The following is a 72089-nucleotide window of genomic DNA, read 5'->3' as shown; positions in this document are numbered from 1 at the left end:
TCACCATTTATACAAAGGGGACCTTGTCTCTGACTGGATCATGTAGCTGATTCACTGTGTCTAAGCCACTAGACTTGGTACCAGATGCTGTCCTTGACTTACTAGTCTGGACACTGTCTGAAGGTTATTCCCTTTGGCTTAACTAAAGCCTGTTCAGACATAGCAACACTGTGAGTATAGTATCTCTGGCTAAAGAGGCAAAGTATAAATAGACCAGACAAAGCATGGTATTACAGGCATTCTGTAAGCATCAAGAAGTCTGATCACAATTGAGTGATATGATACCAAGCAAACGGGGCAAGATGCATCATGTCCAGACCATGAGCTGAGTGCATGTCCGTGTGCATACAGTGTCCTTGCAGCAGCATTATAAAGATAATTGCCAGTACTGCAGTGATGCACAGAACCATTTTGTAAGTGGACGTGCCATACCTGTTCATAATAGCTGACACATGGGATGCTAATGGAGATATGGGAAGCATGTGATTGGCGTCCATGGAGCTTGCCTGGGATCTTCGTGCCTGCTGTCCAACATGGAGTTCTTTTGGAGCCAGCAGAATCCACTCTGGTTTACATGTTAAGATTTCAAAATGAGTAGATTGTATGGAGGGTTTGGTAAGATTACAACCTTTGGTGAGTTGGGCAGTTAACAAGGCATTTAACAAGCAGTGGTTGCCTCTAATGCTAAATTGTAGCTGCCAATTGAGAACTTCACCAAATCGCTTGGGAAAAGCATACAAGTTGTGGTCAGATGATCTCAGCATCAAGTTTGGGCATCCATCTCATTCAGAACCTGATAAGATCCATCCCATATTTCATTTTTACACTTGATCACTATGTTATTGAGTTCCTGTAATATATTCCCATGAAATTTTGGAGTTGCATTCCAAACAGAACGGAATTTTATTTCTACTTTTATCACAGGAGGAAAACAAAGATTAAAAATAAGTTAGAAACAAATTAACACATTAAAAAATGAAATGATAATCTATTTCACAACTCTACCCTTTTACAGATTCTCAATTCCAGAGAAATTTAACTCCTCTTTCAACTTGTTAAGTTTTTGCTTAACTGAGTTCAGTTTCCTTTTTCTCTTGATTCATGGAGGCAATTTTCTAATTTCTTTTGGAGTTCAGTGGCAAGGACCTTTCACAGTTCTGATGACTGAAAAGTTTTCAGTTCTAATAACATGAAATCTTTACAAATTCAGACATATTGGTTATAATGGCTGGTTCCCCTGAACTAAAAGCCTGATCCTCCTGCTCAGAGGAACGCTTTTCCCTTTGAACTCAGTTCCTGACTCATCTGGACAGAGAACTTGCACCTTCCATTCTGAACTAAACTAATGGCCTGGATGTGCTTTCTCCAGCTGTCTTAAACTCAGCTACGTTAAAGATTTCTCTATTAATACTTCCAGGGGTCCTGCAAGGTACTTGACTACAATTGCTGAAAATGTGTTGCTGGAAATGCGCAGCAGGTCAGGCAGCAACCAAGGAACAGGAGATTCGACGTTTCGGGCATAAGCCCTTCTCCAGCATCTGCGGACTTCACTTTCTCCACTTGACTACAATTGCATGCTTTCTTGGAATTGATGCACTTGGATTATTATTATAATTTTCATTCTGAATTGTTTGAAAACATTACTTCCATAGAACTAACCTACATCCACCTACCTCTATTTTGCATTGTTCATGTTTGGACACTTCAACTAGTTTACATATTAAAAACACTTTACCCAAGTGTTCTTGTCTGTGAGACAGACTAAGGAACACCGAACTTGGTTTGCGGTTCAATTTGACTTTGCTAACAAAATATTGCTTATTAAAAACCATCATGAAGGCATTTCTCAAATTCCCACAATATTTACTCTCTATTTAGCTTTATCTGTCTGAGAAAGGATATTACCCACCACGATCCTCATATTTGAGATGGGTCATTGGAATCTCATAGAGCTAGCTCTCCTCGATGAAATTGGATCTTGCAGGGTTCAGAGCAGATCTTCTCTCTCTCTCCATGTGGTGAAAGCTCTGCTGTTGGACTAGCTCAAGTCTTTATTGAGTCTTCATTGAGGGGCTGACTTCCAGGTGTATGTTTTAATTTCACCCTCCCCCCCCCCACACTGGACCTTTTGTAATATTCAATGGAGTCATGAGTTCGGTTCAAGTCATCCAGTGGGGTCACGCCAACATTCTTCACTGTTGCCATGCTGGGAGGTGTAAAGTGCACATACTCAGGCAGTTAAGATGCCAGAATGTATGATTGACATTTCTTCAAAATATATCACTTGGGCTGGTTGTAAGTGGTTCCCTTTAAACCTTTGTAACCTCTTTGATCTTCATTTCCACTGTTCTGTGCAACTAATAGCTGTGGTCTGCTGTTTATTTTAGCTTGGACAATTTTCTGATTACTCCTGCTGTGGTCAATTTAAAATGTCCACTTGACCACATTTGAAATCCAAATATCAAACTATGTCTTGAAGTATATTTAAAACACAAACTATATATAACATTAAATATTGACATACATAGCCTGTGCTTACCAATGTTACTGTAGATTACATAATTGCTAACTGATTGAAAACATTGCATTGACTCCATGACAAACAGTGACTGAGGGAGATGGATACCTTTTTAACAGAATGTAAGGATTATCTAGAATGTAACATTTCATAGTATCATTCAATGATCTCAAAGGTAATGACTGATATGGGATGGAATAAATCTCATAATACAACAGGATAGGGAGTGGTAACAAGGGAAGGGTGGTGATTCTGAGGTCCACACCACATCTTGACATTCACATTGATCAGGTTATGACAAGCTGGTCACATGGTTTAACTGCCATGCACATTGCAGCTGGGTGGTTCCCAATAATGGCAAAATAGCTGGTCATTAGTTGACAACATAATGGCATTAATTAGCAGAATTGTGGGGCAGAATGGTTGATCATGGTCGGTTCCATACAGACCTTAATCATGTTGGGAGTGTGAAAGCAGTTGTGTTCAAGTACACCACCATCACACCCAAGAAATTTCCCTCACTGCCTCGAAGTTTACATTTAGCAATAGCACCAGATTCCAGCTGAGGGACTGAATACTGCATGCCTCCACTCAGATAGGCTTTGTTGGGGATATGCAAAATAGGGTATGTGCTCAACCTACCATCCCATCCTCTCCTGAGATCAGCCTAATGATACAGTGTGACTGAGCATTGGAACTTAAGCCCGTCATCATGCTTAATAAATAATTAAGTCAATTGAGCTACAAATTGACGAGGAGGGCTCAGTGTTCTTAATGTTTGAATCCTTGCTGATTCTTCATTATTTATATTTTCATTCTTTTATCAATTTTGATTTAGAGTGATAAATTAGGAAGATTTACCATTCTCTGGGTGAAGAAAATTTATTCTCATCATAATATATAAATTTTGAGAGTCAGCAGAAATGACATGTATCCCAGTATGAAAATAACTAAATTGGATTTGCCAATGCTGCACTCCAGAAACAAAAATTACCAAGGATTTTTGAGGACTGAAAATTATCCCACTAATAAAAGCTTTCCAAACTGCATGGTAGCGAAACAAATGCAATTCACTTTTTAAGAAAACCTTCTCATTTATCTAAGTACTATTATTTACTTTGAAATCAATGGGACGGAGTTACTAATTCTGCAAGGTTATAAACTGTTGAAAGTTCACTTTTTCCCGTCTTTAAAAAGCATAATTTAGTTTCTGCATTGTAATTTTGTAAAAACACCCCACCTTCTCTGCTAATAAACCTATATTCTTCATTGAACAACATTGGAAGGAAGCCATGGGGTTGACAAAGAAGCATTCTGACTGGTAAGTTCAATGCTGAAAATGTGTTGCTGGTTAAAGCACAGCAGGTTAGGCAGCATCCAACGAATAGGAAATTCGACGTTTCGGGCATAAGCCCTTCATCAGGAATGAGGAGAGTGTGTCCTTCCTTGTGTGTCCTTCTGGGGTGTCTGACTCTCCCTTGTGTGTCCTCACACTCTTCTCATTCCTGATGAAGGGCTTATGCCCGAAACGTCGAATTTCCTATTCCTTGGATGCTGCCTAACCTGCTGTGCTTTAACCAGCAACACATTTTCAGCTGTGATCTCCAGCATCTGCAGACCTCATTTTTTACCCATGGGTAAGTTCAATGCCTACCAGCGATAGTGGCTCAGTAGCATTGCTACTAACCAAGCTGGCCAAATCATTAAGAATAAAGGAGATGGACTGAATCTGCAGCAGGCAAAAGGGGAAAAACATTCTTGACTTCACCCTCACAAAACTACATGCTGCAGATGCATTTGCCCACAATTGTATTGATAAGTGACCTCCACATTGTTTTTGTCAAGTTGAAGTCCTGTCTTCACATTGATTATTGTGTTGTGCGACACTATCAACATGATAAATGCAACAGACTTTGAACAGATGTTGCAAATCAAAGCTGGACATCAATGAGGCACAGTGTGGTATTAGCAAAATTGCATTCAATCCAACTCGATAACCTTATTGCCCGGCATATCCCTTACTCTGCCATTACCATCAAGCTGGGAGATTAACCCTAGTTCAAAAAGTGGTAGGCATATGAGGAACAGCATCAAGCATGCCAAGAATGAAGCTATAACACAGGACTACTTGCATGCCATCAGTGCAATGAACATGCAATATACAGGGATCCCACAAGCAGAAGAACAGATCTAAGCTCTGCAACTATGCACTGCGTCCTACTGAGAATGGTGGTGGACAATTTAATAACAAACAAGGAAACTGCACAAGTATCACCATCCTTGTTGATGGGGAAGCCTAGCATGTCAGTGCAAAAGGGCAAGATTTATGCATTGACATTGATCTGTAGCCAGTGCAAAGAGGATGATCTATTCTGATTTCCTAAAGTCCCATTGTCACAGATGCCTGTCTTCACCTGATTCACTCCACTTGGTAATAATAAATGGCTGAAGACGCAAACTTTCTCTTGGTCCATCAACCCTGTTAACATTCTGGCATAGGTGCTAAGGATTTGTATTTCAGAACTTAGCCTTTAGTCAAGCTTTTCCAGCAGAGCTATAAAGCTAGTATTCACTTGACAATGTGGAAAATTTCTCAGTTATAACAAAGAGAAGGACAAATCCAATTACTAGACAATTACTGTACTCTCAATTATCAGCAAATGATGCAAGACATGCTATCACGCAGCACTGGCAAAGGGATAACATACTAACTCACGCTCAGTTTCATTTCTGATGAAGGGCTCCTGCCTGAAACATCGATTTTCCTGTGCCTTGGATGCTGCATGACCTGCTATGTTTTTCCAGCACCACTCTAATCTTGACTCAGTTTCATTTCTGCCTAGTCCACACAGTTCCTGACCTCATTACAGCTTTGGGCCTTGAGAAGCAAGGTGGTCATGATTATCCTTGCTTCAAGGCAGCATATTACCAAATATGGCATCAACCCTAGAAACTAAAGAGTCAAGGAGAAAATTTTCCACTGGTTGAAGTCATACCTGGCATAAATGAAGGTAGCTGTAGTTGTTGAGAGATCAAAATCCTCAGCTACAGGATATCTCTTCAGGAGTTCCTCGGGGTCGTGCCCTAGTTTCAAACATTTTGAGCTGCTTCATCAAATGATGATCCCTCTATCATACAATCAGAAGTGGGGATGTTTTATGAGGAAGGCAAAAGGTTCAGCATCACGTGCAACACCTGACATACTAAGGCAGCTCAAGTCAAGTTGCAGCAAAACCTGGACAGTACACATATTTGGGCTGTTATGTGGCGAGTAATATTATACCTCACAGCTGCCAGGTATTGAACACCTTTAACAAAAGGTTCAATGTATAACTAGCTCTGAATTCCACAAAATCATAATTCTGGGAATTACTATTGACCAAAAACTAAACAAGACCCGTCATATAAATATTGTGACTACAAGAACTTGCCAGAAGCTAGGAATTCTACAATGAACAATTCAGCTCCTTTCCACAATATCTGCTCACAATCTGGAAGAAATGTATTTGCAATGTGATGGAATACACCCCACTTGCCTGGATGAGTGCAGCTCTAACAACATCAGTAAGCTTGCTACCTTCCAGGACAAAGCAGTCTGCTTGATTGATTCCCCATTCACCACTTTCAACATTCACCCCCTTCACAAACAATACAGAGCAGCAGCAGTATGTAGCATTTACAATAGCCACTTCAATAATTCACCAGTGCTGCACTAAAAGCACCTTCCAAACCCTTAGCATCTACCACTTAGAAGAATACGTGTAACTGACTTGCAAGTATATTGCCATTCCTTCACAGTCACTAAGTGAGATTCTGGATCTCCCTTCCCAAAAGCATTGTGGGTTTACTTGCACCACATGGAGACAACTCAATACCATCTTCTCTTGAACAGAGATGGGGGATAACTAACGGCCCAGCCAAAACATTGGTATCTCATGAGCATAAAGAATATTGGAGAGGCATAAGATGGTCAAAAACAATCTTATTTTCAATTGGTTTGAAAAGATTGGAAACTCAATGAATGATAATCAAGAGAAAGGTAACAAACATTGGAATGTTTGGTGTAAGTTGCAATGCAATTCACATTCTGCATATATCACCAATATAAATTTTAATAAAATAATTGATTCCAGAAATATTTTAATTCAGCAAACTTTATTTGTTGCAGTTTTTTCAGACCTGGTATAAGCTGCACACATCTGAGACCACTAATATGGCATTTTGCTTGCTGCACAGCGTTCACACTAGTTTGCCAGTTGTTCATGCGCAACAGAAAGATTGATGTGTGAAACCACACAGGTTTCAGTATAAAAGCAGAACATGCTATATTAGGATAATTTGCCTAATTGCCATTCAGAAGATGTTCACTCGATTGATTCTAGAGATGAAGGGTTTGTCTTATAAGGAGAGTTTGAGAAGTTTAGCCCTATACTGTCTGGTGGTTAGAAGAATGAGGAGAAATCTAATTGAGGTACAAAGATACAAAAGGAGATTGACAAATGTAGAAGTAAAAATGTTTCCTCATGGGGCAGTCTAAGATGAGAGGTCATTGTTTCGAATATGTGGTAACAGATTTAAAATGGAGATGAGAAGAAATTATTTATCTCAAAGGGACGTGAATCTGTAAAATTCACTAACCAGAGCGTGGTGGATGCTGGGGCATTCAGCAAATGTAAGGAAGAGATAGATTTTTATTTAGCGATAGATTGAAGGGTTATGGAGAACAGCCAGGAAATTGGAGTTAAGGCTAAGATGAGATCAACTGCAATCATATCAGGTGGTGGAAAAGGCTCAAGGGGTTGAATTGCTCACTTTTGCTCCTTCCTGGTTCTTATGTTTTCATGTTCTTACATAAGATTCTGTAACATTATTAAAAAAGAGTATGTCTTCATCAACATTTATCCATCAAGACGGGACCAACAAATAGATTAACTGGCCAGCATCTCATAACCAGAAAATGAGGTTTTCAATTTTTTTTGTCTTGATTTCTGCATTTACATCTAACAATTTCAGCAGTTCAAGTAATTCATTGGCATGAAGCGCATTGGCAATGCTTTTCAGAAAATAACATTGACATTTGAGTTCAATGATAAAGATAAAACTGACTCAAGATACATTTCAACACAGTGTCAAAACATTTGAGTTATTGTAATGATAATTACATTATCGCATTGCTGTTTGAGAGACCCTATTTATGTACATTTTTATTAACTACTATCATCACACAGCAGATCTGTTAGCAAAATTGAAACCCAGCAGGATTAAAGAGGTGGCATAATATAAACATAACATTGGTTTTGGGTCAAAAAACAAGGAACAGTGATGAACAGTTGTTTTTCCAGACTGGTATGAAGTACAGCACTGTTCCCAGAGATGCAAATTAGGACCAGTGCTCTTTTTGATATGTATTAATGAGTTACATCCTGGTACACAGCATATCATTTCAAAGCTTGAAGAAAATGAGATGAAATAGACAAGCGAGACAGTAATAGAATTCAGGTGGTCTTACAAAGACTAACAAAATGATCAGACGTAAGACATGAAAACACATGCAAAGAATGTGAAATGCTGTATTTTGTCAGAACCAATGAGAAGCAATACAAACTAAATTGTATAATTTTGAAGTGACAAACAAAAAGACAGGAGAATCCAAGTACAAGAATCTCTGCAGATAGCACAATAAGTTGAAAATGCAGATTGCTATGATGACTTTACTTTTTTTTGAGGATGGAATTTGTGGGGAAAAAAATTATTTCAAGTTTTGTGAACATACCAGGATTGTTTTATTGTAAAAATTGATCAAAAGTATATATTGCAGCATTGGTTTAAAACATAAGACCATTTCCGTGAAATCATGCAAAGTCATGCAAATTGCTTGGACTCGCCTGCCAGAGTTTTATGGTCATTTTGCGTTTTGGTTGGAGATTGTTTTTGTTTTTCAGTTTTCCTGTAAAGCAAAGACTCATCAACAGCCATCTGAACATCCTGTACCTTAATCTTTTCCCATTCTTTTAAGAAATAACCATTTTTGGTTAAAAATATTGTTTTTCTCCCACAGTGAATCTTTGCAGAGAAAAGCTAATTTCTCCCCCAATTAACCCGAACATGAGTTTTGGATTAAAAGGGTAAACATGTATATTTTAATTTTACAAACTGTGTGGGTTAACCAGTTTTGTACTTCTAGTGAATAATTTGTTTTATAATACATCAATAAATTTGTTTAATATTAAAACACGGATTAATCAATTTTTGGATCAGATAATGTATATGAAGGACCCTATTAAGAGCTGCGAATAAAAACTTAAATTGTGTGTTAACCCATGGAGTAGTGGGACTACAGAGAAGGAGAGAGAGTTGTGATCATTGTTTGACAAATGCTCATGAGTACTAGGTCACTAATTATAACAGGGTCATTACTATATAGTTTGTTGCCTTGTCACATCCTCAACTTTTATCCACAGGTAACTATTGGACATGCTCTAGAAATTCACAATCTTTCTGGTAGGTGCTTGTCTATCTCACCTAGTCTGTATTAAGATTACAATCCCCCATTAATACAACTCTGCCTTTGCTATATAGTTGTGTAATTTTAATACTTATACAATCTAGCACTTCTGAAATGCTATCACGTTGTCAATATATGACACCTATTGTGGTTTTAGTTCCTTTAAGGTTCCTCAATTCCACCCATAAGACATCCACCTGAGTGCTTTATTCTCATTACATCCTCCCTCACCATAGAAGTGATTTTGTTTCTAATTAGTTATGCTACACACTCCCCTCTGCAGTTTTCTCTATCATATTGCTTTTGATTTGATTTGATTTGATTTATTTATTGATTTTCACATATATCTAGAAAGATACAGTGAAAAGTGTCTTGTCCCCACAAACTGGCACCATTTTGAGTTATAAAAGAAGTAAAAAGGAATTACATAAATAGAGTTCATCATCTGTAGAAGGGGTCTTCAAACACAGCTCCAAGGCTTCTGCAAGGTCTTTGAAAGGTGTCTCAGACTTCAAGGATTCTCTGCTCCAGGTATAGCAACGACAACTGCACCAAGAGTGCAAATTGTGCATTGGAAGTGGTATTGTGGAACAATGTAGCTGTCTGAAAGTGGTCTCCCAATTGCATATCAGGGCACTGGCACTCCAGCAAACTTATAGACCATCCTTATATGCATGGATGCAGCTACAGTCCTGTGAAGGTTGATCTCCCTCCTCAAGGGTCATCTGTTGCTGGCCACCTAAACAGGACAACCTGATTGTCAGAATGGTCAGTTGGCAGGACTTTTCTTCGCATGTTATATCTTTGTGTTTAGGTATGCATCAGACAGCAGCAGGATGAAAATTTGTCTGTTTTGCTTCTTACAATGGTGTCACGACTCAGCTTCGCTACATCATACAGCAAGGCAGGGATAAATATAACGTTATTCACCTTTAGCAACAGATTGGCATGTTCTTTCCAGATGTTGTTATTAAGGACACATCTGCATAGGAATAAATAATGAATTTTTGCATCAGTTATTAGCTTAAGTTGAAGATAAAGAAAGGATGTCAAGTTGGGAAAAATAGATGATGTGAGTTTGCCTCCAAAATGGTGTCACCTGATATGTCATAGCTTACGATACCTCTGTAACAGAAAAAAAACCTGAGCTATTTAGTTTTATATCGAGGAATTCAAAATGCATTTATTACAACTATTATGTATGAACATTAAATTCATCAGGCACACAGGTATTGGGACAAGATTAAACTATTATGAAACAACAGAGAAACGTACTTCCTGTACAGTGTCTTATTTCAAATGATCAGAGGTAAGAAAGAGTCTGAGACCTTTATACCCTCAAGTCACATGCTATGACACAGTGATGATACAAATATTTCTCTTGAAGGTATACTGACATACAAAATACAATACAGACTTAATACAATAATGTTTGATGTTTAAGATGCAGATTTTTAAGAGCTACATTATGAGATGATACATAGGAGTTTAGGGGAGGGGGAGGAAATGTAATTTATGGGTTGCCTTTTATCATCTTGTTTAAGAATAGAGTAGAATTGGAAAATATAAAAGTATTCTAAGGGATCTTGAAGCAGATTTACTTGAAATAGCAATTAAATCTGTGCTAATGATCCTGCATAATGAATAAGATGTGGAATGATCAATGAAAAGATTTGCCAATACTTTATCTGGATTCTTCATTCAGATACTCTTGTCAAGGTTGATGACCTAATGTTAACTTTGAATAGAAGTTAATCATTGGAAAATCTGATGGATTACATGAGACAAAGGTTAAATTTATTGTGTAAAACGATCCAATTTCCAAGGCCCATTTTCCTTCTCAATATTGAAGTTGTGCCACAGACCTTTTCCCACAACCATGATCCATTTCTTTTTTGTGGTTGGTTCTTAGTTCTAGACTATCAGTCTCTATTCTCTGAACAGCTGTTGAATATTACATTTTCCCCTTTGCCTTCTCACAAGGCAGCAATGTCATCAGGAATGTCATCTGAATCCATGACCAAATGGAATATAAAATACTTTAAAATCAATGAATTTCTCTCATTGCTGTAGATAAGGGCTTTATAATATCCTTTTCAGTTTCTACTCTATGTCAGCACTCAACATAAATGGATTGAGTTATAATATTGCTTTCAATGCACAAACCAATTGTTGCCTTGGTTATTTACAATTTATATGTCATAAAACATAATTGTATAAATCAAACGCCAAATACTAAACATGCAACATATGCCTTACAGAATACCAATGAATATTCTAAACTTTTGAACTTCAATCTATCAAATTATACCATGTTAAATGAAAAATATTTTAGTGGTTTTGAGTACAATAAGCTGCTGAGCAGTATTATTACCTAATATATTCTGTCAGCCTTAAATTGCATGGACAATATTTCAAGAAGACTGGAAAGAATTCAAATCTGATTACCCATGTTTGAACTGATGACTTGGATAAGGAACAATAATCGATGCTTTTAATCAAAGCTGATGTAACTGAAATTGGCTTTGACTGCTCCAGGACCTTGAAAATGTGCTGATATTTATCAACATCACAACAAAAATGCTCCATCACAATGGACTTAATTATATTTCATGCTGGTACTCTACAATGATTCGGTCGAGAAAGAAAAGCTCCAAAATGTATTAAATTCTGGATTTGATTTTTGTGTCCACCATGAACTAATCAAACTTCATTTTTTCTGGTGTGGTATGGTTTTAAGCTCACATTAAATCTTTGAGTTCATGATTAGTTAGACGAGGATAACGCAAGTTCAAGAACTGTCTTCAGACTTGAGCTTCTTTATAACACTGTTCATTACATATTAAGACTAAAAGCTGCAATATGTGGCATTTGGAAATATACCAAATTCTAATCTGACTCATACATTGTTGATAGATTATTCATTAAACTCTACCTGCCTATTCAAGTCACTTTATTCGACATGCTTCTCTGCAATATTTTCTAATGTTCACCTAGTTAGGCTTTGGGTTCTAGCCTAGCTCTCTATGTACTTCTCTCTTCTCTATCAACCTTATCCCATGTGAAACAGCTCCAGGGACCCTAAACTTCTTAAATAATACTTACACCTATTACATTTTGAAAGGGATAATGCACTTTCTTCCACAAACATTACTGTAACTTCCAAAATGGAACACAAATGTAAGCAAAGATCCGTGTACTAGCAGAAAAAAAGATACATTTTTAAAAGCATGAAACTAGCATTTCCATAAACAAATATTTTGCAGTTACAGGTTTTAGTTTTAAAAGTTTTGACATTTAGCATTTGAGAAATCAAATTGCAGTGATTTTTTTATTACATGACTGAAATAAAAATGGATTCTGCAAACAATGTTAAATGATTGCTAATCAAACTGGACAATATCTGGAAAGATACAATGCACCTTCAACTGAAGTACATCTAATCTCATTATGATTGAGATGTATTGGGTAGGTGGGTGGTAATTGGCTGGGTTGTATTTGTCCTACTTTGTGTTTACAGGGCATACCTATGCAAATTTTCCAAATTGTCAATTAGATGTCAGTATTGAAGATGTACTGGAACAACAGTAGTTATGAGTGCAGTTAATTCTGGATCTCAAGACTTCAGTTGCCAGGATCCATCATCTTTGTAGTATCCAGTTATTCCAACTGTTAATATCACATGGAGTGAATCTGATTGGCTGAAAACTAGCATTCCTGATGCTGGCAACCTCTGGAGAAAGCCAAGATGGATCATCCACTTGGCACTTCTGGCTGAAGATTGTTGGGATTGCTTCTGCCTATCCTTTGCATTGATATGCTGGCGGTCTTCCTATTATTGAAGATGGTGGTATCTGTGGAACCTCATACTCCTGCAAGTTGTTTAATTGTCTACGACTCTGCATGTCTGCAGAGTTTGGATCTGATCATCTGCTCGCAGGATTGATTATCTTTGCCCTTCACTCAAGGTTTATGCTGTTTGTCATCCAAGTAGTCATGTTTAGTAGCTTCACCAGGTTAACACCTTAGTTTTATGTATGGCTGGTGCTACACCTGGCACACCCTGCTGTATTCTTCATTGGCTGATGGTAATGGTAGAATGATGGATATACCAGGCCATGAGATGGCACAACGTGTTGCAGTTTATTTGGCTGCTGACAATCACCAAAGCACCTCATATGTGCTCAATGTTGAATTGCTGGATCTAGTCAAAGTCTGCCCAATCTAGCACAGTGATAGCCCCACACAACATGATGTATGGTCTTATCAATATGAAGAGCGGTCTTCAAAGACTAAGGCAAATTGGCCAAGGACAAACACATATGCAGCAGACAAACTGGTAAAATGTGGTCAAGTATGTTTTTCCCTCTTATTGATTCCCTCACTACTTGCTGCAGACCCAATCTTGCAAGTATGTCCCTTGCTGCTGCCAAGCCATGTTTGGTGGTGGATGTTGAAATCCCCTGCCAGAGTATGTTCTGCACTCTTGCCACCTCAGTGCTTCCTTCAAGTGGTGTTCAACATGGAGGAGCACAGAGTCATCACAAAAGAAGTTTGTTTTAATCAGCCAGAGGATTCCTTGCCCATTTAGACCCGATGTTTTGAGACTTCACATTTGAGACTTCAGAGTCAATGTTGTGAACTCTCAAAACTTCTGCCTCCTAATATATACCAGTGCACTGACCTCTCTGCTGGGTCTACTCTACTAGTGAGAGAAAACAAATCCAGAGGTGGTGATGGTGTTGTTTGGGACACAGTCTAGAAGACGTCATTCGAAGAGTATCAGGCTAGTGCTTGAGTAGTCTGTGAAACAGCTCTCTAACTTTTGGCGCTTGCTTCCAGACATAAATAAGGAGGACTTCACAGGGTCAGTAAAGCTGTTGTCCATGTTCCTTGTAAATCCCTATGCCTAGGTTAATGCTAGGTGGTCCTTGCAGTTTTATTTCTTTTTTCAGATTTTGAGGTGGTTATTACAACTGAGTAGTTTAATTGGCCATTTCAGAGAGCTGATGAGAGTTAACCACATTTCTGTGGGTCCAAGTCACAGGGTGTGAGATGGTAGATTTCCTTCTCTGAAGGACATAGTGAACCAGATGAGTTTTTCTGACAATCAGTCGTGACTTCATGGTCATTAGACTCTTAATTCTAGAAGTTTATTGAATTAAGATTTTTACCATTGCATCCAGGTCCCCAGAATATTATCTGGGTTTCTGGATTATTAGTCTAGCGATAATACCAGGAGGCCATTATTAAACTGTGGTGTAATTTTTTTCTTCCTGTTTTATGTAGAATTATTAAATATCTTATGAGTTTTGGTACACATATCTTTACCTGATTTTGTACCTATTTTATGATCCTGTGTAACAACAATTTTGCAACCCTTCTCTCTCTTGTAATAAACTTGCTACTGTCTGCATCTACTAGTGGTTAATATCAGGATTTAACTCAGAAAACATACTCAATCTAGTCCTACTTAGTATTTTATTCCCAATGCATATTTTCTTTCCATCCAGTTAGTACAGTGTGGTAATTGTATGACATTAATTTTGTCACAATTTAAATTAATTAATTGGTATTAATTAATAAAATGTTAACATAGTACCAAGAGTCATTATTGAGTCTTCAAGGAGTGCAAAATGTCATTTAATTGGAGGGGTTTTCAGTGATAAATTCAATTGCTAGATCTGACTATTCCAAAACAAAAACAAATAAGGAGAAATTTATCAGTAGTAGCAGTGAAGTTGTCCATAAGTTTGGATAACTGGTAGCAACCTTGGCATGGATATTCTAAGCCCAAAACCCATTTAATGCCAATCAGGTACATGCCTAGTTAGCACTGGGGCCTCAGGTTGGACTCCGAGAGGTTCTGGCCTACGAAAGTGAGCGTAGTCACAAGTTGAAAATCATTGTTTATGCTATGAAGGAAAGATAGGTGCAGTGGAATTACTAGTACCAGTCAAGGAGATCCTCGAAAGCCTGAAGAGGAGTGGAGTGTTAGTTTAAAAGGGCAGCTGGAAGTCTCTCCTTGGGTGGCCCTTATTGACAACAGGTCTTTCCAATGAGCACCATCTACTAAATAGGAGAGAACTCCCATTAGATTGCAGACGTAATTGCCCGAGTTTGGTTTTCTGCTGCTGGTAGAATAAGTGGCTCTTGTGACCACTTAAGAATCTCAACTGGCCTCCAGGCAGAAAGATTCTCATAGAGTAGAATAGAGTAGAATTTATTTGTTATTTCTACCATATACAACTGACACAGTAAAAATATGAGACAGTGTTCCTCTGGCAGCAAGATGCTATATGGGCAGCACAGACTACACGGTTATACAAAGGCAGTGTAAAGTTGATAAGAAGTGCAAAACACACAAATTACAGTGTAATTAAAGAGTGATAATTAATAGACAGTGTTCTAGCAGCAATTTGAAGTCATGCAAAGAATTTCAGATGGAAAACTTTCTAACATGATAGTGCACATGAGACATTCAGCTCCTCGAACATTGCCTGCCATTCAACATTTGAGCAAGTTGTGATGATTCAAGGGTCTACACCTTACACCTTCCTACCCAATTTTATCATTCACCCCCCAGCTTCCAATAGCTCATTCAGGGAGAACACTAAATTCTGCCATAACTGTACGTTAAGATTGTCCATATAGCACAATATTTGATGCATTATTTGTGGTGTTGGTGCTGACATAAGAGATTGTGAAAAGGCAGTATAAAGTACTGTTCAAAATGCTTTAGGTACACATTGTAAGCACAAATGTACAACCGAAATCATCTGTGTGGAGCAGAGCATTTGACAAGACATGTTCACATCGGAGTCTGAAATCATACAGCAATTTGTGGATGCTTTGATGTTTTGGCATTGATATCCATGGTGTTTTTTTTTTATTAATAAAGCATTAACTGTAATTGTAGTTCCTAAATGCCAATTCAGTGAAACTAAGGCATTGACTTTGGTTGCTAGTTATTTTAATAAAGGCTGATTTATAGACCAATATTAATTCCCGTGTGTCATGAAGTAATAATTTATTCTCTAAACAGTCCCAAACTCTGATCCCATCCTGTGTTAATCTACAACTGGTAACTGACAAAATCAATAATCTGACTGACAAATACTCCAATTACAGTCTGGTAGACAAAACATACTGGTGCACATAACATATTTTTCTTGTTTGGACTCAAAGAACATTAGGACCAAAAGGAACTCAACATTAAGTTAGTCTGACTAACTAATCGAAGTTAGCCTGAAAATACGCCATTGAAGAATCAGAGTAGAAAAGTGTTCCGTTTCATGTTATAAAATGACCTCAAAAAGCCTAACATTCACCAATTCGGTTTTTACTTTCTCCAGGGCAGGTTGGAACAAGGAGAAACAAGAAATAATAGAAGGTCATTTCACATCCAGAAGCAAAATAACACATTTTTATTCCTTAATTCAAACTGTGAAGACTGGGATTTGTATTTTTGTTTTCTGGAATAGTGGACTAAAATCAGAAAGAACTTGGTTTTTGAAATTGAGGGAATTGCAATGATCTTTGGAATTTGATAGCTTTTGTGAATCCTGTTTGTGTAGCTGTGCCAACAAATATGAATATTGATACAATATTGGTCAGAATAAAGATGATGAAGGTAACAGAAGAGGTGAAACCTGGTTAGATGCTGGTTATTCCTTGAATAGAAAAATCACTCTGCACAGATGATTTGCATTCCAAGATGCCAAAGATTTAGGAGGGAGCATGGCAAAAGGGATTGGCATAATCTTCCCTAGATATGAGGGAAGAGTAATAATTGTCATACTTTTATTCAAGAAAGGGTGTAAAAACATTTCCATTAACTACAGGCTAGTCAGTATAACATCATAATGAATACATTCTTTAGAATAGGAGTTCAGGATGGTAAAAACCAACAGGCAACTAGAGCGATTTGAGTTTATTTAGGAGAGCTGACATCGATTAACAATAAGGCAGATTGTGCTTGGCCAACTGAGTGGAACTTTTCTGAGGGAGCAAAGGAGAAAAGTGTTGAGGTCATGTTAGTATCTACCACATTCTCATGTAAAAAGTTGGGTAGTGGAGACTAAATTGTTCATCAAAAAGGAAGAGGTGGACCTTTCCATGAGTAATATTTTTGAGGGGTTGAAATCCATCCACTTACATTGTTTCTCTGTCGCAGTGTTTCCAGAGATTGTACCCACCAACCTTGCACCAAAAGTCATACAAAAGAAGCCAAGAAGTATTTTCAGTATTGAATGGACATCTTCCTTCAATGATATGCTATTCAATGATTCTATCAGTGTGATACAAATGATACATTGCATTGCCATCAGTGGATCCAGACTTGCTGAGAATGCTTAGGGTGACAATATCCTACAGTCTTATGTTCCTTCTGCACACTCAGCTTGCTTTTTACAATGCTGTCTAACAAGGTGGTGCACATGAGACATACAGCTCCTCGAACATTGCCTGCCATTCAACATTTGTAGGAAATCAGCACAGCCCTTGACGACTCAATATCTCTAAAACCTATCTCCTCATTTTCACTGACATAGCCTCCACAATTCTCCAGAATTGCAGACATTTGTTACTCTTGGAGAAGAAATTCCTTTCCACCTCAGTTTTAACTGAGTAGCTCCTTATTCTGTAACTATGTTTCCTAGTTACAAATTCTCCTGTATAGTGGAAACATTTTCATGTATCTACTCTTTCATGTCCCCTCAGAATCTTGTCTGCTTCACTCTTAATTTCTCTACTGAGTAAAAGTTTAATTTGTTTATTCATTCTTTTGTCAACCCTTTTACCCTAAAATCAGTCGAATGAATCTCTTTTGAACTATCTCCAATTACAGTTTATGGCTATATAAATGCAGGAACCAAAATTGTACATCATATTGTAGGTACAATCCCAAAAACACCTTGTACAGTTTTAAGAAGACTTCTCTGTTTTAAGACTGCAAGTGCCTAGCAACAAAAACCAAAATTCCATTTGTTTTCTTAATTACTTGCCACATCTAAATGTTAGTTTTCTTGTATTTCATGCACAAAAATACCTAGACTCTTCTGTGATGCATTTTTCTGGAAGCTTTTCTCCATTTAAATAATAGTCAGCATTTTGATTCTTCCTATCAAAGTGCATGACCTCACATTTCTTACATTAAACTCCATTGGCAAATTTTTTTGCTTAATCAATTTCTTTACAAACTCATCACAACATGTCCTCCAACCTACATTTGTATCATCAGCAAATTTGGATACATAACATTCTGCCCCTGCTCCAAGTTATTAATATAGATAGTAAACAATTAAGACATTAGGACTGAGCTGCGTTGCATTCCACTAGTTAAATCTTTCCAATCTGAAAAAAGATCCATTAATCCAAAATCTGTCAGTCTTCAATGGAATAACCAATCCTCAATCCATGCTAATACATTATCAGCAATACTGTGAACTTCTATGCTTGTGCAATAACCTTTCATGTGACTCCTTACCAAATACCTTCTAAATGTCCAAATACACGTACCAGTTTTCTTTTAACAACTCTGTTTATTATATCTTCAAAGAACTCTTTTAAATTTGTCAAATTTGTTGATTTCCTTTTTACAAAACCATATTAACTCTGTTTGATTGAGTTAAACATTTCTAAATGTCCAACTATTTCTTCATTTGGACAGCATTTGCCCAACAACAGATGTTATGCTAACTGGTTTGAAAGCCATGTTTCTCTCCCTCAAACTGAATTTTAAATTCTCCAATGTTTGATACCTTCTGAGCATTCTTAACTGTGAGGTCACTTATTAATCCTAAACATTACTAGATCTGAAAATAACCCGATCCAGGGTATGTTCTGAAATATATTGAAACAATTTTTAATGCATTCTAAATTTGACTTCCATGTTACCCTTTTCTATCTGATCGTTCCAGTCAATATGCTGATTAAAATCATTTATGATAACTGTAATGCTCTACATATGTGCTTCTGTTATTTCCCAATTTATGCATTGTCCTATAGTGAGATAACTCTTCAGTATCTTATTCATGTTTCTTATGCATGATTACTTTCCCTGGTTATTCCTTTTTTCCACTAAATGGATTCAACATCACAAACTATTGTACCTTTTTCACTCTTCACCACCACACTGATATTGACCTTTATTAAAAGAGCCAACCCACCATCTCTTTACGCCTAGTCTTCTGGAACATTGAGTATTCTTTGATATTGAGTTTCCAGCCTTGATCACCATGTAATTTTAAGAATAGCTGTTAAGTCATATTCTGTTATTCCTATTTATGTCATGAACTCATCTAACTTCTTACAAATGTTGCATGCTTTCAGATAAGTAGCCATCAGCATTGACCTTTTACCATTATTCCTTACTCTGGTTTCCTCTCATACTTTATCACTCATCTCTTCATTACTTACGTCTCTGCTTTCGCCGTTTTTCCTAATTTTCTACCCTTCCCTTCAATTGATCTCTCTCACACCGTATTCTCCCCACCCCTAATTATTAGTTTGAAACTCTTTTTTTCTCTACCTTAGGTATACATTTTGCACATCAGTAGTCCCAGCTTGAAGCCTGTCCCAATGAATAAGTCTCACTTTCCCCAAAATAGGTACTACTGCCTCATGAATCAGAATCCATTTCTCCTGTATCAATCTGCGAGCCATGCATTAATGGCTCTCTAATCTTATTTACCCTCAGCCAATTTGCACGTAGCTCAGATAATACTACTTTTGTGGTCCTCCTTTTCAATTTAGTCCTGAGCTATCAATAATCCCTCAACTGAACCTTTTTCCTAGTCTTATCCATGTCTTTGGTACCTACATTTACCATCTCTCATAGACCATGCTTGTAGCTTCCCATTTAATGCTCTCTCCCGCTCAGAAGAGATGTCCTGAAACCCAGGCTTCAGGACAATATCTCATCGTCTATATACTGTTTCCTAAAACTACTTAATTTCTCTTTTACACCCCTATCTGTCCCATGATAATTTGGTCAGTTTGTTTTTTGCCCCTGCATTCTGCATCTTCACCCACCCTGGGAGCAAGAACCTCATATTGTTGGGCAATAAAACTGGCTGAGTTTGTGCAAAGCTAAATTCTGGATCCAAAACTTATCTCAGTCACAGTCACACCCTCCTGACACTGATCATGAGCCAAATATTGATGTAAATAATTTAAGGGTGTAACTGCCTTCTGAAACAGATTCCAAATGGCTGTCCCTGTCCTTAATGTGTCGCAGCATACACAGCTCAGACTCCAGCTCCAGCTGTGAGCTGTATTTCCAAGCAGGCAACACTTGCTGTAAATCTGATCGCCATGGATCACAGTGTCCACCAGTTCCCACATTCTACAGCTGCAACACATCACATGCCTAACCATCTCTATTCCATGCAATTAATTAATTAATTAATTTTGATGTTAAATATTTGAAAAGTGATGTTCTCAAAATGTTCTATTCAGCAGTAATTATGTCTCCTGATTGAAACCACCTGGCCAAAAGAGAGACACAAAAGAAGTGCCCATCAATTGCCTGTTTTCCTGTAAAGTTGCCTTTCAACTCTGACAGATAGAAATAGGTTAAAGGGGCTCTCTGCTGACAGTTTATCTGTCACCACCACTGACTTTCTCAACTAGATCTGCTCTTCTCTTTCTAAAGCTGCTGTACTTACTCTTTTTTGTGCTGTTTCAGCAGCACAAAGTCCTCCTCTCACCTGCTCTCATTACTTCCAATTAAGATAATTCTGTCTTTTACTGCCTGGATCGCTCACCTCATCTGTTCTTCTCAAGTAATCATGAACTTTTTGCTTGCCACGCCATATTTCCTTCTCTGAACTCAACCTGATTTCCTGTTTTAGACGCCTACTACCTGATCAGTAATGACAGCCAAAGGAGGCAGAGAGAGAGAGAGAGAGAGAAGACATAGCACAGTACTGACGAACTGATTGAAAATCTCAACCACCACTCTGACACCGGCACTACAAGCACCTTAGAGTCTAAAATAGAATTCACACATGATAAGCCATTGAAAACGAATAGGTTGCATCTGGGCCAGAGAGAAAGGTTAACTTGTATACCAACTCAGAGGAAAAGTTCATAGATTGGTCCCTGTTATAGGAAGCTTAGATGGGGACCTTGATGCTTATGAGGATGTATGTAAGGTTACTGATATGCAATTTTGCCTGATTTGCTACATAACCACTATTATTATCAAGAACCATAGAGGAGTCTGGTTCCAAATTGGCAAAGGACATTATGAGAAGTTCCTCATTGCTCAACCTCTGCAGTTTCTCCTTACCATGCTGCTGATATGCTAATTACTAATATCTGATCATCTTGATGCTTTATTCCAAGTGTTATGGACTAAGCCAGACCACTCAAAACATTCTTAAGCAGACAGCTCAGATCATAACTTTGCAATTTGTTTCAGTAAGCATACAGTGAAAATTACCCAGATTAAGTTAGCTAGCTTGACCACCAAGTTTTAAAACAGACAAAAAATTATTCACAAAATTACACAATGAAGCACAAAGAACAGAACAAAGAATTCCTACAGAACTCAGCCTATCCAACTAGACTTAATTATGCTGTCCTGAATATACACAACAGTCCCAATAAGTAAACTCCCTTGAAAACCCAGTATAAATGGAACACATGTTTACAGGTTGAAGTTGAAGGGCAGTAAAGAGAGAGTTTCCACACAGCTCCCTGTTGAAATTCCAACCAATTCAAGACTGAATTAAAAACCGCTCAGTTCAGCTAGAGAGCTGACCATTCCCACTTCTTTTCCAGTCACTTCTAAAACATGATCACTTTGGCCTGAAGTCTGATCTGTTTACATATAAACAAAAGGCCTCTCAAAATCCTTTTTATCCCTGTATCAAACCAGACTGATCAGAGCCCAGCTTGGTTTATTGCCTCTCTGGAAAAAAATCAAGGACTGAGTCTTCTTGAGCCAAGGAACAGCTTTTAGAAAAAAAAGACTCGCTTTGTGACACAAGACCAAACAAACTGCAATACTATGTATAAAAGAAATAGAGCAAACATTGCAACCACAGAGTTCCAACTCATCTCCAATTTGTGCAACATTACTTCCTATCAACCCACTTTTAGCATGAAGCTGTATTTACTGTCATACTCTAGATTTAATATCAATAACAAGTATTTTTGGCAAGGAGAAACTTGTGAAGGATTATAAGATCCACATGGAAGTTTGAAATTGTGAGCACTACTTACAACAAAACCTTGTACAAGATGTTCAGTTTCGCTGGACCAAGGTAATGGCTTAAGTCCAAATGCTTTGAGGGTCGAAATAAATAGGTATAATGATAGATGTTTAATTTACAGTATTATTTTTAAAATAAACTGTCAAGAGTGATAGAGACAGAGAAACTTTGGTCAGTTCTGTGAAGATATTTGTTAAAAAGGTCAGAAAGTCATTCTGAAACAGTGAGCTAAATACCTTACCAGTAAAGAGGCATTTACCTAAGTTAATTGCCTAGCAGGCCCTTACAGTGTCAAGGAACGTATGCTTATACTGACCGGTCTGAAAATGGATCAACCACCTGGACCAGATGGGCTACACCCCAGAGTTCTGAAGGAGATAGCTGAAATAGTGGAGGCTTCAGTAGTGATCTTTTAGGAATCATTGGAGTCAGGGAGGATCCCAGAGGGCTGGAAAAACCACTAATGTAACCCCCCTACTTATGAAGGGACTAAGGAAAATAACAGGAAGTTAAAGGCCGATTAGCCTGGCCTGAGTCATTGAAAAGATTTTGGAGTCCGTTGTGAAGGATGAGATTTCTGAATACTTAGAAATGCATGGTAAAATAGGGCAAAGACAGTATGGTTTCCACAAGAATAGGTCATGCCTGACAAATCTGTTAGAATTCTTTGAAGAGGTAATGAACAGGCTAAACTGTGGAGAGCCAATGGATGTTATCTATCTGGACTTCCAGAAGGGCTTTGATAATGTGTTGCACAGGAGGCAACTGAGTAAGATAAGGGCCGATGGTATTTGAGGTAAGGTGCTAGCATGGATAGAAGATTGACTATCTGGCAGAAGGCAGAGAGTGGGGATAAAAGGGTCCTACTTAGGACGGAAGCCAGTGATGCGTGGTATTCAACAAGGATCAGTGTTGGGACCACAGTGTTTCATTTTGTACATAAATGATTGGGATGAAGGAACTGAGAAATTCTGGCTAAGTTTGCAGATGATACAAAATTAGGTGGAGGGGAAGGTAGCATTGAGGAGGTGGGGAGGCTACATAAAGACAGGCATGCTTTACATAGGAGAGCGGGCAAAGAAGTGGCAGATGAAATACATGGGAAAGTGTGAGGTCATTTACTTTGGTAGGAAGAATAGAGGCATGGACTATTTTCTAAATGGGGAGAAAATTCAGAAATCTGAAGTGCAAAAGGACTTGGGAGTGCTCATCCAGATTTCTGTTAAGGCAAACTTGAAGGTTGAGTCTGTAGTTAGGAAGGCAAATACAATGTTGTCATTCATCTTGAGAGGACTCGAATATAAAAATACGGTTGTGCTTCTGAGGCTTTAATAAAGCTCTTTCATGACAAAAAAAAAAATCTGCAGATGTTGGAGTCCAAGGTAGACAAGCAGGAGGCTGGGAGAACACAGCAAGCCTGAGTCCTGAAGAAAGGTTACACCTGAAACATTGACTTCTGCACCTCCTGGTGCTGCCTGCCTTGCTGTGTTCTTCCAGCCTCCTGCTCGTCTACTTTAATAAAAGTTCTGTCAGACCACATTTAGTGTATTGTGAACAATTTTGGGCATCATAACTCAGGAAGGATATATTGGCCCTGGAGCGGGTCTTGAGAATGTTCACAAAAATGATCCCAGGAATGAAAGGTTTAGTATATGAGATACATTTGAGGACTCAGACTATACTCAATGGAGTTTGGAATGATGAGGGCCTCTCTAATTGAAACTTACAGAATTCTGAATGGCCTGGACAATATGGGAAGATTGGGAAGATGTTTCCATTGGCAGGAGAGATTAGCACCTGAGGGCACAGTCTTACAGTAAAGGGAAGACACTTTAGAATGGAGATAAGGAGAACTTCTTTATCCAGTGAGTGGTGAATCTGTGGAATTCATTGCCACAGAAGGCTCTGGAGGCCAGGACATTGAGTATATTTAAAACAGAGATAGGTAAGTTCTTGATTTCCAGGGGGAGAAGGCAGGAAAATGGGATTGAAAAACCTATCAAGCCACGATTGAATGGTGGAGCAGACTCGCTGGGCAAATGGGCTAATTCCTGCTTCTTTGTCTTATGGTCTTATGGGTTTGTGATAGGCAGAGAAAACAATTAAAACATTAAAACAATTTGTTTAATTCTGATTTTGGAACAGAAGTTTCAAAAGAATCAGAATTGGTATTCAGAACCAGGCATTATCCATTCAGTTCAATGTCACCTCAGAAGAAATGGTTTCCAGTCTGTGTAGTTTCCAAGCTGGGCTGAAATAAATTTATGTTCTGTAGCCGTTTGTGAATATGTTTTAAAGTGTAACCACCACATTAACCAATTACCAAATATTAACATACAACCTATTAAGCCAGTTTCATTTTAGGATCTAACACTGTCAAGTACTATCACCATCTGGTACCACACCATAAGTCACTGCTTTGAACAGAGGACATCTAAAATATAACTCAGTATTGCACTAAGCTGGTTTAGTAGAGGCAGTAGCAATAGGGAGGGAGCAAAATCATTAGCAAATGAATGGTTCAGAAACCAGATGTAAAAACTCAGGTAAAACTGTTAGAAGTAGAGAGTGTGTTCATTGCAGGAAGCACAATTATTGAAATGTATTTGATGCAACAAAGCTCAGTGAAGCATTACACAACAGCCAACGGCAATCAAACAACACTCCAACACATTAATTCAATCTCACATGCTCTGCACCACACTGGATCACCTGCGTTCATCTTTACAACTTTGAAAAACATGCTTTAAAAACAATTAGCTTTAATCTTAGCTGAAGTGTACATTAAAAAAAAATTGGTATGAATAACTCAGATTTAACATGTATGTTTGTGGGCCAAGACATTTGTACACAAAGTACATTAGAGATGCACCTTACCTTAGGAGGAAATGTGTTTGGCCCAATAAATAAGAGATAGCATTCCAGTGACAGTGATTTATTATAGTTTCTCACAAACAGGACAGAGCCATAACTGAAAGATTTGTGGCCATGAGTCTGTCTCCTGTACACCTGAAAGAAGACCTAGAATTCCCTGTAATGCAGAAATATCTTATCTTGTGGTACTTAGCTCTTCTAGAAATAAATGGTAAAACATAAACACTTCTGTTCATCCTTACACAGCAATCTATGGGCAGTATTTAATGGAGGCAACAGAGGTTGCATCCACTAGCTGAAAAGACAAGAGCACTGTTTTACTTCACAAATCTGTCACAGTCACTGATCTGGACAGTGGCAGGCTTTTTCCAGGATCACGTACCTTGGGGCCAGAAGCCTTGCTTGCTGACAACTACCAGCCAGAGGCTGACAGCTCTACTGAATGATTGCAACTGGTATAATATCCACACAAGGCTTTTACGGTCACTGTAGGCCACTGCACTGGTGCGTGTTGGTGTAAGGGATGGTAGTGGGAACTGGGAGGGGTTGGCAGCAAGATGAAAACTTGGCTCTCTGAGGCTCATTGCTTCCCTATGCCAGATTCCTCCAACAGATGCTGAGTGTCTTTGTTAAAAGGAAGGGAAATGCTACGTCGCACCCACTTCGATCCCATAAGCAATAAAATATGGGATGAGACCCTAAAAGTGAACATCATTTATCCACTCAAGGCCTTCAGTTGATGGAAGGCTGCTAATGGGCTTTCCTGAAATTGTCTTAAAACCAGGGTGTGATGGGAAGGTAACAGGGTCCCTACCTGCCACTCTTGTCCCTGCAATAAACTCGCCTCAAAGTGGGGGACATTAAATTCAGTATATGTGCAAATTACTTTAGTTGAAAAACAAAAACATTTATTCTGAACATGTTTAAATTGCTTTCACACTTAACACATCTGAAAATGAATTATTATTGTAATTATAACATTTCAAAACACATTGGCAGTCAACTTTACAACTTGATGGAAAAATAACAGACTCAATATCAGTCAAAAATATATGTATGAAACCTGATAACAGTTACATTATCTTCATGATGATAGAGCCTGAAATTAACAAGAAAATGACAGACACCTTTCTAGAGAAAAAAAATTATGTATACCTAATAATTGGGGAAAGTACACAGCAGTGCATCAGGTCTTATTTGCTTTATTTCAAATGCTTCAAGCTTGATGACAATGCACTACTTAATGATTCTGTGAAGCAATGATTACTATAGGGAATCTACAACCAGTGGAACTGATTAAACCACAGCATGAAACAGAAAGAGGCAACAATTAAATATGTAAAGGAAAGAAAATGAAATACCAATGGCATCAATCATTTTCAAATCTTTATTGTCATCAATTTTAAAATTCCCTATTAATATTGCCTCTTAAATTAGTATCATGGACAAATATAGAATATGAAAATATACAATTTCTTTATTTTTCTAGCATTACCTTTATAAAATGCAATGCTTTAAACACTATAGTATGATACTTATCTTTGTAGTTAAAAGAAAACTGCACGAACTGCAGTTTTGTCTTTCACAGCAAGTGTTTCAAACTCATATTTGAACAAGCATACCCTTCTGCTGCGGGGTTTTTGAATATAATATCAACTTTGTATGGTGGGAGATTGCACATTGTACTAATCAAGCCTGGGGGTACTTTAAGGGAGGGTTGAGGCAAGTTTTTGGAATAGCGAGACAAGTTGTACCTGGTCATAAACTGTTCAAGCATCCTAATGGCAAACTCTTGAGAACATTAATCTCATGGCCAAGGTTGGAAGAGAGGATAAACACCATGAAAACTGAGGGAGCATGGGAGGTTAAGCCCTACAGGGATGGAAGGATGACTAAATTGTCCAGAAGTTCGTGCAGTCAGACTTAACAAGATGCATTCAGCTTGGATGTGCATGTATCAGTTTGGAAGATGAAAAGGAACTCTGCTACAGCCAGATGTGCAAATAGAAAGTTTTGTCAAAGTATTATTCATGATCAATCAAAAAGCCAAGTCTGTCAAAGAACAGGGAAAAAAAGAAGTGGTGGAAATATATTAATGCACTGCCAAGTAAACAATTCCTGAGTGTATCTCATACACAACGAGTAGCTCGCTTAATCCTTTGTTCTTTAACTTATTTGCTCTTTACATGAAAGTTGTAGGACACTTATTTAGATTATTTACATTAGATTGTGTTTTTTTTCTCTAGTTCACTGACTTTTTTGATTTTTTTTAGTTTAGTTATTAAAGTATTTATGTTACTTTCTGTCTACAATCTAAAATAATGTTGGATTATTATTCTATACTCTTCTGTTGGTTTTGGAATGATTATTAATATTACCATTACAGCCTTATCCCTCCCCAGTTACCAGGTTACAGTACTTGCAACTGCTCCATTTATTCTCTCCCTTTAGAATCTTGGTCACAAGCTCATTTGTGTAGAGATGAGCCCAATGGTACAACTGTCTCATGGGTGTCTTTTGGAGAGTTCTGGTGGTGCAGTGGTTATGTCCCTGCCTCTGTGCCAGAAGGCCTGCATTCATGTCTCATCTACAGTGGAGATGTATCATAACATATCTGAACAGATTGATTAAAAATATCAACATTTGCCTTACATCCCAAGAAATGGAACCACTATTTACCACATGATGATCTTCCTAATCCATTATTCCACTGCTAATGTGGCTTGATTGTCATCCAAAGATAACAATCTTCAAGTGTCCTCTCTTTCAATTTAGTCCTTAGTCCCTGGTCCCCAACCAGGGTTTCTCACCTGTTCTTCCTTGTGTTGGTTACAAAATGCATTACAAATTCTGGATCCTCCCATGCTCCCTCTTTCAAATTATTTTGAAGATGTCTATCACCCTGGTACCAGGTGTCCTTTAGACCAAAATTTTGGAACATTGTTTTTCCCAAAGATGATTAACTCACCCTGGGACACAACCAGTTTTGCAGGCATTGACAGCTTCTGGAGTGATTTATTTTTTGAAACTAGCAGAGTTACACTGAACACAATTTGTACATAAATTTCTGCAATCTTTTGTGCTACTTATACTGACAATGGGGGACATTGATATTGCTGATATCTGTGACAGAAAATGGGATAATTGAACAGAAGCACCAAGTCTGTATCCTTGCAAATAAGTGACAATGACATTAAGATTGGATGTGCCAATTGTAAATTACTATAAGGAATGCACATTGTGCAATATTCCGTCTAGTTCCAACACTACCAAGAATAGGGACCATAAAATATTCTTGTCGGCTTCGTTTTTCAGGTTTTAATGAGAATATTAAATTACAGGTAGTTAAAACTTAAATGCATGTTGATAAGGTAGCCTACAAAATAAATTAGTTGCCAACTTGGGGAGATCCATAAAAATAGACAATTTGACCTTTTTCAATCTGATGGTAGCTAAATCTTCTACTTCAACTTTCTGCCTTGACTACTTTTTGCACACAATTGTATCAAACTCTTAGTGAAAATACTGAACAATTGAATAGTCCGCAGATCTCTCTAGGGTAGATTGTTCACCACGCTCAGTCTTAAAGAGCAACCTCTCATTTTTGAGATTATGACCCTATGTTATGAGTCTCAGCCATAGCGAACGTTTTCTCTGTATTTATTGTCAAGTACATTAAGAATTTCAAGTGTTCACATTAAGGTATAATTAGTCTTGATGTAAATAGACAGATACACTCTAACAGGTGCACTTGAGTTGCTAAATGAAGCTGCATCTTAGAATGCAAGATTAATTGAATCAAGGTTGAGGATTTAACCCTCTGAAAATTATTTCACAGAACCTTACTTCATCTCTCCTCTCTCTCTATCTCCCTCTCTGTCCACTAGATGGACAGAAGTGCAAGTTACTCAGCAATCATAAAAGCACTTGAAGTAAAAATGAAAGACTGAGTCAGGTGGGATAAGCAGCAGAATGGACTGCAGTGGTTCAAAAAGGCAGCTCACTACCACCTTCTCAAGGGCAACTAGGGATGGGCAATAAATGCTAGCCAGTCAGCGACACTCACATCCCACAAGTGAGTAAAAAATAAAGGTATATTTAATACTTCCCATTGAATGGTGGAGAAGACCTGATGGGCTGAATGGCCTACTTTTGATCCTACATCTTATGATGTTATTGTGAAATGCATAAAAACATATATTTTTGCAAAAATAAGTTACGTATTCTTCCTATAAAGTGCAAATCAATTAATCTTGCAAAGGCAATATTACTTTATTGCATCTATGTTTAGGTAAATCCATCCAAAGTTGGAAACAACTCAGGATCTAAATGTATTTTGGGATGAATTTTACATCGTTCTCTGCTCCACTCGACAGTACAAATTGGCAGGTGGTGCGTATAAAACTGAGGGCCAATGCAGTGGCACTTTGCCTCTCACCTACTCACTTCTGCCTGAATTCATTTTAACCACATGCTCCACTCACCCATCACCCAACTTCAAATGGTCAATAATTGGTTATCCAAACACTTCATCCTGCCATCAAGATTTCACCCATGGTGAGAAATCTGGCATTCATGTCACCCAGTAAAAGTTGGCACCCTGGTAGCCAAGCTTAAGTGGGACAATTAGTAAGATTGCTATTTATAGGTGAAATAGTTTAACATGGATAAATGCATCTATAAGCATCTTTACTACGCATGATAGGAAATGTAGCCCATACTGTAGGCTTGAGGGGATATATAGCCAATTTACTAGAAATCTAGTTAAAAGTGTAAATTTATTAAACTTAACAAGCTTCACAACTCGAATCAACAGTCTCAGGGTAGAACAGATTGTGAGACTTGTAGCGATACCAAACTTCTTGGAACCAATGAGAATATCAGAGGGACATCTGTGGAACATATATATCTCTGTTCATCAATAAGGATATGTGACATTATTGCAAAATGTAGTTGAAGACAAGTGAACTGTAAAAACATATTGCAATGAAATATGAGAATTAAGACTATAAATTTGTCATGTTGGATCTCTTTAAAGGAGAGACCATTTGAATTTTTGCTAAGTATATATTGCAGCATATGTTTGTAGAAATAAAGTCTATAACAACTTAACCCAAGACTTGAAGTGGCTGTTTTATAGCACAAGCGGAGCACCTCTTGCTTGAGTAGCTTTTGCACTTTGAAGGCCCCTTCACAAGGTTTTATACATCACTTCATTTCTCTTTCCCACCTTCTTCATTCACTCTGGCCATCCATCCCCTTTGCTAGGGTCTGTCAGCCTAGTCCTCGTAAGATTCTTAAACTCTCCTTGTTCTAGGCTCCCAGCTCCTCTTTTTCAGGGAACTCAATGCTACCTCAGCAGTACCAACTATTTCTGGTCTCTGAGGTGAGATTTCCTCTCAGATTGAGTGGAGTCAGTGCACTCTATTACTGAAGACCTCACAGCCATTGAACAACTTCTGGGTAAGCCAGCGAAGAGCAGGCAGTCTGGCATCATACCTTTACCCTGGCTGTAAGGTGAAGTCCTAAAATTCAGATAATTGTTCCTGGGGTTGGAAGAGAAGATGCATGTCTTCTGCCTCTTTCCATTAGTAACAAATAGCTGTGAAAATAACTAACTTACAGGAACTAATTTCTCCCTGACAACCAGATCTAGCAAGTTGTCACTGGCGTGAAATATAGCTGGACATATTTATTTTCCCTTTGCTGTATGTTAGTTACTTGCAGAGCCTCATAAGTATAATCCATAATTTGTCAGGTCATTCATAATGAGAAGGCAACAGTCCATACACATTCCATCTTCCAGTAATTTCTATTGACATAATATAAAGTTAAAGGATCATGTATTAATTGAAATGGGATATAGCAGATTATTGTTTGGAAAAGTAAGTTTTTTTATGGCAGAAATGTTATTCATTGTAACAATTTGCATTTATTTAGTTTGTAAGGACACAAAGATATGTTGTGAAAGAACATGTCAAAAAACATATCTAAGCTTACTATTTTAAATTCTGTTTGAGGGCATCAGTGAGGTGAAAGAGTTAGATTGATTATTTAGAATTTTTGATCTTAATAAACAGACCTCAATTCCTTCCTTGCATAATGACAGGAATACAAGATGAACAGATTCAAACCAAAAATATTGAAATCCATTTCATATCACCTCAATAAGATCCCAAAAGAAATGTCGATCTAAAAGCAGAATCTGTGAGTGAAGATCACCTATAAAAGTTGTATATTGGTATAAATTTCCATTTTTTCAAATACGTTATTAGGCATTGATGAAGGTTCCGGAAAATAAAGAAGCATGAAGAAAGAGAACATTCAGTCGTGCTTTTCACCCAACTGACAAAGGTTGTCAGATGCTAAACAACTGCAAGGTTGACTTGTGACCTTGTTTATTGATATTATCAATGTTTGATTTTTCTGACTATGGCTGGAAATCAGGATTGGTGGTTTTGCTCTTACCGAGTGATAAATTCTCTTTGATAAAAACTTAAATTAAAAAACAATTGAAGGCTGTAATCCAATGACAGTGTTCAGATAGCACTGAAATTAATGGATATGGTGTCTTGCACCACTAATAAATTACAGCTTTTATCTGATTTACAAGTTTAATTTGTTGCTTTGTTATACATTGTTATATTCACTCTGGTTTTTCAGAAATTGTGAATAATAAGAATAAGCTGATTGGAATTTATATTAATAAGACATCTGCACAAGTGACTGCAGTAGTAGTCAGTTAAAAGAAATAGCAAGTCTTATACTTAAGAACATAATAGATCAAACAGGCAAAACCAATTGGTACTTTGAGCCTGCTCTGCCATTCTATAATATCATAGCTGCTCCTTTACTTCAATTCCATAAGAATAGACACAGAAGTAGGCTGTTCAGCCCTCTAGCATGTTCCACCATTCAATCGAAGCATGGCTGATCTGACATTCCTCACATCCCATTTCCCCATAACCCTTGATTCCCTGGCTAATCAAGAATCCATCATCTATCTCAGTGTTAAATATAAACAATGCCTCTGTCCAACAAACAACTGTGACATGGAGTTCTAAAGACACTCAACTCTCTGAAAAACGTTCTTCTTTATCTCAGTCTTATATTGGCATCCCTTTATTCTGAGATTATATCTTCTGGTCCTAGACTTTCCCACAAGGGAAAACATCCTCCCAGCATTTATTCTGTCAGGCCCCTTTAGAATCCTATATATTTCAATGAGATCACCTCTCATTCCTCTACACTCCAGTGAGTAGAGTCCCAAGTTGCCCAATCCCTGCTCATAAGATAATCCCACCTTCGTGAATCTTCTCTGAACTATCACTAATGAGATGATATCTTTGCTCAAATAAGGGGGACCAGAACTGCTCACAGTACATCAGATGTGGTCTCACCAGCACATTGTACAGAAGAATTAAGAATTCTCTATCTTATACCCCAACCATCCTGAAATAATGGCCAGCATTCCAATAGCCTTCCTGATTACCTGCTGCATTTATGTTCTGGCCTTCTGTGTTTCATGCGCTAGTATCCATATGTTCCTTATTGTTGCTGCTTAATGTTGAAAACTGTACAAAAAGAATACTTTATATTTTCCCACATTATTTCCATTTGCCAACATTTTTCTCACTTACTGAACCTATTCTTTTGTATATTGTTTGTATCCCACTCTCAAACTGCTTTTGTGTTATCTACAAATTTGGCTGCAGTATATTTGCTTCTATCCTACAAGTCATTAATATATATGTTAAACAATTCAATCAGCATAAAAACTGATCCCTGTGGAACCTTAGTCAAGAGCTGCCAATGATCTGTAAATGTAGATAGATGGAAGGTAAGACTTCATAGCTCCTTATGAATGAAGAAACCAATTCTCTTAAAATTCTCTCAGACTCCAGGATGGTCAGTGGAATGAAAACCACATCCCATTTGCACAGCAGTCAGTTATTGTATTCCATGATTTAAAAATGTTCGGGGTCACAGAGTAAGTACACATGGTAAGTGTGAGGTTAGGGTAATGAGAGGATCAGGTGCCAAGAGATACAGTGTGTAGGAGTGGCCTGTACCTGCTTATACCAAAATGGCCCAGGCCTGCTTACATAAAATGGCTGACAACAGATAAACAGAACAAACAACCTGTTCTAACCTTAAATGTAACACAGTGGTACCTTTGAATGGAGCTGCTCCAAGACGAATGAAGAGGCCCTATGGGAAACCATCAGAGACAGTTTGATAAGAAGATGCTGAATCACAAAGAAGTGTTTGATCCCAGCCTCATTAATGAAAGGATGATTGCCCCAGTAAATGAATATCAAGTGAGAGTCTTAGCTCATGAACCAGCCAGATTGACTCCCTTAGCAGCTACAAAGGCAACAGCTAAAGTGATTTTGTAGTAAATAGTTGTTTATTTGAAGTTACACAACATTATGAAATAGGTTCTAATTAAAAATTCTTCAAAATCATAGGGATATATTCCAACATGAGTATAGATACATGTATAACCAAAGTATAATAGAAGTATTAGGGGAAAAACATTTAAATATAGATATGAAAACTAAATAGTCTCAAGAAACACTTTCGGTAGACATAACTATACAACGTCACACTTTCTAACTAAATTTTATAACAAAAATCTTATAGCAAGTAGTTCAAACTGTCTTTTGGTACAACAGAGAATACAATGAAGGCGGCTTTTAGGCAATCCTTAGAGGTAAGCAAGCCTGAGACTGATCTGAAAGAGTGCAGTCAATAACTTTGGAATGTGAATGAATAGGATGTATAGGAAGATCTCAAGGCCTAGAGATTATAATGTCTGGTAAATACCATAAGAGCATGGGAACCTGTGGTTGTCCATAGGAATGTCCATCATCGATTAGATTTGGGTATAAAGAGTAAGAGGGAAGCACAGTGATCATATTGTGATCATTGTTAAAAATCACATGACACTAGGTTATAGTCTAACAGGTTTTTTGTTGGGACTATAACCTGGTGTCATGTAATTTTTAACTTTGTCCACTCAAGTTCAACACCGCCATGTCCACATTATGTTTCAGAGTGTGTCATTGATGTCTCTTCTAATCTGAGCCGATTAAGGGAAAAATTGCTTTCTCACATCAAGCCCTGATTTGGATAAGATCTTTTGGCCCTCTTCCCACATTGACCAATTTCTGCTTGAACAAAACTCTGCCCCTTACCTCATCCTGTCTGCCTCCTCAGTCTTTGTCCCCTGTCAAAGAATACGCTTCTATGCAGTGACAGGTGGGTAGGAGTTAAGGTCTAGGTAAGCAGAGGCAGGTAACAGATGGGTAGGGAGTCTGGGCACAAAATAGGAATGGAGCCAGGTAAATGATAATCTCTTTAGGATAGGTCAGAATGGATACAAGACATCGACAATGGGGGAAGGGGTTGTTGGGGGCCAGGGGAATGTAGTAGGGCAATGGGAAGGGGAAGGTCTCATGGGCTTGTCAGCTCTCAGGGGGACAGTGAGTGTTAGATTGAGGTCTGTGGAGTTCAAGAGGTCTGAAGAGGTTGGGCAATGTGAGATAAGTCTGAAGTCAGTTACTCAGGATTTAGACTAGATTTTTAAAAAACTCATTTTCTTCAGTAGCTGGTTATATAACTGCAGCACAATTTACTGCAAATTGATACTTTTGGAGGATTCCTGACTCAGAAGAACTGCCTAGCAAAATCCTCAATTTTCCAGGCAATTCCCTTGGAGTCTGCTTGTCAGGAATTCTGCAGGGTTCATGCACAACTCTCAGCTATTCTGCAGAATTAACTATCTAGCCATCAGAAAATCCAGGCCTCAATTTGCTCCAGTTAGATCGCCATTCATTCTTATTTCTTAGAAATACTGGTCTCAAACATTCAATCTCTTTTATAGAATAATCCCTTCATCTCGAGACACAGTGTAGTGAACCTTTATTGGGCACCACCAAGGCAACTTACCTTTCCAGGGTGTCATAATGTTGGTCTTTTTAGAAGGTTAGTATGCTCTTGACATTTTTTCCCAGAGAGCAGGTAATTAGCCAGGCTCCAATTAGGCTCGGTTTGAAAGGTTTATTGGGGCCCTTTTTGTTCACCCATAACAGATAATGCCTCCGGCCTAAGGCTTTCATGTCTTAATCAAAACCTGTATAATCAAAGAGGAGTGGCCAGCTAGCTGTGTCCCTAGCCTTCATTTAGATTAGAGTTTTTGATTCAGTTCACCAGCAGTAATGTGTGAAGAAAGGCTGTTGAGGCAAGTTCAGCCGAGGACTCTCTCTCACTTTTTCAAACCTGGTTTATTTCATTTTTACTCTGTGTGAAGGGATGTGTTCATTCGGACCATTGCAAGTATGTTCGGCATCATGAAGTCAGGACAGTCTGTTGGGTTTTTGGATAGGATAAAGTTATCTGGTACTCTATTTTCTGTTCTTTATGCTTCATTCTGTAATTTTGTAAATAAATTCTGTTTGTTGAAAACTTAACAGTCAGATCAGCTAATTCACTCCAGGAATGTCCACTACATGCTTACCTAAAAACAATTGCAAAGTTACAGTCTGGGCTACCTGCTTAAACCAAACCTGCAAAATTCCAGGTGTTACCTTTCTGTGTAAAATTTAGTAATTAACGATCAAAGCCACCTAAGTTCCAAAAAAATGTAAACACTTCGCAGACTTGTACAATTCAAAAATTATTCTATTTTTCATGTTTCAAAACAAAAGGGATAACTTCAACTTCACACTTTCATTGTATTTGATCTGCCACATTTTTGCCCATTTACTCACCTCTGCATACCTCTACAACTAGTGTCATTATCACCAATTAATTTCACATCTAACTTTGTATATGCGTTAAACATGGATATGTTACACACAATCCCTCATCTAAGTAATTAATTTAGATTGTAAATAGCCCGGCTACATGTACCAATCTCAATAACAATGTGAAAATATACCATTTATTTATACTTTCTTTGCTGTCCATTAAACCATCCTCAATCAATACCAATATATTACCACAACCCCTCATGGGTCTTATGGAAAGTTTTAACTGGATTAATAAGTAGATTAATGCTATATTAAATGGCAAGAAGCAATTTCAATTATACAATATGTGATCTTCAAATTATAATTCTAAATTATCCTGCCAAGTGAAGATCACAACAGAGGTGGATGCTGAGATGTAGACACACAATTGTTATTTTTCTTATTGAAGTGTGGCTCAGTTGCCTGAACAGTTTAACCGAGGTAGAATAGCGGCACAAAAGTTTGATCTGGATGGAGTGGATTTGGGACCTGCTTTCTTCTACCTCTGGTGGAAGTAATGACATGGTGGTTTGGAGCTGCTTTTGGATAGATAACTGAAGAAGAGAAACATACTGAATATAATGTTCCATGCTGGATTTCATTATTTCAATTTAGGCTTTTCCTTCTGAAACTGGAAATTAGAGATTAAAATTGTATCTGGGTCCTGTTCCTGTTTGAAAGAGAATTACTCATTGCTTCATTTTTAACAAGGGTAAACTGTTGGTTGACTGAAGGATGGGCTAAGCAGATCAGCTCAGTATAGAAAAATGGCAGAATTAAAAAGGAGCAATTTAAACTCACCATGGCAGTCATTACTATTATTATCATTTCATTGCATTGCACAGTGGCACAGTGGTTAGTATTGCTGCCTCACAGTGTCAGGAACCTGTGTTCAATTCAAACTTTGGGTAATTGCCTGTGTGGCACATTCTCTCTGTGTCTGTGTGGGTTTTCCCTCAGTGCCCTGGTTTTATTCCCCCCAGTCTGAAGATGTGCAAGTTAATTGGGCTGGCCATGGTAAATTGCCCATAGTGTCCAGGGTTGTGCTGGCAAGGTGGGTTGGCCATGTAGGATTATGGGATAGGGTGGGATGCTCTTCAGAAGGTCAGTGTGGACTTGATGGGTTCAAAGGCCTCTTCCCACACTGTAGGGATTCTATGAATGCTATTTAAAGAATAACTCAGTTAATAAGGAGCCTTGGAACCCAAGATAAGCAGTCCTTTTCACTATCACATTGGCTCAGAGACATGGTGCTGCTGAGGACCTGCCAGCAGTGAAACATACTGCTTCTAAAAAAAAGGCTGATGGCAACAGCCATTGAGGCCTGTCACTTTCTCTCTCTCTTTTGTCCTTGGATGAGAAAGTGGAACACAATATTCACAAGCGTGTCAAGACAGAACAATGGATTTCCTATTCTTTACATCATTGCCAGTTTGTGGGAAGGACCCATGGAGGTCACTGGGGTGGCCAAGCATGCCTAAGTTGTAAAAGAGGAGAAGGGCATCCCCCGTAGAAGTAGCAAATCCACATTGTGTACATTCAGGGGATGCATTGAAAATCGGTCAATGTGACAGCATACCAAAGACTGAGTTGCATTGGAAGCCTCAACACATTAGAAGCTTAAACCCATTAAGTGGCAGAGGGTTAAAGAGTCCTGGCAAAGCTCGGAAAGTGAGTGCACACATGCCAGGCGAACTTTGAGGAATTGAAACCATTCCTGCTGATGAAACTTACAGGTCACTTAAGGACCTCATCCAGACTTTATGCAAGGAACAGGAGGTCCAAGCAGGATGTATGGGCTTCCTTTGAGGATTCAATGGGATCATTGTGAGCAACTCTCACCCACGTAGATAGATCACATTTGTCACACTTCTCTTAAACACTCCCTCTGGCCTCACAAACTTAGCCCACTCATAACTCTTACCAGATGGATGTAGTAGATGCAAAAAAGTTGGCGATCTGTCCATACAGAAACTGCAACAGGTATGGGGTAGCACTGGCAGTGCCCCTCGGTCTGCAGAGAGGTCAGGCATACGAAGCAGAGGACGTGGAAGTGGGGGGCGGGGGGGGGGCCTCTGTCAAGTCAAAGTTAATCTCCTCCACGCTCTTTGATAATGACAGATGTTTTCCTTGCAGGATTATATCAGATATTACACACAGAGACAGGCTATTCTACCCAATTAGTGAATACTATTGATTATGCTCAACTCAAACCTCCTCACAGATTTTCACATCTAAATTTACAATTGTAACTCTCTAATCTCTTCCCTCTCATGTGCTTCTCCAGCTTCCTCTTATATGCATCCACACTATTTGCCTCATCTATTCTCTAAAGAAGCAAGTTCCACAGGTTTTGCCATTGTAGATTATTGTCTGAAACTTACAGCAAATATGCACATTATATTTACGCATTGTAAAACTACTGAATAAAACTGCAGATAATTCAGACCCCTGTCACCTACATAGAAGGCAAATGTATTCAAAAGTACAAAGTCACCAGATTAAAATATTTAAACATTGATTCTTTATCAAACCATTCTGAAGGCAGTAACAATTGTAGAATCACGTTAAAAAGAACTCTCATTGTTGCTGAGTAAGATTAAAAGGAATTTGAAGGATGAATTAATGAGCGCAACAATAGGAAAGTACATTTCACCCCAAATTAGAGCACATGCACTTTGTTCCTATGATTTATTGAGAGTTCGTTTTCTTCCCTCTTCACAACAAAGAAAACTAAATTGTAACCATTATGTAGCTGAACTTAAGAATTCTCTTTAACACTGTCTTCTCACTGCATCACAATCTTGAAATAGTTCCTCAAAAATGACTTCAGATTAGAATGTTGGTTATGTCCCTAACTCACCCCCTCATTCTCTGAACTGGCCATAGCAGACTCAATAATAGTATATCAGCTTTCAGTCATGAGCAGCTATTGATAGATTTCATCTCTCCTGCTGAAACATCTTCACATTTCAGAAGTGAACAATTCAGAAACCATTAAGAATCATCTCATCCATTCATTTTTTTTTCATAATAAAATTGGTATTCATCAGATGATGTTGATGCATGTTGTGTTTTTATGAATTGTGAGTGCTGCAGTGGACACACAGAAGAATCAGTGTACATAATGATGTTGAGGAGCTGAAGAAATTGGCAGTTAACTCCCAGAACATTAAATTTTCTCCAATATAATCAACTGCCCTGAAGTCCTTATGTACTTATAATATGGAATTGTGTAACTGCATTTATACAGTAGGATTTCCTGAGGGTATTATAAGCAAAGTGAATCATAGTCATAGAATTCCTATAGTATGGAGGCAAGCTATTCAGCCCACTGAGTCCTCACTGACTGTCCGAGAATCATCTCCTACACTATCCCCGTAACCCTGCATTTCCCATGGCTAATCCACCTAGCCTGTGCATCTCTGGACAACTTAACATGGCCAATCCAACTAACCTGCTCATCTTTGGACTTTGGGACGAAACCGGAGAACCTGGAGGAAATCCACACAGACACGGGGAAAAGTGCAAACTCCACACAGACAGTCTCCCAAGTTTTGAATTGAACGCGGATCTCTGGTGCTGTTTTACAGTCCCTGAAGTGCTTTTGAAGTGTTTTAATGTAGAAGCCTTGGCAAACAAATAACAAGTATGTTGTGTCACAGGTAGACAGGATGATTAATAAGTGTTTGGCATGCTTGCCTTCATTTCTCAGACCTTGAAGTATAGGAGTCATTGGTGAGGTGATACAGGATATTGATGCAGCCTCTTCTGGAGTACTGTATGCAGTTCCAGTTGCCCTGTTATAGGAAAGATATTATTAGGAGAGGGTTCAGAAAAGATTTACCAGGATATTGCCGAGAATGAAGTGTTTCAGTTATAATAAGCTGGATTGGCTGGGACATTTTCTCTAGAGTGTAAGAGGTTTTGGGGGGATTGATAAGCTGAAATAGCAAGAGTCTTTTCACTTGGATGCAAGAGTTCAAGACTCAGAGGCATGTTTGTGAGGTGAGAGAAGAAAGTTTTTAAAAAAGCCATGAGGGATAACTTTTTTTTATACAGAGAGTAGTTTGTGTGTGGAATGAACTTCTAGAGGAAGGGTGGATGTGGGTACAGCTACAACATTTAAAAGACATTTAGATACGTTCATGATTAGGAAAGGTTTGGAGTGATATGGGCCAAGCATAGGCAAGTGAGACTAATTTAATTTGGGAACATGGTCGGCATGAACTCGTGGATTGAAGGGTCTGTTACTGTGCTGTTTAACTCCATCTAGTTCATCTGTTTTGGGCATTTTTGGAGCAATAAATATTGACAAGGACTTTGGGAAAATTGATCTTTAGCTTTAAGTTGAATCTGAACTTTCCCATCTACTATTAAATATTTCTGATTTGTAATATATTTGATCAACAACTGAGGTAGTTTAGATTGTACAAAAACATATTCAATTTTATTTGTTTGATCTCAGCTACATTTGGTGCTAAGTTTGATTTTCGGGCATATTTTATAATTTAAAATGTTCTTATGCTGTCCTTTACATTTTGACATATGATGGGTGTATCAGTTTTATTGTTCCTTATTAGCTACATGATTAAACATATTTTTATTCTCTCGTTTTCAACTAATTTCATTTCACCATTTTAGACTTTTTTTCAATAACTCTCATACCATCACACAAATTCTATCTAATTGTCTTAGATAGAAATAAAACCGCCACACTGCGATACCAGTTTCCCAGTCAGGTCTACATTAACATTTAACTAACAGCATTGCTTTGAATATTGTCAGGTTTGAAGCAAATAGATTATATTCTCCAAATACAATGGCTAAGAAAGATTTTCTTCAAAACCATACAGCACTATTTTTACCATATTCATGTAGAGAACCCTGCATCTTTAAGTAATTTTGATTTGGAATTAAAGAAGCCTAGATTCTCTCATGGCCCCACCCATGCTTCTCTCTTTGCTTAACTTTCCTTCATTGAAGATAAAGATAATCTTCAAACAAATACAGTCCCACTACTGCATCTATCAAATCTTTTGACAGACTGCCCTTAATCCTAAATGTGCAACAGTGCAATATAACATCCCATATTTGACCTGATTGAAAACAGCAATGGAAAGAAAGGAAGAATGTACATCATTTGCATGAATATTATCCTAGTAAAAAACTACTTAATTGACTGTGAAATGCTTTTGGATATCTAGAGTTCATGATGGACAATATGAAACAGAAGTTTGTCCACAGTGCTTTCTTTCAAAACATTTCATCATTCATAATTTGTGTTGGTTTTTTTATTGTAATTTGAAAAGAACAAACTTCAGGCCATTACAGATAATAACTAAATTATGGTTATTTAGATTCCCTACATAGTGTGGAAACAGGCCCTTCAGCCCAACAAGTCCACACCAACCTGGCAAGGAGTAACCCACCCAGTCTCATTTCCCTCTGACTAATGTACCTAACACTACAGGGAATTTAGTATGGCCAATTCACCTGGCCCATACATCTCTGGACTGTGGGAGAAAATCCACACAGACACAATATGCAAACTCCACACAGACAGTTGCCCAAGGCTGGGATCAAACCTAGAACCCTGGTGCTGTGAAGCAGCAGTGCTAATCACTGTGCCACTCTAAAATTTAATTCTCTCCTGATTAAGTTTTTAGATTCCCTACAGTGTGGAAACAGACTCTTGAGCTCTACTAGTCCACACCGACCCTCGGAAGAGTATTTGCATACTCTGTTAATAAAAGCAGTCATTTGTAACTCAAGCATTGTTAACTCCTACCTTTAAAATTCCAGGTTACAATTAGATCATTAGAGAAAAACATTGTAATTGTTAACCAGCTCTACTTTATGCATACACATTAAGTTAAAAGAATATGTATTGCTCATTAGTCAATAAATTCAGCAATCATAAAAATTGAAGTGTAGGTTCACAATATCACGAATCATCAAGCTGCCTTTTGACTTCTGTAATTAAGTGTATGTCCTCATACTCGAATAAGAGGGTTATGTATTAGGAATGTTGGAAAGTGAGACAGTAAAAAAGATATGTAATGAGGAACAAAGTGCATGACTAATTCAGGGAAAATAACCTGATCAGAAGTATCAAAACACTTATGGTTAATGACCAGTCTGTTCAGCTCAATTGTTTTATTATAATTACACAGGCAGTTTATGCAGTGGTTGAAATGAGGTCAGCCAGGTGAACCTTATAGAATATCACTGTCTAATTTTGCAAATAATTTGTGTGTCCTCTTCCTTGGTCCGTGAGTCAGCCTGAAATTGCTACTGTACATCAGCCAAATACCTTACCTCCATATCTAATGTGTAGACAACATTGGCATGCTAAATATACAGCTGTCTGTTTAACACTTACAGGTATATTCAAATTATTGTAATTAGCAGTTAGCAGAGTAATTGAATGCTAATAGCAGGATTGCAAACAGCTGCTACTATTAACACATCGAGTGCCTGTTCACCTTTCACCTTTGAAGCAACTTTACTCATGTATTAAATACAGTATATAAGTTTGTTAATGGACATTGTTATTCACTATAAGAATGAATTTGGCATGCTCATGACAAAAATACAGCTGAGTAGGAAATTAGAAAATTGGCAAACATGTGGTTGGATTTGGATCAGTTAACTGATAGACAGATTTAAAGTTAAGTGTCTGCAGAAAAAGATTGATGGAGGACCTTTGTTTTCCAGATGTTTAGCCAGGACTTATTCTCTCGTATGCCTTGGGAAATACATCAATGATAAGACCATAAGACCATAAGTAAGGCCATTCGGCCCATCGAGTCCACTCCGCCATTCAAACAAGGTTGATGGGCTTTTCAACTCCACTTACCCGCATTCTCCCCGTAGCCCTTAATTCCTTGTGACATCAAGAATTTATCAATCTCTGCCTTGAAGACATTTAGCATCCGGCCTCCACTGCACTCTGCGGCAATGAATTCCACAGGCCCACCACTCTCTGGCTGAAGAAATGTCTCCTCATTTCTGTTCTGAATTTACCCCCTCTAATTCCAAGGCTGTGTCCATGGGTCCTAGTCTCCTCACCTAAAAAACAATTTCCTAGCGTCCACCCTTTCCAAGCCATATATTATCTTGTAAGTTTCTATTAGATCTCCCCTTAATCTTCTAAACTCCAATGAATACAATCCCAGGATCCTCAGCCGTTCCTCGTATGTTAGACCTACCATTCCAGGGATCATCCGTGTGACTCTCCGCTGGACACGCTCCAGTTCCAGTATGTCCTTCCTGACGTATGGAGACCAAAACTGGACAGTACTCCAAATGGGGCCTAACCAGAGTTAAAGTCTCAGTAGCACAACGGTGCTTTTATGCCTAACCTGCTGTGCTTTGACCAGCAACACATTTGCAGCTTTTATATTCCAACCTTCTTGAGATAAATGACAACATTGCATTTGCTTTCTTAATCACCGACTCAACCTGCATGTTTACCTTTAGAGAATCCTTGACTAGCACTAGCCATGATGGTTTATAGCTCCTGCTACATGACATGCGTCTCAACTGTCAAAAATGATGGCAAGTCTCTGGAAACCATCGATCATTTCCCATACCTTGGGAATCTCCTCAGTATGAGCGGAGATTGATGAAAAAACCCAACACTGACTCCTATGGACTCTTGGCTCATGATAGCACGAGAGTCCCTGATTGATCAATCTATTCAGATATGCAATTATACAACTCTAGAGCAAGAGGAATTTGAACCAGGTCTCCTGCTCAAAGGGTAGAGACACTGTCATTGTGCCACAATAGCCCTTGTTCCTCAGTCTGATTTCTGAGGCTCAATCATCTTCTGTTGCTTCAGCAATAACTGTCTCTCCATCATAAGGTCAGAAGTATGGATGTTCACTGATGATTACACAACGTTCATCATTCACAACTGCTTAAATACTTAAACAACTCATCTCTAAATGCAGTGAGACCTAGACAGGCAAGTGGCAAGTAACAAGTAACTTTCATATCACATGAGTACCAGGTAATTAATGGCTTCAATGAAACAATTTAAACATCACCCCTTGACACTCAATGGTATTACCATCACTGAAACCCCAACAATCAATAACCTGGTGCTTGCCTTTGACAGCAATTCAACTAGATTGCCCTCAATGGCTCCAAGAGCAAGTCAGAGGCTCAGAATACTTCAGCAAATCACTCATCTCCCAATTCCCCAAAACCAGCCCATCACTTACAAGGCACAATGCAGGAGTGTGGTAGACACTCCCTACTTACCTGGATGAGTGCAGCTTGAACAACAGGCCACATTTGGAGTATTATGAACAGTTTTGGGCCCCATATCTCAGGAAGGATGCATTGGTCTTGGAGGAGGTTCATGAGAATGGTTCCAGAACTGAAAAGCTTAACATATGAGGAACCTTTGAGAACTCTGGGTTTATAATCAATGAAGTTTAGAGGGATGAGGGGTGGTCTAACTGAAATATACAGAATACTGAATGGTCTGGAGACAGTAGATATTGGGAAGATGTTTTCAATGGTAGGAGAGACTAGGACTCAAGGGCATAGCGTTAGAGTACAAGAAGATCTTTTAGAATGGATATAAGAAGAAACTTCTTCAGCCAGAGAGTGGTGAATCTATGAAATTCATTGCTACAGAAGACTGTGGAGGCCAGGTCATTGAGTATGTTTAAGACTCAGAGAGATAGGTTCTTGAGAAACAAGGGGATCAAGGATTTTGGGCAGAAAGCGGGAGAATGGAGTCGAGAAATTCATTAGCCACGATTGAATAGTGGGGCAGACTCGATGGGCTGAATGGCCTAATTTTTGTTCCTGTGACTTATGGTCTTATGGTCATATGAACAGTCGAGAAGTTTGATACGAACCACGACAAAGTAGCCTGCTTAATTGGTCCTATCCACAAACATCTACTTTCTCCACCATCCATAAAAGCAGTATATACTATCTAAATGGTGTACTGCAGAAATTTAGCAAGGCACTTTTGACTCCACATTGAAAATCCACAATCCCTACCTTCTAAAAGGATAAGGCCAGCAATCACATGGAGGCACGAATAATTGTAAGTTTGTCTCCAATCCACTCACGATTCTAACTTGGAAATAGATTGATGTTAGTTCATTGTCATTTAGTCAAAATACTGGAACTCCCTTCCTAACAGCCTTGTGGGTTCACTTACAGCAAATGAGCTGCAGCAGTTCAAGAAAGCAGTTCACCACGACTTTCAAGAACACTTAGGGATTGTCAATAAATACTGGCCAAACTAGTGATGTCCCTATGCCATGAGCGAATATAAAAAATTAACAGTTTACTATTGTGCCTCAGGGGATAGCTGATGCCACTGAAGTTGTTCATTCACCAGACCTCTTCACACCTATTGGATGTGGCTATTTGAGTAACTGTTGACCAGATCCTCAGAGCTGTACACTGTTATAGTGAAAACCATGCCTCAGAGGGAGTGAACCTGTAGGGTCATGAGCAGTCAAGAGCAAAACACAACAACGTCTGGGAGCGACAGCAGCAAACACCATTGCACTATGTGTTTACTTGGAGACATATTACTAGCCAACTGAGTATTCAGTAAATGGAAACGCACAAATGCATTTGGGAGCTTTGTCAGCTCTACACCTCACAATACTTTCCATGTTAAATTTCTATTGTCAGAATATCACAATGAATAGAAAATGCAGAAGGAATGGGAGGGGTGTTTGTGTGTGTGGAGAGAGAGAGAGAGAGAGAGAGAGAGAGAGTGAGTGAGTGAGTGAGTGAGTGAAAAAGAAAGTGTAGGTCTGCATCGCACCTAGACACGAATACATTCATTGTAGTTATACACTTCACTAATTACACTGTAAGATATTAGTGTGTTTTTATACATTTTAAAATTCAATGAGCTTGTTAACATAATGAAGGGCTTTCTTCTCAGTGGCATTTGAAGACAGCGTGCTGAGATCAATCTTGCATCAATATGATCAGAAGCAATGGGATGAGTAAAAGGCATTGATGTGTTCTTATCCTGAGATTATGCAATGCTCCTTGCGTGCTACACTCTCTCACGGGAGAAAAAATCTTATAATATCAAGTCCCTGTCTGATACATTTGAATAAGATTCCTTTATATTCCAACAATTATGCAATCATGCCAGCAAGTATTGGTTAGGAGGTTTTGCTCCCTCCTGACACTGTCAGCATTGTGCATATGATGTCAGTATACACAGAGTGACGACTTTGATGCCCCATCGATAATCTTTCACAGGAATGTAACAAATCCAGGTTGTGAAGCACTTTTCAAGAAATAAGTAAAATTCATTGACTTTTGCTTTCTCTTTTCAGGGACAGTCATTTCCCTGAGTAACTATGACTTCCAGGTAAGAGAATATTTATTCAGAATATAGAGCAGCATGCTACACACCATTACAAATCAGACACTCTCACAGGGTGAAGGCATCTGAAGCATATTGCCAATAGCCTGTGTTATCAGTGTTGCCACGTGGCTGTTGAGGTCCCATTTGAGCTCTGTTTAAAGCTGTTAGTAGGAGGTCATCAGCACCCTCCATTGAAGGCCAAAGCCAATCACGGATCTGAGAAGGTGAGTGAATTAACCGAGGCAGTTAGAATTTCTAAGTATGAGTGAATTTTGGCAGCCCCAGAGATGTGAAGAAAAACCATGTTATGGTCACAAAAATGCAGGTAGTGGAATGTCTTCGAGTACACATAAGTTGTCTGTTTGCTAATCGGGAGGCCTATGGAGATGGTGGATAAGTCCCTGCATCTGAGGGAAGCCTGCTAATTGTGTAAAACTCATCAATGTCTGCATCCAAATCACTACATCAGAAGGCACCCCCACAGAAGTGAACAACATTATTTATTGCATTGATTTAGCTGTGAGAAACTGACTGGGATATTCCAGATACATAAAGGTTTAAAGCCTCAGTTGCCTTTGCAGCCACAGTGAGGACATAATTCTTAACAGACAATGGGCCAAGATATTGTTGTAATGTACCATACATGTCGGCAATCATGGTTCAGTTTAACTTCAGCTGTCTTTTGCGTTGGTTTTCAGTCATATTTGACAAACTGCCAATGCTCCCTATTCTTACAAACTCTCCTTCCTGCCACCTCAGCACAAATCAGCAGAGGCAGAGAAATGTCACCGTCCCCATCCAGTAGACCAAACCTTCTCCTCCATTGTATTAAAGCCAGATGCCTGCAATTAACTTTTTTGACAACAATTAAAGTATTTTTTCCACATTTTCAGAAGGGATCTACAAAGGTACCTACCCTCTCCAAAGAACTGTGCCAACAATGGAGTTTCTTCTGAGAGGTCTAATGTGAACAAGTTATAATTCCATGTCTGAAAACCATAGCTGACTGAAGGCTGCTGCATAGGCGCAGCTGGCTCTGTGAAATGTTCATATCTAAACTGTAACCCACCCCCATTCTCTCACCTGCTATTCCCACAAAAACAATGAGGGCAGGACTTCAGGACTTCGGCCTCTTCTGCTGTTCTGCCTCCCATTCCATCTGCCCAAAAAATTCAGGTCATAATTTTTAAAGAACAATGTTCTTGTTTCATCTTCTAATTTTGTCTGTTGATTTACCATAACAGGACAATTGATTTCAGAATGTCAGCAATGTAAAGCCAATAAGATACTGCTGTAGCATTTTATCTCGTAAAAAATTCAGTCAACATCTTTATATTGACTGTTAGTGAGGGCGAAGCATATTTGTTGTTTTGACCTTGAGGAGAAATAGCCAAGTTTGCAATTGTAAATTGTGCTGAATACTATTTATTTGTGGCCTGAGCACAAAATGATCTATTCCAGTAAACAGGTGCATAGTCGTATAGGGTTTCTATTCAATTCCTGCATCTCACTCTGCCAAGCAATAATGAACAGACACATGCTTATTCTGGTTAATAACAATGCAAGGTGCACTTACAATAGTAAACAGTGGCACTAAACCCAAGGAAATTTTTAAAGTCACAAAATATAATATTCAATTCCCATGCAATAACCAAATGCCACATTTCAATGTGACTTATATTGATTCATATTTTACCTATAAAATTTGAATACAGTTTTCTAGGGTCATTGTTGAACAACAAGTTTTCGTAATAATTACAAAGCACTCAGAAGCATAGTGAAATTCCAAAAATATTTATTCTGTATGATGATGAGTAAATTGACTTGCCTTTACAGAATTTGAGTGTGTACCGGATGGCAATTTCAATTTTAGTAATATTAGTTACGTGTCTACTATGAAAAGTCAATCTCTGCAAGTATTAACAGGATTAAAGTAGATCTTTCAATAATTAAAATTGTGATTAATGTCAAATTAATTTATATCGATCATTATAATAGTGAACTAATTAGAAATTTTAGGTCATGGCGAAACAGTTCCTTGCATGCAAATTTAAAAACTAGAATAATTATTAGACTTTAGTTACTCAAGTAGTGCCATGGTTCTCAAAATAAGCCAAAGATACTGTACAATCAACTATATCTTTTCAGAACAATCATCATGAGAACTAAAACTGGTAAAATCACTCTTATGCAAATCGTTGAAATTTATGCAACATCACAAAACATCAACATTGATCAAGAAGTATGACAGTACAAGATACAAATATTTCTGCTGTCATAATTGTATGTTCTTGTAGCTGTAGTAATGGATTTGAAGCTGAACTGGATTTGAACAAGTTTTATTTTACATCTAACATCAACACAGTCATGAAATTAAACAATATGAAATTCCTCATCTTGATATGCCCAATAATTCATTCGTTATTCATGTACATCTTTTAATAAGCTCTGACAATTAATATTATTATGACATTTCATAAATATTAAATGATATTTACAACTAAGGACTAAGTCTGAACTATGAAGGTTACCAAATGTTGAATTTGCTTGGAATCAAATTAGTCTAAATTTCATTTCTAACCAAATATCTATAGTGAATTCCCAACCCTCACCAAAATCCATTCATTGATGCTACCTCAATTAATTTGGACAGAGTGGGATCCAATTTTGCAGTTAATAAGGCAATGATCTGCACGAACCATTAATCAAATTTATACTTGTTCACAGATGGATATTCTATGGGGTTAGCACTGGAAACTTTTTGAGTAGGAAAGTATAGTGTTCACTAAAGAGGTTCTAGAACCTGGGTGAATGAGGATTAATCCTAAATTTGCTGGGCCAGTCAAAATGAGAAAAATCATATGATGTCTGCCCTAATGAAAGGTCAATCAGTCAGATAGTATCTTAAGTGTTTTCTGAAGCTAAATGTACGTAAATATAAGTGATGCTAAAACCAACACAGGACACTAGATACTATAACTGAACATTTAGCTGTGTGACAATGTGAGATTGAGCACTGGGTCAAGCTGTGTAAACATCATCCAGTTGATTGCACAGAAGTTGCAAGGATTGCCTACATGAGCAGCCATGATCAGGCTGACCAGTGGCCAGGGTTTGTTAAAAAAAACCCAGAGTTAAGCATCTCGGCAGGGAAAACAAAAGTACGCCCTAAGCGGTGATATGGATGAAAGGTCAACAGACCATGATAGATGTGACACACTTGCAATGTTTGTAACTGGTCAACCAGTCAATCGATGAGGGCTGGATGAGGTCAAGGATTGGAAAGAATTAAAAAAGAACGCATCTCAGAGTAACAGCTAGCTAACTCCACAAACAGGAATCACCTGACCAATGACTGGACTTTGGAATGGCGCAGGATGATCAACTGTTTTGGTCTGTCCTCAGACAAATCCACATAAACTGGGTCACTTAAGATTGCAAGCATTGACGCTTTCCTATTATTGCAGTGTTTTTGTAGTGTGCCTTGCTTCAATAGAGAACAATTGGGTACATCCCATTGTTGGGAAGCCTTGAGTTATTCATATCCAGAGTAAACCCAAAGGACCTAGGAAAATGAGAATAAATACCCAAAAGAGATATTGAGAGCTCCTTAACCAGATTTAAGAATTCATAATGAATAGCACAGCATCCAAACCAAGAAATGTCAGTTAAAACAATAAAATGAAGAAGAATGTAGTAAAAGCAATAGAAGAACTTAATGTTACTCCCCCATTCATCTCAAATTTCCTAGCATGCCCCTGCTTTATCACCAACCCCCCCCCCCCCCCCTCCCCCCCCAGCTTTGACATCCTTACCCCTTCTGACAGTGATTCTTGGGTGCCTTTACAGTCATACCTATTGAACCCTCTTTAACCATAGACAGACCCCAGACAGTATTTGCTACACACCTCTACCTGACTTTGATAGCAGCCCCTGCACATGACCGACCAGATTGCTGACCACTGTGTTTATAGCTCCCTGATTAATAATGTACAATGCTCCTAACCATTGAACATTCCCAAGCCTGTAATGGGTCAGTTCCCCTGATTGAGAGTGTCCCAACTGGATAAGTGACTGTGTGTAAACTATACTTGTAACTGATGGTACTAGAACCCTGAACATCAGCTTTGCCCCTTAACTGGATTAAGGACTAGAACCCACCCAATTCAGACATGGTCATTTGTGACATAAATGTGCAGCATGTTTATCATGCAGACAGCTGGAACATGCTGTAGGTGTTAAATTGATGTCTCTGTGTGTGTTTATCATGATGCACCAATAGAAAGATCCTTATAGAAAAGCAACCTGTCTGAGTATCTTGGCAAAAATGTACCTCAGATGGGCAGCATTGAGTCTTTGGCTTTGGAGGCACCAATGTGATAAGAAGGAACGATGTAGTGAGGCAGTTATACTGTGAGCATGCAGGTCGGTGCAAAAGGAAGGAACACTAAGTCAGCATGGGAGCAGCCAGGAGCTGCAGCCTATACCAATCCTTGAGTATTAAGAGTGTTCCTGATACAGCCTAATCCAACTTGAGAGATGGATGTTTATCTGTGTGTACCAAATGCCCTTACAGCAGCATGTTAATGCCAATAGCCAGAGAGCCCTGAACATATATAGATTGTGATGATACTATGGCTTTTAGAGGTGTACTTTTTCCTTTATTTTAAATGAAGAGAGGTTTCAAGACAGATGATCCAAGCTATCTATTTGAGTTCAATAAAATAAACAGCAGTGAGACCTTTTTTAAAAGTTGGAAAAATTGAAGTAGCCTGAATGACAATAGACAATAGACAATAGGTGCAGGAGTAGGCCATTCAGCCCTTCAAGCCTGCACCGCCATTCAATATGATCATGGCTGATCATTCCTAATTAGTATCCGCTTCCTGCCTTATCTCCATAACCCTTGATTCCACTATCTTTGAGAGCTCTATCCAACTCTTTCTTAAATAAATCCAGAGACTGGGCCTCCACTGCCCTCTGGGATGTGGGATTCTGCCCACACAGCCACCACTCTCTGGGTGAAGAAGTTTCTCCTCATCTCTGTCCTAAATGGTCTACCCTGTATTTTTAAGCTGTGTCCTCTGGTTCAGCACTCACCTGTGGGATATGGTAAATTAATGTTACTTCTGCAATTCTCAATTATTAGCTAAAAGCATATGCAAGAAAGAAATGGGACTGTAAGACAGACAGTTAAATTCAATATGTCTGTGTAAACAGTAGGTTCTTAAAGAAGTATATACTAGGCTTGTCCTCCTCTTTGTCTTTCCTCAGGAAACAGGGTTTATTAGCACAGACTCCGCCCCTTGAATTCACCGTTCATCCCATCCGGCCGGGGGATTGGGTCTTAGTAAAATCATGGACGGAGACTAAATTGCAGCCGGACTGGGAAGGGCCGTACCAGGCTCTTTTGACTACCGAAATGGCAATAAGGACGGCGGAGAAAGGCTGGCCTCACTACACACCGATCAAAGGGTCAGTGGAATCTCCAGTTGAGGAAGAAGTCTGGACAGCCGAATCAACGCAAGACCCGCTGAAACTCAGACTAAAGAGACTTTGAGTAACTGATTATACAGTGGCGACGCGAGCGCGGGATTACTTCTGTAGGATTGTATATTAAGTCTTTTTGTGCTTCAGCATGATGTTTAGAGTACTGGGAGTGCTAAGAGTTATGATGTTAGCCCTCTTAATATTGGGATTTTGTCAAATTTCCTTTTCATATGTATTATTAATGGTTCCTGAGTCTGATAATCCACAAGTAATAGACGCTGATGCATGCAGTTTAGTAAATTGTGGGGATGTAGATAATCAGAGACAGTACTGCAGTTCAGAGATCTGAAGTCCTATGGGGATGACCTTGGGGATGGTACTTGGTATAATAGTCACGTCACAGTACACCGGACCCCCTTCCGACCAGCTCACGATTGTCCCGATAAAAAGTGTAACCCAATATACCTGACAATAAAGAAAACCACATGGCATGAAGCAATTTTGGGAGGGGGTACCTATGAGATACAATTAAATAAAATATTTGGGATAGAAATGAAAGCACATGGGAAGAATTTCGTGGGCTGTTGTTTTCGAATTAGCTTAGGACAGGGAAAACGGGCAGAACTACTGGATAATGAGATACAACCTTTCACCCCTCCCACTGATCCTAACGTAGTAAAAATTATAGAGGTAAAGGATTTGAAACAGACTATCGAAATAGAAACTGGGTACGGGGATGCAAATGCCTGGGTTGAATGGTTAAAGTATACTGTAAAAAGTCTGGACAAAAGCAATTGCTATGCATGTGCCTCTGGTAGGCCAGTGGCCCAGGTGGTTCCCTTTCAGCTCGGGTGGAAGCGAGACAGGAAGGGCATGAAATGTATGATAGCCCTGTATCAGGATGAGACTGCATGGAATGATGGGAATTGTACCTCCCTATCTCTGATGTTCCCTCCCTTGAAGAAGAAAGATGTACAAGCTCCCCCCGACATTTTCCGCCGCAGTTGGAAATCACACGTCGTGTGTGCGTAGACGAGGTACAAGTCGGTCTGGAGATTTGGGGGAGCTGAAATTGTGTACAGAGTTAAAAATTTTACTGATACGGAGAAAGGAGGGAACTACTCAGCACTAAAGGTTCCCCGGGCGGATCTGTGGAGGTACTGTGGAGGCAAAATATTGAGACCCACCCTACCTCTGGATTGGCAAGGGATATGTGCAATTGTACAATTGGCAATTCCATTTACCCTGGCATTTGAGAAGGAAAAGATAGTCGGGAAAAAGGGAAGGGGCAAGAAATCACTGTTAGACACCTCTTTCGGTGACAGGATTTATCTTGATTCCGTAGGAGTCCCTAGGGGGGGTACCTGATGAATTCAAAGCTCGTAACCAGATTGCAGCAAGCTTTGAGTCAGCTCTCTTTTGGTGGGTAACAATTAATAAAAATGTAGATTGGATAAATTACGTTTTCTATAATCAACAGCGATTTATAAATTATACAAGAGATGCGGTTAAAAGAATATCAGAACAGCTTGATGCGACAAGTAGGATGGCATGGGAAAACAGAATGGCCCTTGATATGATTTCATCAGAAAAAGGGTGTGTGTGTGTGATATTAGGAGGAAGCTGTTGTACCTTTCTTCCTAATAACACTGCACCTGATGGTTCAATTACTCGGGCCTTAAGGGGATTGACTACCTTAGCAGAAGGAACTGGCTGAGAATTCAGGAGTAGACACATCTCTCACGGGATGGCTTGAATCCTGGTTTGGAAAATGGAAGGGGGTGGTAGTTTCCATCCTTACTTCCTTGATAGTAGTAGTCGGGGTATTGGTGGCCATTGGCTGTTGTATCATACCCTGTAAACGAGGGCTCACCCAAAGACTGATTGAGGCAGCCTTAATGAAACAGATGCCCTTAAAAGGAACTCAGACAGAAGAACTTTATCAATTAAATATTGGGGAGATGAGTGAGACCAAGATGGATGAAATTTCCGGAATGATGCTTGCGAATTTCGGGGGCGATGCTTAAAAGAAAAATGCAGAAGATAACAAATGGTAAAGAAAAAAGAAGAGGAAATTGTGGGATTAGGTAAATTAATGTTACTTCTGCAATTCTCAATTATTAGCTAAAAGCGTATATAAGAAAGAAATGGGATGTAAGACAGACAGTTAAATTCAATATGCCTGTATAAACAATAGGTCTAAACATCTGTTTCCCACTTTTACAGAAACACAGGAACAAACGCCACTTAAAAGGGCTTCGTGACAAGATGCTGTGAAAAGGCAAGGATGTGCCCACAGAAGGATGAGGTCAAATGGCCTTGAGAACAGGAATGAGCATTTTTTTCACAGACAAGACTGGATAAGACACGAGATAAACAGGAGTAATGGGTACCGGTCTTGGGGAAGTGGAGGATATAAACGGGAGGGGTGGGGGGGCGGGAAATGAAGTAAGAAAAAAACATGTAGGAACCAAATTATATAAATATCGAGTATTTGTTGAATTCAGTGTGTTTTGTCCCTGCCTTGTGGACATCACACCCACTTGCAAGTGTGAAATAAAGGGCACTACTGATTCAGATCTTGTCTCAGACTGAAATTATTACAGTGAGTGAGCTTTGTTTCTCACACACCCATCAGCGGAAACATGTTTCCTGCTGCCAGAGTGTCCAATCCTTTCATAATCTTGTATGTCTCAATCAGATCCCCTCTCAGTCTACTAAACTCAAGGGTATACAAGCCCAGTCGCTTCAGTCTTTCAGTGTAAGGTAATCCCGCCATTCCAGGAATGGACCTCGTGAACCTACGCTGCACTCCCTCAATAGCCAGAATGTTTTTCCTCAAATTTGGAGACCAGAACTGCACACAGAAATCGAGGTGTGGTCTCACCAGAACCCTGTACAGCTGCAGAAGCACCTCTTTGCTTCTATATTCAATTCCTCTTGTTTTGAAGGCCAGCATGCTATTAGCCTTTTTCACTACCTGCTGTACTTGCATGCTTGCCTTCATTGACAGGTGTACAAGAACACCCAGATCTCTCTGTACTTCCCCTTTACCTAAATTGATTCCATTGTGATAGTAATCTGCCTTCCTGTTCTTGCCACCAAAGTGGATAACCATACATTCATCCGCATTAAACTGCATCTGCCATGCATCTGCCCACTCACCTAACTTGTCCAGGTCACCCTGTAATCTCCTAATATCCTCATCACATTTCACTCTGCCACCCAGCTTTGTATCATCAGCAAATTTGCTAATGTTATTGCTGATACCATCTTCTATATCATTAACATATATTGTAAAAAGCTGTGGTTCCAGCACGGATCCCTGCGGTACCCCACTGGTCACTGCCTGCCATTCTGAAATGGAGCCGTTTATCACTACCCTTTATTTCCTATCAGCCAACCAATGTTCAATCCAATCTAGTACTTTGCCCCCAATACCATGCACCCTAATTTTACTCACTAACTTCCTGTGTGGGACTTTATCAAAAGCTTTCTGAAAGTCCAGTACACTACATCTACTGGATCTCCCTCATCCATCTTCAGAGTTGCATCCTCAGAAAATTCAAGAAGATTAGTCAAGCATGATTTCCCCTTCATAAATCCATGCTGACTCTGTCCTATCCTGTTACTACTATCCAGATGTGCCGTAATTTCATCCTTTATAATAGACTCCAACATCTTTCCCACCACTGAGGTCAGACTAACTGGTCTATAATTTCCTGCTTTCTCTCTCCCACCTTTCTTAAAAAGTGGAATAACATTAGCCACCCTCCAATCCTCAGGAACCGACGCCGAATCTATCGAACTCTGGAAAATAATCACCAACACATCCACGATTTCCCGAGCCACTCCTTCAGTACCCTGGGATGTAGACCATCAGGTCCCGGAGACTTATCAACCTTCAGACCTAACAGTCTCGCCAACACCAAATCCTGGCACATATAGATTCCCTTAAGTTCAGGTCCTTCAGCCACTGTCACCTCAGGGAGATTGCTTGTGTCTTCTCCAGTGAACACAGATCTGAAGTACCCATTTAATTCCTCTGCCATTTCTTTGTTCCCCGTAATATATTCACCTGTTTCTGTCTTCAAGGGCCCAATTTTAGTCCTAACCACTTTTTTGCCTTGCACATACTTAAAAAAAACTTTTTTAAGCATGGGTGGGGTCAAGCTCTCACAAAACCAGCCTTTTTAGTTTTAGTTTTTTTAATTGCTGCTGGAATCTTGATGCTGTTTTTCCTCTCTCTCTTACAGCTAAAAGCCAAGGTTCTATTCCCATTGCTAGAATTGCACGCGAGATGATCTATTTTATGAAATTTGCCTTTGCCAAGGATGTGGTTAGGGAATGTTACTATACTGTATTGGAACAGTTTAGTAGTTAAATAATCAACTATTCTGTTAAGTTTTCCAATTTAGTTAAGTTATCCCAATTTATTTTCTTTTGTTGTATTTTGACTGTAGAGTATGAATAAATTGTGTTTTGCTTCAAGAGTTGTAGCTTGATCTATTGAATTGAATCTGGAATACAACGCCTGACACTTGCCTTTAAAATAAGAAAAGTTAGGGTCTGGGCTATCCTCACGATAAATTTTGAGGGGGTTTCATCTTGCCCATACAATATCCTGCAAGTGTATGAGCGATGGAGCAATGTGTTGCCAGATGCTGGATTCTGATGTCCATGGGCGTGGATGGGGTGGGTTTCCAACAGGCGTCGATGGATCACGCTGCAGAAGCTGTTTGTTTGGATAAAACCAAGGTCATTAGAAGCAAGTTGAATATGCTCAGTACCCACACATTTCCATTTCTATGTTTTGACTTCTGTGTTTCCAAATTCGGTTTTCACCCATCTAACTTGGTTAGTAAGGTAGAATATTAATTAGGGAAGTTGTGCCTTCATTGAGATGTTTAACAAACCGGACACCCTATTCACGCCACCTCCCCCCCCCCAAAAAAAAAGCACACACGGCTGACTGTTGAGAAATTCAGCATGCTGCTTGTGAAACTCATGGAAAGATGGAATGTAATGCCCCTGAAGTTGAGATGGTCCTTATCAGACTCCTCATTCAATTTTGCCACACATATTGCTATAGCCCACATTACTCCAACCCTTATAATATTTCATCCAGAGCAGTTATTGTAATGTAACTACACCTGTCTGTACCTGGGTCTCTGATTATCCAGCATTTGTTAAAACCACACCCAGATTTACTGCCAAAGTTTCCAAATTATTTGGTAGCATCTTGAAGACAACAACAACCAGAAAATCTAGTATCCAAGCATATCTTCTTCAATATAATTTAACTGAGCGTGCAATTTTTGATTAGGCTCCTATCCCAGCTATCCTTAGGGAAACAGCCTCTTTACATAATAACTAGATTTCTATAACCTATAGCAGGATCTGGTCAGCTATTTCTGCAAATTCAGATGGAAGTCAGAGTATTTCAGCAGATAGGAACAGAAGATTTCTTATACAGTTTGACCTGCCAAGCATCCCTCCCTGGGTGTTCTTTATCCTGATCCAAATACCACGGAAGGGTAATGGTTTTAAAACCTTCCAAAATAATTTGTAACCTGAAGATATGAGACCCCACATTCATAATAGTTCACTTTTCATGTAAGAGAGAGATTAATTAGCTGCAACAAACAATAATTATATAGTTAAAGTGTGCTTGCAATTGTAATGGCCAATCAAAACATCTTCAGAGTTTAGCTTTTATCTACAGTATAAACAGAGCATCAGTGCATTTTTTGATATAGGCATAGATTAGTACAGCTACAGTAGCTTTCTTCAGACTTGGTCCAATGTACAAGATATTTAAGTGTCTACATAAACTTGAGTTACAAATCAATTTCTATTTTGCATCCCTCCAACTGGTTTGACTCTGGGAGCAACTCACGTCTCCTCTTTAATCCAATACTAATCTGGTCTTTTAAAAATCCTGCTTAAAGCTCTTGCAATGGAATTGGACCCTGAGCTGCTTTGATCAAACATTGATCGTTGTGGCTTAAATCCTATTGAAATGTTTTCCTTGAGTATAAAGAAGAAGTCAGTTGGACTAATATGGGATTCAGTATGCTTTTTCAACTCAAGTGTACTTTTCTCTATAAAATCAAAATGGCTCTGGAAAATTCTGCTATGAAGCATATTTAAGAGTTCAGTTAAATGAAGAAGCTACTTTCAATTGTTAAATACATTCAATGGATCAACTCATAACTCCTGATCTTTAAAAAACTATTATTTGTTCTCTCTTGTCATCACTTAATTTGTCCTGGACCCTTATCTATAAAGCAATTGCTAGCTCATTAGTTTTTGATACTTAAACCACTGTAATTGTTAGATAAAACTAGCTGCTTCATGATGTTGCTTGGAATTACATTTTGACAGTAATTGCTCCTCCATTGCACATTTGTAAATAGTCAATGGCTTTATTTCATCCAATTCATTTCCTTTTCAAATGGAATTCAGTTTACGAATTGGGTTTGCAGCACCTGAAAAAAAAAGAATTTTTTCAACAGCAGTAACATTGACAATGATTGGTGTATCCATGGAAATCAATCATAGAATGATGCACTCTCCTGTGTCACAAAGCTGGTTCTTTTTTTCTCTCAAAGCTGTTCCTTTTCTCAAGGATACGATGTCCTTGATTTTTTTTTCAGAGGGGTCATAAACCAGGCCAGGCTCCGATCAGACTGGTTTGGTATGGGGATGAAAAGGATTTTGAGAGGCCTTTTGTTTATATGTAAACATGTAAGAATTCACGCCAAAGTGGTCATGTTTGAAAAGTGACCTATATAATGAAAGGGGAGTGGTAGCTCTCTAGTAGTTCAGTTCAGTCCAGAACTAGTTGAGAATTCCAAAGTGAGCTGTGTGGAAACTCTCTCTCTGTCTCTCTTTCTGCCCTTCTAACTTCAAGATGTAACATCAATCTGATCCTTTTTTTAACTCGTGCTTAAAGGGGTTTGCTTATTGGGACTGTTGTGTGCATTCTGAACAGCATAATTAAGTTTGGATAGACTGAGTTCTGTAGGGGTTCTTTATTCTGTTCTTGGTGTTTTATTGTGTAATCTTGTAAATTAATTTTTGTCTGTTTTAAAACTCAGTAGTCGACCTAGCTATCTCGCTCTGGGTAATTTTCACTGTACCCTTACCAAAACAAATCGCAAAGTTATGGTCTGGGCTGCCTGCTAAAGGATGTTGTGAGTGGTTTGGTCTAGTCCATAATATATACACACTCATAAATTGGTCTATAAAGAAAAATAAATCCATAAACATGTGCCTCTGATGATTGGTGAGTAATAGAAAATATAAATCTAACAAACTGTATGGAATAGTACAGAATTTGGAATTGAAGAATAAAGATAGATACATCAGTTAGCACTATTGTGAAAAGGAATACTTAAACATATCCATTTATTTTAAAGTAAGAAAAGGAAAGTGATCCGAACTGCTGAAATGGACAGTTTGAGGATACAGGCCAATAATCAATATTCAAAGACACATTTGTTGGAGTTAGTTTTTCAGAGTTAATAGTTGTGGGGTTTTCCTATATATTGTTATCAAGGTTTATGGTACAATGCAGAGTTATCACAGGCACTGCAACAGCATGTACAATGAATGTGCCCTCTGCAGGTTCATTGACAGCAAACAGCCTATGCCTGAAACATCGATTCTCCTGCTCCTTGGATGCTGCCTGACCTGCTGTGCTTTTCCAGCATCACACTCTCACTTGCTTTTAAAACTATTATATAATTCTAATCTCTCCCATAAATGGAAATATTCTTTCAGCATGCACATTGTCAACCTTCGACTCCAATTTATTCAATCCAGATCTGTTCTGACCCCACTGATGTTGGATTTTCCCAAGTTTGCTATTCTTTATCTGGTCAGCCTAAACCTCATGATATAATGATCACTGTCCTCAAAATATTTCTTTACTGACAATTGATCTTATTTGACACATTGCATTTCTAAAAAAAACAGATCTGGTGGTGCTTCCTTTCTGATTGGACTGGAAGCACATATTCAGAAAATGTTTCTTAACACAATCAAATCTCACATTGTTCTTTTCACTCTCACTATTCATGTCTACTATTGGATAAATACATTTCAATTATGATCACCTTATAATTTTTGAACAATTTAATTTCAATAAAGCTAATCAACTACAAAATTCTCAGAAATTTGATCAGAAAAACAATATAGTTATATTTCATGAAAACCTTTTAAAGCTAACTGCAGTTATTTTACAACTGGTTATATGCAAAAAAAAATTACATTTGGATTGAAAATCCAGCTTTCAGAACTGCAAAGTAATGCATATTTGAAGTAGAAGACCACATGTGATTACAGAGTGAATGCTTCACTATTAGAGGGCAACATTTAATGTACAGAAAATCTTATTGGCAAAACAAATCAAACAGCATGTTGTGAAAGTAGATCTATAAAATGTAAGTTACAGGAGGTTATTGTAATCCAATAAAGCATGCACAATACACTCCTTGGAGTATAGTGTTTAGTTTTTGTTGCTCTTAACATGTATTTTGGGATTACTGTTTAATTCAGTCAGATGGAACACATCAATCTTAGGAAATAAAGCACTTCTCCAGTTTCAACATTCTGTTTCACCAACAATACCAAAGATAGGTTTAATCTTAAAATTGGCTCCATTCCCTCAATAATCTACTGGATTTCTAACATTAGAAAAATAAGCTAATGTAATGTAATTGTTGAAGTTTCTAACACCAGCATCTTTATGACCTTTCTTCCAAAAATTACCAAGCAACTATTAATTTCAGGGAAATCTTGTATTAAATATTTAAGATTAGATTTCCTACAGCATGTAAACAGGCCATTCGACCCAACCAACCCTCTAAAGAGTAACCCACCCAGACCCATTTCCCTCCCACTAAGGGCAATTTCACACAGTCAATTCACCTGATTTGCACATCTTTGGACTGTAGGAGGAAAGCAGGGCACCTGGAAACAACCCACACTGACACAGGGAGAATGTGCAAACTACACACAGACAGTCACCTGAGGCTGGAAGTGAACCTGCAATTCTAGCACTGTGAGGCAGCAATGCTGACCACTGAGCTACCATATCTGATAACTGAGTGAAGCTTTAATTCAGAGAGGAGCTGAATATTTTCTGAGTCTTTACTACGCACTCTAACATTTCACTTTTCAATAACATGCAGATAGATTACTGAAAATAATTATGTACAAATCAGTACAATGGGAAGAGAAAACTAAACCTGAAAGCAATTGAAATTACAACATTAAGACTTGGTTTAATTGATTTGTCCTGTGAACAAAGAGCAAAGAATCAAGAACAAAGAACAAAGAAAATTACAGCACAGGAACAGGCCCTTCGGCCCTCCAAGCCTGCATCAATCCAGATCCTCTATCTAAACCTGTCACCTATTTTCTAAAGATTTGTATCCCTTTGCAGCCTGCGCATTCATGTACCTGTACAGTTACATCTTAAATGACGCTATCATTCCCACCTCTACCACCTCCACTGGCAACGCATTCCAGGCCCCTACCACTTTCTGCTTAAAGAACTTTCCATGCATATCTCCCCTAAACTTTTCCCCTCTCACTATGAACTCATGACCCCTAGTAATTTGAGTTACACACTCTGGGAAAAAGCGTCTTGCTATCCACCCTGTCTATACCTCTCACGATTTTGTAGACCTCAATCAGTTCCCCCCTCAACCTCCGTCTTTCTAATGAAAATAACCCTAAACTATTTAACCTCGCTTCATAGTTGGTGCCCTCCATATCAGGCAACATTTTGGTGAACCTCCTCTGCACCCTCTCCAAAGCATCAACATCCTTTTGGTAATGTGGCGACCAGAAATGTACGCAGTATTCTAAATGCAGCTGAACCAAAGTCCTATGCAACTGTAAAATTGTACATCTGTGATTTGCAGAAATTGAAGCTTTTGATTGAGACAAGGAAATTAATTTTTCAAAAAGCAAAGTGTCAGTGAATAAAGCATGAGGAATGAAATTGCTGAGATCATTAGATGCAGACAGTTGGTGGGAATCTTATGAGGAGCATAAATATCTGCATAGATTGAACTCTATGTAAGTTCGTAGCAAAGGTAAAATTGCCAAAGTCTAACCAGACTACAGGGCTGCCAGAGAGAGATGTCCAGCGGTGGTGTAAACTGACAGTCACTAAACCCCAGGCAAGGAGATATGAGCCCTTCATGGTCTTCTTAGTTGATGCAGGAACTGAGCCCATGCTGTTGGCAACATTCACCAGTCATCCAACCAACCAAGCTAACAAGCCCAACACTCATCAATTAATCACCACAAGTGTTGGAAAAATCAATTTCTTTATTTGAAGTATTTAATTACAAGAAGACAAATATCACAAGTAAGCAAAATTAGATTAGATTAGATGACTTACAGTGTGGAAACAGGCCCTTTGGCCCAAAAAGACCACACCAAATCTCTGAAGAGCAACCCACCCAGACCCATTCTCCTACACCACAGGCAATTTAGCATGGCCAATTCACCTAACCTGCACATCATCTTTGTGACTGTGGGAGGAAACCCACGCAGCCACAGGGAGAATGTGCAAACTCCACACAGACAGTTGCCTGAGGTGGGAATTGAACCTCAGTCTCTGGCGCTGTGAGGCAGTAGTGCTACCTACTGTGCCACCATGCCACCCGGTGACTGATGACTGAAGACTGATAGACAGTTTATCAAAAGTTTCTCATTTTTTATGGTAGAAAGATTGATTTTTAAACAGGTTATTGAATCACAGACACTATTATATAATGTCCATAATAAGAAAGTGTTTCATAGAAATAATGGTTTAATAAACTTGTAAGAAAATAAAGTACTTACTTCCAAACATCAAGGGGATAGATATGCCTGACAATCAAAATCATCCTACATAAAAGCCAATGTTTTATGTTTGTCGTAGAAAAGTATATGAATTTGCAGAATGTGATTCTCCAAAGCACCCATAAAAGAGTCCCATGTAAATAAAAACAGAACTTGATTCATTCGGTGTTGTAAAGCAAAGGCCCTATAGAGTAATAACAGGCAGCTGATGGATTGTCTGGGACTTGTTTGACAGCTTTGTGCATTTTCTTGAGTGACAGGTTACTACTTTCATTAAATTTTACCTTGTGGGCAAGGAGTTAACTAAACAGTGGAGGATCCTAAGCAATGGCAGGTAGTCCTGAGTGTCTACATGGTGGCAAGTTGTGATCTAACCATAAAGTCAGTTCATTGAGCAGCTGCTCACACAGCCCTTTGGGTAAACACTTTCCCATAACTTTATGGAACCCTGGAAAGTCTCTTAGGAACTCCAGATGTGTACAGATCTCAGTTTGAGAACTACTGACTTAAATAGTCCATGCAGAAATATATTTTACAGTTGCATTTACAAATTGAATGCTCTGATATTCAAACCAACACAGAAATGTATTTACAGGAAAGATATTGTGCACAATTGTTCAAATTTGTACACATCTGAGCAGGTATAAGAATACCCCAGGATGGGGAAAGGATATCCTGTAGGGAATCTCATGTTGAATTTGTTCATTATTTCCACATCTGAACATGTACTAATCTTCATTGGCTTGTTACCCTCTTTACTTGGGTATGTGTGCATTTGTTTTCAGGAAGGATCTATCATATTATTAAGGATGTTGTTAATCTGGAGAGGGTTGAAAAGAAATTTACCAGGATGTTACCCGGGAATGGAGGGTTTGAGTTAGAAGGAGTAGCTGGATAGTCTGGGACTTTTCCCACTGGACCGTAGGAGGTTGCAGTGTGACCTTATAGAGATTTATAAGGTCATGAGGTGAATATAGATAAGGTGAATGGCAGGTGAGGGATTTCAAGACTAAGAGGCTTATTTTTAAGGTGATAGGAGAAAGATGTAAAAAAGACATGAAGAGCAATTGTTTTTTACACAGTGAGTGGTTCATGTAAGGAATGAACATCCAGAGGAATTGGTGGATGTGGGTACAGGTAGAATGTTTAAAAGGTATTTAATAAGTACATGAATAAAAAAATGTTTGGAAAGATATGGGCCAAGGGATATGGTTGGGACCAGTTTAGTTTAGAATTATGATTGGCATGAACTGGTTGGATCAAAGGGTCTGTTTCCATGTTATATGACTTTATGCATCTATGTGGATAAATCGTAAGGATAACTGGCAGTTAAATATTTTCTAAGAGAGAAACAGAAGTTGCAGACTAGATTTTTAAATTAATGTAGGATCCATGGTTGGCGTGACCATGCACATAAATTAGTGCCAGTACCTTCTTGCTAGTTTGACACTATGACCCCAATCTTAAAGGCACTTGGATGGAGATAGAGCTGCAAAGCTATCAGCCACCCACCAACTGAGACAATTGTCGATTACACCAAGGCATATGAAGGTCTCATTCCCAGGTTGACTGAGACTTTTGGCAATGTGGGCAGCCTTGTCCATGCCCAAACTGATGTGGTTATTCAGGATGGCAAGTGAGGAGGAGGGACAATTGTAATGGATGGATCCACACCCTCCTAATATCAGTCAGACTACAGATGTGATTGCTGGCAGTTTCTTGGGGGATTGCTCCTCTGCGATTATGCTAGGGCAGCTGTGGCATTTTAAAGGAGAGAAAAGTGTGAAAGAAATCTGATATGATCCTCTGCTTCCGTCCATCTCCAAGTCAGCAGCTCCCACTTCAGCCAATGGGACTGGCCATCACTAGTGACTGGAGGGCTTTCCGACAGTCTTCCAACATTGGGAGCTGGACCACCAATCTTGACTGGAAGGTGAGCACATGCCCTAGTTTTTAATTGGGTTATGCTTATCCTTATGGACAAGCTTAAAGCATGTTGTGTGGTGTCTGAACAAAGAATAAGCATCCATTTCAAATTTCAACTCAAGTATAAATGATCTATAGAACACATTCTAACAGATATCCCAGAAGTTGACAGATATTATAATGGAAAGAGTAGAATTCTGTTTTTAATCACACAGTGGGAAACTTGGAATGACGCGTTTCCAACTACCAGTAGTAAGAGTTGTCTTCGCATATGAATTTTATATAGATCTAGGATTGTATCAATAGCCAAGGAATGGATCTGAAGAAACATCTCACCATCACCTTTGGAACATTCCAGGTTGGTTTCAAGATGTTTGGATTGAGGAGTAGGAGCTGGATGTCCCTAGTATTTGTTTTATCCATTTGTAGCATCTGAAGAATAACAACCCAGACCCATTCCCCTACACAATATTTACCCCTGACTAATTCACCTAACACTATGGGCAATCTAGAATGGCCAGTTCAATCTAGAATGGCACATCTTTGGATTGTGGGAGGAAACCGGAGCACCCGGAGGAAACCCACGCAGACACTGGGAGAATGCACAAATTCCATACAGTCGCCCGAGGCTGGAATTGAACCCAAGTCCCTGGCACTATGAGGTAGCAGTGCTAACCACTGAGCCACCATGCCACCTGTATTGTGAGTAGCTTGGAGGGGAACTTAAAGATGATGCTCTTCCCATATATTTGCTGACCTTGTCCTTCCAGATGGAAGTGGTCATGGGTCTGGATGATACTTTCTGAAAATCTTTGGTGAATTTTGAGTTGCATCTTGTAGATAATATATGCTGTTGCTACTGAGCATCCATGGTGGAGGAGTGGGTGCTTGTGAATGTAGTGATAATCAAGCAGGTGGAGGTGGGTACTGCAAGTGCTGGGGATTATAGTAAAGATTAGAGTGGTGCTGGAAAAGCCCAGCAGGTCAGACAGCATCCGAAGAGCAGGAAAATCGACATTTCGGACAAAAACCCTTCAGTACTCTAGGGAATCTAATCTTGACTTGGCCCTCATTCCCAATGAAGGGCTTTTGCCTGACACGTCAATTTTCCTGCTCCTCGGATGCTGCCTGACCTGCTGTGCTTTTCCAGCACCACTCTAACCCTGGTGCTAATCAAGCAGTTTGTTTTATCCTGGACGGTGTGAAGCTTCGTGTGTGTTGTTGGAGTTGCACTTATCCAGACAAGTGCAGAGTATTCCATCACACTCCTGACTTGTGTCTTAGAGTCATGGAGTGATAGAGATGTACAGCCATGGAAACAGACCCTTCGGTCCAACCCATCCATGCCAACCAGATAGCTCAACCCAATCTAGTCACACCTGCCAGTGCCCGGCCCATATCTTTCCAAATCCTTCCTATTCATACACTCATCCAAATGCCTCTTAAATGTTGCAATTGTACCAGCCTCCACCACTTCCTCTGGCAGCTCATTCCATACACATACCACCCTCTGCATGAAAAAGTTGCCCCTTAGGTCTCTCTTATATCTTACCCCTCTCACCCTAAACCTATGCCCTCTAGTTCTGGACTCCCCCACCCTAGGGAAAAGACTGTCTATTTATGCTATTCATGCCCCTCATAATTTTGTAAACGTCTATAAGGTCAACCCTCAGCCCCCGTCTCTCCAGTGAAAACAGCCCCAGCCTGTTCAGCCTCTTCCTGTAGCTCAGAGCTTCCAACCCTGGCAACATCCTTGTAAATCTTTTCTGAACCCTTTCAAGTTTCACAACATCTTTCTGATAGGAAGGAGACCAAAACTGGAGTTGTTGGAGTTGCAGATAGTGTGGAGGGCTGGTGTAGGTTGCAATGGGACATTGACAGGATGCAGGGCAGGGCTGAGAAGTGGCAGATGGAATTCAACCTGGAAAAGTGTGAGTTGATTCATTTCGTAAGGTCGAATTTGAATGCCAATTGCATGGTTAAAAGTAGGATTCTTGGCAGTGTGGAGGATCAGAAGGATCTTGGGGTCCATGTTCATTGATCGCTCAAAGTTGCCACCCAAGTTGATAGGGTTGGTAAGAAGGCATATGTGTGTTGGCTTTTATTAGCTGGAGGATTGACTTTAAGAGCCGCGAGGTTATGCTCCAGCTCTATAAAGCCTTGGTTAGGCCACCCTTGGAATACTGTGATTGCCTCAAAACAGAAAGGACGTGGAAACTTTGAAGAGGGTGCAGAGGAGATTTACCAGGAATCTGCCTGGACTAGAGGGTCTTATGAAGAAAGGTTGAGGTAGCTAGGGCTTTTCTCATTGGAGCAAAGAAGGATGAGAGGTGACTTGATAGAGGTGTACAAGATGATAAGAGGCATAGATAGAGCGAATTGCCAAAGATTTGTTACCAGGGACTAAATTGCTATCAGAAAGGGAAATAATTTTAAGGTGACAAGAGGAAAGTTTAGGGGAGATGTCAGAGGTTGATTCTTTACACAGAGAGTGGTGGGTGCATAGAATGCACTGCCAGCTGTGGTAGTAGAGTCAGATACATTAGGGACATTTACCAACTCTTGGATAGGCACATGGATGAGAGTAAAATGTAGGGTACGTGGGTTAGTTTGATCTTAGAGCAGGATTGAAAGCCGAAGGGCCTGTACTGTGCTGTACTGTCCTATGTTCTACCTTCTAGATCTTCCAATGGCCAAACAGTCGTGGTGCTGCAGAAACTGGAGTAGCACATTGGGACTATGAGGCCTTCCCAACATGGCAGACCCTAAAGAAATTAACATGAAAATTGAATTTGAAGGTTACAGGCTCTGGGGTTGGTCTTTAGTACTGTGATGATGAGAAATTCCTTCACCCAGCGAATGGCGAACCTGTGGAATTCGCCGCCACAAAAAGCAGTTGAGGCTAAAACATTAAATGTTTTCAAGGTGATGGTAGGTTTAGTTCTTAGGGTGAAAGTGATCAAGGGTATGGGAGAAAACAGGAACAAGGTTTCAGACATGATCACATTGAAGCATAGAGCAGGCTCAAAGAGATTATTCCTTCTCCTACTTTCTATGTTTCTACAAAGAATTCCAATTCGCTCAAGCCCGTCAAAGAACTGTTAAAGATTAAGAAACCCTCTTTGACCTGAGCAACCAATAAACCAATACCCTCCCAACTCATCACTGAATACACACTTCTTCTTCAACTTTCCACACTCCCCAGAACTCGACTAACCCAGTTTGACTCTGCCCGACTGCTGTATTCCCTGCCCAGTGGTCTTACCCCTCTTAAGCCTGATGTCCTCTTTCAGTCCCCACCAGTCTGAACTCTCTCACTCTGCAGACTCAATGCTCTCTACCTGCATCCACACCGGCACAACCAATTTTCCCCACATGTAAAATTTACCCCAACCGCTACAGGCCTAATTTTCCCACCTAGCTCCATTACCCCAAACCACGATTTGATACTTTCCTCCCCAACCAATTTGGCCATCTCTTGTGATATGACTTTCCTTTCCTTCTCCCCATAGCTGTTCAGGTTGGCTTGAATTCCTCTTCCAAACCCAACAGTGTCTTCACCCCTCCCTTATGACTGGCTTGATCTCATATCGAAACATGCCATCTCCCCCCAAAAGCTCACCTACATACCCAATACTCTCTTTGTCTTCCCTTCACTGGTCTGACATTCCACCCTACAGACCAAACACCTTCTCCTCTACCCCCCAGCACCAGATATGCCACGACCTCCACCACCACACACAGCCCTGTTTGACACACCCCTGCTTGAACCTGGCAACATATCCCATTATTTTGAATCAGACTTCCCGCAATCCAGAATGAAATCTTACATTATCCCAGCTAACACAAGACAGATTAACCTTCCGTTCGCTTTTTAGCCTGTACCACCAAGATCTGACATGCCACCCCTACCTGTCAGACCCAAAAACCCTTTCACTTCTGGACCCAACACTCACAACCTACCCTGAGGCATTCATTCACTTATTTAAAAAATAATCATTCATGGGTTGAGGGTGTTACTGCTGAAAATGTGTTGCTGGAAAAGCGCAGTAAGTTAGGCAGCATTCAAGGAACAGGAAATTCGACGTTTCGGGCATAAGCCCTTCATCAGGAATCCAGAAACGTCAAATTTCCTGTTCCTTGGATGCTGCCTGACCTGCTGCGCTTTTCCAGCAACACATTTTCAGCTCTGATCTCCAGCATCTGCAGACCTCACTTTCTCCTTGAGAGTGTTACTGGCTAGACCGGCATTTATTGCCCACTCCAGAGGGCAATATGGCAGTTTCATTTCCTAAAGAACATTAGTGAACCAGGTGGACTTTTCTGACAATCGACAATGGAGTCATGATCACTGTTAATTCCAGAGATTGTTTTCTTATTCCACCTTCTGCTGTGGTGGATTCAAATCCAGATCCTCAAAATGTTACCTGGATCAACAGTCTAATAATAATACTGCTAGGCCATCACCTACCCATACTTGGTGTGGTTAACATCATCCTTCTGGTACCTGACCAACAACGGCCTGACACACTCCTGTACATAGAATTTAGGAGGATGAGGGGGGATTAAAACTTACAGAATGTCGAACAACCTGGACAGAGTGGATGTTGGGAAGATGTTTCCATTGGCAAGAGAGATAAGAACCCATGGGCACAGCCTTAGAGTAAAGGGAAGACCCTTTAGAACAGAGATAAGAAGAAACTTCTTTAGCCAGAGAGTAGCGAATCTATGGAATTCTTTGCTACAAAAGGCTATAGAGACCAGATCATTGAATATATTTAAAACAGAGAGAGATAAGTTCTTGACTGCCAAGGGCATCAAAGGTTACTGGGAGAAAGCAGGGAAATGGGATTGAGAAACCTATCAGCCATGATTGAATGGGAGAGTAGACTTGATGGGTTGAATGGCCTAATTGCTGCTCCTATGTCTTATTGTCTTACTATTGAATCACCCATCTAGCACCTACCTATGTCACCCACCTACAGTCTACCTATTAACTTCACTCTTACCCCCAAACTCATCTGACATATATACCTTTCATAGGAGCTATCAAAATGTCCACCTGTTAGACATTTGAATCACAGAACATAGTTTACTGACTGCTGTAAAAGGAGGTGTGCTTTTCACAAAAACATTATTGGCTGTTGGATTTGTGGAATCCTCTACAAGGTTGTAATAAGACACCCCTGTCCAGGAATCTCCAATGTAAAATGCATTGGAGATTAAGCATAATCCTTAATCTAATCAAGGTTGGAAATAAGGTTTCCTATGTTGATCAGGATATCTGGGCCAATATATTTATGTTTCTCTTCACAAATGCTGCCTAACCTGAATTGTCAGTCTTCGTTTCATTCTTATCTCAGCTTTCCAGATTTTCCAGCATCTTATTTGGCTTTGTGTGAAGGAAGATTGATAGTCTCAGAATCGATATATTTTGAGAACTTCTAATCTGACTCAGATGATTCCCAGATTCGCATTTCTGATTATTATACACAGGCATACAAAAAATTCTATTGTTTGAAGAAACCTATCATAATAAAATAAAAGGAACAAAATGTCATTTACAGGTAAATGGAGCAGGCAATTAATAAATCTTTTCACCTTCTGTGAAGCATCCATTTTTCAGCTTTAGAATATAATGAGGTTGATGTGACACTAATTTACTGTTGTCAGTATCACAACGTTCATGGAACATCGCATTCAGGGAAATCATTAGCTTCTCCCATAAGTTTAGATGCTTTTGTTCTAAAATTCAACAAATGTTTTGGACAGGAAACAACACAGTATCAATTCTTGATTTCAATTTAGTGAGCAGGCAGCTAGCCAATGATGACAGCACCATATGAGCTATAGCAAATCAGTGTGTTTCACATCTTATTTGATTTTAGCCAATAGAAAATAAAATTAGTACAGTTTAAAACACATATCCAATTTGCTATCACATAGTGGGCGGCACGGTGGCATAGTGGTTAGCACTGCTGCCTCACAGCGCCTGAAGACCCGGGTTCAATTCCCGACTCAGGCGACTGACTGTGTGGAGTTTGCACGTTCTCCCCGTGTCTGCGTGGGTTTCCTCCGGGTGCTCCGGTTTCCTCCCACAGTCCAAAGATGTGCGGGTCAGGTGAATGGGCCATGCTAAATTGCCCATAGTGTTAGGTAAGGGGTAATGTAGGGGTATGGGTGGGTTTCGCTTCGGCAGGTCGGTGTGGACTTGTTGGGCCGAAGGGCCTGTTTCCACACTGTAAGTCTAATCTAGTTTGTACAAATATTCAAAATCAATTTTATTCACTAGATCTTCTCCAAAGTTCAAAACCAAATTGTATCAAATGGCAAACGTTCTGGCTTCTCATTGATATATTCCATGACATTTAAACTCTGTTAATGGCAACGCAGAGAAAATGTTAGGTTATTTTTCATATTGGGTATGGAGATGATGATGAAATGATTAACTTCATGATTCTGCAGTAGTAGGCAGCATTCAAACACAGTGAAACATAACACTGAGTCCCTCCATACTCAGCATAAGGTCATCTTAAGAGAGAGCCTAGCCCACTTTGAGAGGGACAGTACTTATACTATTGTGTCTGCTTCAAAACCTCAGCAAGAACTTTCATGAAAATGTGGAGGATAGCAGATGAAGCAAGAGGCCTGAGAAAACCTATCCATGTTTTTGGATGCAGTATTGAAAACCCAGTCATAGACATTGAGGAAAAGAAAGATGCTAGACTTGCACACACAAAAAAAAGGCAATCACGAGACAGTCTGTAAATGGAAGCATTTATCAGGGAAGCCAGTTCCAGCAGTCTATCCCAAGAAGTTATGTCAGTGCCACAAACTGGTCAATTACTGGATAGACGAGATCAAATTGCCACAAAGCCAATTTTATTTGGGCTTGAGTGTTAGATACTATATGGTACTTGAATGAGAAACTAAAAGGAATCCTCAATATTCGAGATAATGTTCTTTACCTGATGTACACAATGAGTAACTTGTTACAAAAATTTGTTCACGAGATGTGGGCAACATCGGCTAGGCCAGCATTTAATGCCTATTCTTGACTGCCTTTGAGAAAGTAGTTTCTTCAATTGGTGTAATCCATCTGGTTTAGGTATAAGGTTGATCCACTTCATGTTCTGCTCAATGGTAACCCCACAATGTTGATAGTGGGGGATTCAGAAATGTGAATGCCATTGAATATCAAAAATAAAGGTATGGTTAGATTCTGTTTTGTTTGAGGAGTTCTTTGTCTGGCACTGGTGTGGCATCAATATTACTGACCATTTATTATCCCAAGCTGAATGGTCTGCCAATCTTTGTGCATATAAATCCAAGCTATTAATGGTCAGAGTCACGAATAATGCTGAACATTGTTGTTAACTGCACAAGGGTCTCTACTTTTGACTGTATGACGTAGGGCAGATCATTGATAAAGCAGGTAAAAACAGTCAGGCCGAGGACACTACCCTGAGGAACAGCTGGTGTCGATCGTAGCCGTGGTATGTTTTTGAAGTGG

Source organism: Hemiscyllium ocellatum, chromosome 6, assembly GCF_020745735.1.
Source record: "Hemiscyllium ocellatum isolate sHemOce1 chromosome 6, sHemOce1.pat.X.cur, whole genome shotgun sequence".
NCBI classification, from domain to species: Eukaryota; Metazoa; Chordata; class Chondrichthyes; order Orectolobiformes; family Hemiscylliidae; genus Hemiscyllium; species Hemiscyllium ocellatum.
The sequence above is the reverse complement of the archived record's forward strand: the minus strand, read 5'-3'. Positions refer to the sequence as shown.